General features: G+C 39.5%; 3 protein-coding genes and 1 long non-coding RNA gene across 6 annotated transcripts in view; 1 reads left to right on the plus strand and 3 right to left on the minus strand.

Annotated features, from left to right (window-relative positions):
* itgb6 (integrin, beta 6) overlaps positions 1–2,149 on the minus strand; it is a 17,763-nt gene extending 15,614 nt beyond the window's left edge. For both annotated transcript variants that reach the window (XM_017032687.2, XM_008309967.3), the window contains exon 1: positions 1,939–2,149. The gene's annotated coding sequence lies outside the window, so the exon portion shown is untranslated. The remainder of the gene's footprint in view (positions 1–1,938) is intronic.
* An 8,289-nt stretch (positions 2,150–10,438) lies between these two features.
* On the minus strand, positions 10,439–28,004 carry LOC103378676 (RNA-binding motif, single-stranded-interacting protein 1-like). Of its 2 annotated transcripts, none has more exons than XM_008309963.3 (14): positions 27,418–28,004; positions 23,541–23,683; positions 21,821–21,879; positions 21,075–21,166; positions 18,856–19,007; positions 18,404–18,483; positions 18,196–18,296; positions 17,539–17,588; positions 17,351–17,441; positions 15,316–15,366; positions 14,428–14,532; positions 12,475–12,543; positions 12,177–12,251; positions 10,439–10,665 (listed from the first exon to the last, which is right to left on the minus strand). In XM_008309963.3, exons 1-13 carry the CDS (start codon positions 27,466–27,468, stop codon positions 12,183–12,185), a joined length of 1,113 nt encoding a protein of 370 aa, XP_008308185.1. In that variant the 5' UTR covers positions 27,469–28,004; the 3' UTR covers positions 10,439–10,665; positions 12,177–12,182. The 2 variants fall into 2 exon arrangements, with proteins under 2 accessions (XP_008308185.1, XP_008308184.1); XM_008309962.3 differs by having other exon boundaries at positions 18,856–19,013; positions 27,418–28,001.
* Positions 28,005–31,947: 3,943 nt separating this feature from the next.
* On the plus strand, positions 31,948–35,603 carry psmd14 (proteasome 26S subunit, non-ATPase 14). Its single transcript, XM_008309965.3, has 11 exons — positions 31,948–32,103; positions 32,503–32,558; positions 32,678–32,749; positions 32,839–32,958; positions 33,081–33,151; positions 33,447–33,597; positions 33,705–33,812; positions 34,728–34,802; positions 34,937–35,062; positions 35,252–35,314; positions 35,426–35,603. Exons 2-11 carry the CDS (start codon positions 32,511–32,513, stop codon positions 35,522–35,524), a joined length of 933 nt encoding a protein of 310 aa, XP_008308187.1. The 5' UTR covers positions 31,948–32,103; positions 32,503–32,510; the 3' UTR covers positions 35,525–35,603.
* A 106-nt stretch (positions 35,604–35,709) lies between these two features.
* Positions 35,710–39,125, minus strand: LOC112487051 (uncharacterized). The gene is made up of 4 exons (XR_003049776.1): positions 38,943–39,125; positions 38,226–38,305; positions 35,969–36,069; positions 35,710–35,855 (listed from the first exon to the last, which is right to left on the minus strand). It is a non-coding gene; the product is annotated as an uncharacterized LOC112487051 (long non-coding RNA).
* Positions 39,126–51,860: the final 12,735 nt, after the last annotated feature.

The raw sequence follows: 51,860 nt of genomic DNA on the forward strand, positions 1-51,860 counted from the left end.
GATGGATAGATAGATAGATAGATAGATAGATGGATAGATAGATAGATAGATGGATGGATTGATTGCTCTTATAAACAGTAGAGCATGCTAACACAGTGTTTCTGAAATACATACTTTTAATTTATTAATCCAATAAAAAAATGACCCGCAGCCTCATATTTGTAAACAAGCTCATCCACGGACATAAAAGTGTCCAGACTTTTACCCGCAGCCTCTAGATGAGGAAAAGTCAAAAACCTTCATGAAGAAAATTCAAAAATAAAACCACTACTTTGGTCAGCACAAAAACGAATAATTGGAAGGTTAACCTAAATCAAAATATAGCCAGAAGTTAGACTAAGGATGTGACGCTTTGTGGAACCCCAGGGTTCACCTCCTGGACAAGTTTGAATCCCAGTTAGGGCGGTTGGTGCCTTCCAGTGGACTCACCACCTGCAGGAAGGTTCAGGGAGGTTGGTACGGTGTGATTTGGGTGGCGACTAGTGACCCAGTAACAGATAAGCGGATGAAAATGGATGGATGGATGGATAGACTAAGGATGGCCAAAACTCTGTTATAAAAATGACACTAAAAACTAACATTAACTTAGCAAAAAAAATAGCTATATGTCCCTTAACTTTCTTAGTTTTGTTGTTGTCAGCAGCATCTGAATAGAAACAAAAAGAAGAAAAAAAACGTAGCTACATTTTAAGCCGTTGATATAAATCTGATGCCAAACCATATCTTTGTACTGAAGCATCTTCTGTTTTTTTACTTCCTGGATCAATTTGCTTCTGCGTCACTACAGAAAGCACCCGTTACTGACGGCCGATGCCGGTGAACTTTGGCTGCGCGCGGATAATACAGAGGGCCGCACCCTAGGCAAATATGACCTGCATGCTGACATTATTCAGCCACTTTAACGGGAGACGAGTTAATCTTTAACAAGACAGGAACTATGAATCATTGTCGCCATTCGCCTTAAAAAAAAAAAAAATACATTCACACATGAATGTGCGTATGTGTTGAGAGAGAGGTGACACTGTGAGGGTGAGGAGGGTGAGGAGGGTGAGGAGGGTGAGGAGGCTGAAGCTGCGTAGGTGTTGTACCACTGACAGCTGCTGTGTCGATACTGTAACTTGTAGCTCGGCCCGGCTACAGAGGAATCCCGTAACTCAGCACCGCTCCCCTCTGGATCTGGGAGAGTCCCCATCTTGTCACCCCCCCAACCCAGGACCACTCAGCTTACTGATCACTGTCACCCCTCCACCCTGGTCTCCCCATCTTTTCCATCCGCACCTTAACCCCTGTGTCAGTGAAAAGTCCATTCATTCATCCAGTCTTTTTCCTCCATCTGCTTTTGGTCTCACTTTCATGTTTACAGCCCGTACTGTTTGTCACCAAAGTATTCATACGACCTCACATGCAAAACAACCAACTGTGTCATTATTTGAACCTCACGACCGAAAAGACACAGCAGCGCAACCTGAAGCGGGGGATGAAGAGGAACGTTATCCAACGACGGGAAGTTGCGTCGTAATGAAACACAATATTAAAAACTGTGCCACTCTGTTGCTAGAGAAGCGGAGCTCGGCGACACAGGTGACTCCATGTAACAAGCCAAACATCCCGAGGTCACGGGGTCAAGTCTCCGACCCTGTTCTTGTTGCGTCAAAATATGCAGTCATGTCAGGAATTACGCGTGTAAATGAAGTGAATACACTTTTTTTTCTCTTTCATACCAATGAACATAGCCTTCCATATTGTCAAAGCGCTAATGCCAAACATCAATCGATCAATATTCATTTCCATCCTCTCCCAAACAACAACACCACTGTCAGAACGGAGTCTCTCTAAAACACAACGGCCAGTTCAAGATCCACCCATCTCATCACTCAGATACAATTTCCATACGTGTATAAATATAGTCCGCGTTAATGTGGAAATATTCCGGCTCACCTTCAGGGGCTTCCTCTGATACCATGCTGTCCTGTCTCCGTCTGACAACCTTGTCATCAAGTGAAAAATGGAGCGAGAAACAGAGAAGCATCAGACCAACACATTCACTGCCATTGTGTCCCGGCAGTCGTCAAGAGTAACAGTAAACCTATTGTAACGGCGCCCTTTATGAAGCATGGCGCTGGGGTGACCCTGCTGCCCATGCTCCCTGGAACGTCTGCGTGTGTGCGTGCGCGCGCGTGCGTGCGTGTGATTGGTGTGTACATGCATTCTAGGGTCATGTGTGGGTGTTTGTACAGGCTCCAACTTGCCCATGTGTGTGTGTGTGTGTGTGTGTGTGTGCAGGGGGAGGCTGTGGCGAACATGAGTGACAGTAACAACTGCAGCCCCCGCGAGACCTTCGCAGCAGAGAACGTCTTTAATAAGAAACGATCCGACTGATGTGTCACCGTCGCACTTTGGAGGCGAACGCCGACGTCACACCGACTGCAGCACAAGCACCGTGGACTGAAAGACAGAGAGTTTTGGGTCATTTTAGTGTGTGTGTGTGTGTGTGTGTGTGTGTGTGTGTGTGCAGGGGGAGGCTGTGGCGAACATGAGTGACAGTAACAACTGCAGCCCCCGCGAGACCTTCGCAGCAGAGAACGTCTTTAATAAGAAACGATCCGACTGATGTGTCACCGTCGCACTTTGGAGGCGAACGCCGACGTCACACCAACCGCAGCACAAGCACCGTGGACTGAAAGACAGAGAGTTTTGGGTCATTTTAGTGTGTGTGTGTGTGTGTGTGTGTGTGTGCGGGGGGAGGCTGTGGCGCACATGAGTGACAGTAACAACTGCAGCCCCCGCGAGACCTTCGCAGCAGAGAACGTCTTTAATAAGAAACGATCCGACTGATGTGTCACCGTCGCACTTTGGAGGCGAACGACGACGTCACACCGACTGCAGCACAAGCACCGTGGACTGAAAGAGAGAGAGTTTTGGGTCATTTTAGTGTGTGTGTGTGTGTGTGTGTGTGTGCAGGGGGAGGCTGTGGCGAACATGAGTGACAGTAACAACTGCAGCCCCCGCGAGACCTTCGCAGCAGAGAACGTCTTTAATAAGAAACGATCCGACTGATGTGTCACCGTCGCACTTTGGAGGCGAACGCCGACGTCACACCGACTGCAGCACAAGCACCGTGGACTGAAAGAGAGAGAGTGTTGGGTCATTTTAGTGTGTGTGTGTGTGTGTGTGTGTGTGCAGGGGGAGGCTGTGGCGAACATGAGTGACAGTAACAACTGCAGCCCCCGCGAGACCTTCGCAGCAGAGAACGTCTTTAATAAGAAACGATCCGACTGATGTGTCACCGTCGCACTGTGGAGGGGAGCGCCGACGTCACACCGACTGCAGCACAAGCACCGTGGACTGAAAGAGAGAGAGTGTTGGGTCATTTTAGTGTGTGTGTGTGTGTGTGTGTGTGTGTGTGCAGGGGGAGGCTGTGGCGAACATGAGTGACAGTAACAACTGCAGCCCCCGCGAGACCTTCGCAGCAGAGAACGTCTTTAATAAGAAACGATCCGACTGATGTGTCACCGTCGCACTTTGGAGGCGAACGCCGACGTCACACCAACCGCAGCACAAGCACCGTGGACTGAAAGAGAGAGAGTTTTGGGTCATTTTAGTGTGTGTGTGTGTGTGTGTGTGTGTGCAGGGGGAGGCTGTGGCGAACATGAGTGACAGTAACAACTGCAGCCCCCGCGAGACCTTCGCAGCAGAGAACGTCTTTAATAAGAAACGATCCGACTGATGTGTCACCGTCGCACTTTGGAGGCGAACGCCGACGTCACACCAACCGCAGCACAAGCACCGTGGACTGAAAGAGAGAGAGTGTTGGGTCATTTTAGTGTGTGTGTGTGTGTGTGTGTGTGTGAACGTGTGCGCGATGTGACGATGTGTCAGCGTGCAAATGTGTTTAGGAGTTAACTCCTATTAGATACCGGGGAGGAGGGAGAGCAGCTAGTGGAATAATACATCCTCCTTCTTCTGTGGAATGGCTGGAATGCAGGTGTGCACATCAGAGCGCGTGCAGCGCAGGCCAGTCGGAATTCTTATCTCTCTCACAAGTTGAAATAAAAGAGGGAAACAACAAACTGTTGGAGTTGAGAGAAAGGTGATATGTTGATGCGAGAGTGCGCCGTGCACTGCGGTTTACCCATAGCGGTCTAGGCCTAGAACAGTAGAAATGGAGTAGGGATTGTAGTTGACCTGTGACTTTAATCAAAACAGGATTTAAAGACAAACTTTGAATGTCATGAAGACATCCTCCTCCTGGAACTAGCACATAGTATTGGTGGAAAATAAAAGAAAATAAAATAAAATAAAATAAAACAAACAAACAAACAAACAAACAAACAATAATAATAATAATAATAATCAATTTCTGGGGGGAACTTTTTGGAGTTTTTTTTTCCAAAACAAAATCTGTTCTAAAGTTGAGTTCTTAATAAATGGATCCTCCTCCGGGCAGAGCACGGGCAGCCAATGGCATGAACTGAACTTTGAAGTCATGTTGTCTGTAAACATTTGTTTACTAAACACACTGCTACAACTATGTTTGTCGAATAACCAATAAAAACTAGCACATAGTATTGGTGGAAAATAAAAGAAAATAAAATAAAATAAAATAAAATAAAATAAAACAAACAAACAAACAAACAATAATAATAATAATAATCAGTGTCTTGGGGGAACTTTTTGGAGTTTTTTTTCCAAAACAAAATCTGTTCTAAAGTTGAGTTCTTAATAAATGGATCCTCCTCCTGGAACAGCACGGGCAGCCAATGGCATGAACTGAACTTTGAAGTCATGTTGTCTGTAAACATTTGTTTACTAAACACACTGCTACAACTATGTTTGTCGAATAACCAATAAAAACTAGCACGTGGTATTGGTGGAAAATAAAATAAAATAAAATAAAAAAACAAACAAACAAACAAACAATAATAATAATAATAATCAATTTCTGGGGGGAACTTTTTGGAGTTTTTTTCCAAAACAAAATCTGTTCTAAAGTTGAGTTCTTAATAAATGGATCCTCCTCCTGGACCAGCACTGGCAGCCAATGGCCTGAACTGAACTTTGACGTCATGTTGTCTGTAAACATTTGTTTACTAAACACACTGCTACAACTATGTTTGTCGAAAATAAAATAAAATAAAACAAACAAACAAACAAATAAACAAACAAACAAACAAATAAACAAACAAACAAACAAACAAATAAATAAACAAACAAATAAATAAATAAAAACAAACAAACAAACAAATAAATAAATAAAAACAAACAAACAAACAAACAAATAAACAAACAAACAAACAAATAAATAAACAAACAAATAAATAAACAAACAAACAAACAAATAATAATAATAATAATAATCAATATCTTGGGGGAACTTTTTGGAGTTTTTTTTTCCAAAACAAAATCTGTTCTAAAGTTGAGTTCTTAATAAATGGATCCTCCTCCTGGAACAGCACTGGCAGCCAATGGCATGAACTGAACTTTGACGTCATGTTGTCTGTAAACATTTGTTTACTAAACACACTACTACAACTATGTTTGTCGAACAACCAATAAAAACTAGCACATAGTATTGGTGGAAAATAAAATAAAATAAAATAAAACAAACAAACAAACAAATAAATAAATAAAAACAAACAAACAAACAAACAACAACAACAATAATAATAATAATAATAATAATAATCAATATCTTGGGGGAACTTTTTGGAGTTTTTTTCCAAAACAAAATCTGTTCTAAAGTTGAGTTCTTAATAAATGGATCCTCCTCCGGGCAGAGCACGGGCAGCCAATGGCATGAACTGAACTTTGAAGTCATGTTGTCTGTAAACATTTGTTTACTAAACACACTACTACAACTATGTTTGTCGAACAACCAATAAAAACTAGCACATAGTATTGGTGGAAAATAAAATAAAATAAAATAAAACAAACAAACAAACAAATAAATAAATAAAAACAAACAAACAAACAAACAAATAAATAAATAAAAACAAACAAACAAACAAACAAACAAATAAATAAATAAAAACAAACAAACAAACAAACAATAATAATAATAATAATAATGATAATCAATGTCTTGATTACTTTGACGTCATGTTGTCTGTAAACATTTGTTTACGAAACAAACTACTACAACTGCGATTGTCGAATAACCAATAAAAACTAGCACGTGGTATTGGTGGAAAATAAAATAAAATAAAATAAAAAACAAACAAACAAACAAACAAACAAACAACAACAACAATAATAATAATAATAATAATAATAATCAATTTCTGGGGGGAACTTTTTGGAGTTTTTTTTCCAAAACAAAACCTGTTCTTAAGTTGAGTTCTTAATAAATGGATCCTCCTCCTGGACCAGCACTGGCAGCCAATGGCATGAACTGAACTTTGAAGTCATGTTGTCTGTAAACATTTGTTTGCGAAACACGCTACTACAACTATGTTTGTCGAACAACCAATAAAACTAGCACGTAGTATTGGTGGAAAATAAATAAAATAAAATAAAATAAAATAAAACAAACAAACAAACAAATAAACAAACAAATAAACAAACAAACAAACAAACAACAACAACAACAATAATAATAATAATAATAATAATCAATTTCTGGGGGGAACTTTTTGGAGTTTTTTTCCAAAACAAAATCTGTTCTTAAGTTGAGGTCTTAATAAATGGAAATAGATCAGTCATATTTTCAATGTGAGTTATTTCTTATTTTGATTTTATTTTCAAGGACTTCTATTCAAAGATTCCACCCAACAACAGATGACAGTTGTGTCTATTCTGGTGGCGAAGGTTATGACACACGTTCATCGTTTTCAAACCACCCACTAATTGAATGATTCCCGGTCAATCAATATGGTATTTTTGAATTAGCAGGTTGTGTCGGCGTCACAGCTGTTCAGCTGCTGTGACAAAAACACACATGAACTTCATCTCGTGAACTTCTGTTATTATATCACACTGTAAGAAATTCTATTACAAACAATAAACAAAAATGTATCATCAGATCCAACGATGTTTGTAACGTAGTGCCAGAAATATACGATGTCCAAGGAGAATTTGAATTTCTTAAGTCAAATGAAATTTAAACTAATGCAACGTAATGAACGATGTGATACACTGTTTATCTTTTTAAATTATTAACATCGATTGCACTCTATAATAATTTAATGGAATTTCTTTCATGTTATTCATGTTTTATCTTTATGAGTTGAATACAAAAACTAATGGGAATTTCTTTCATGTTATTCATGTTTTACCTTTATGAGTTGAATACAAAAACTGTCACTTGGATGATTTATTCGTCATTTTATTGGTTTGTTTGAAGACAATCATTCACCACAGGAGAGATGTTTAGAAATGTTTAGAAAGATGTTTATGTTTAAATGTATTAATTGTGCATGGTATGTTTCAGATTTATTCAGTTGAAAATGTGAAAATATTAATTTTCCCTGCATACCACTAGAGAGCACTCAGGTACCACAGGTGGTAGGCGTACCTCAGTTTGAGAACCACTGGTCTACTGTATATTCACTCGGGTCAGAATCTGAAACCGCCTCTGCTGCGGTCTCTTTAATAAGGACTTACGGACCGGTTGAGAATTGAAATTAAACAGTAAGTGTCCCAGATTATAAGACCAGGAAACATGCCATGTGTTGAGCGCGTATCACACTTAGCAAATGATATCGGATACTGCGGCAGGAGCTCAGTTCTTAACGTCTGTGCCCGGTGTCTGACCTTGGATTATCTCAGGGGATCAGCGCCATGTGTCCCCTCAGCTGTGGAGAATTAAAAGAGAGGTGAAGAGAGGAGAGAGGGAGAGAGAGAGAGAGAGAGGACCGGGCCGGTATCTTATGTTCAAAGAGTTAGTGCCTCCACAACAGGCCCCCCCTGACTTACACGAGTGTGTGTCCAGGGGCTGTATGTGTGCGACGCGGGACGTATATATGTTGGGGTCCGACGGCTGGTGTGTGATGGTGGGTGGCGGTGGGTGTGATGGCTAATCTTGCAACCCTGTGGTTTTGATCCCTTTGACTGGTAAGATGGGGGACATGGTGCCTGAACGTCTCTGGGATCAGCTGCTCTGAAGTCTGAGCTTAAGAAGAGAGATCCGGTGTAAGAGTGAAACTACAAAGGCCGCCATGCCAGAAATAGGCTCTCGCCCTCTCTCTCTCTCTCTCTCTCACACACACACACACACAGACAAACACACAGACACAGGACTTGTTGCTCATCTGATAGGTTTCTTACTTGACATCAAACAGTATGAGTCAGAATGGTGAGGGAGTTAGGGCCGACAGCGCCCTCTGCTGCCTTGCGTAAGAAGAGCCACATTGTGACTGCGTCATTAGATTCACTAAAAACGAAAATTTTTTTTTTAAATTCTACCCATGATTCTACGCTGCTTAAAGGTTTAAAAACTCGACAAGTCAATTTAAAAAAAGAAAAAGAAAAAAGAAGACCAGTCGTGTGAGAAAGAGAAGGGCCTTTTATTTAACACTGATTTTATTTCAGTTGTTTTTTTTTATAAGGAAAGAGCAGAGAGAATTGTGTTTAGAATAAGCTGAAGGTGACAGGGTAGGCAATGAGGATAACATTTACAGAGTTTTTTTTTTTTTCCTTTTTCAATTGTCCATTTCTTTTTCCTCATCAACAAGCATCTAGAAAGGTACACAAAGTAAGTCTGATTTGGTCTGTTTATTTTTCCCCACTGTGAGCATTTACAGGAACAGAAGTATCATTTAAGGAGAATTAATGCGTGATGTTCCTCAACATATGTTCCGTTTTCTTCTTGTAGTGTAAAGATTTCACATCAGGAATTGATACACATCTAAATTAAAAATTAAAATAAAATAAAAAAAAACCAGAAGAAGAAATTCACTCATATTTTCCCATTTTCAGCCCTGAAGGGGGACAAATCAAATCTTTTCAACACAAGTTGTCAACGATGTGATTTTATCAAATCAAGTTAAATACAGTTGTTCTCTGTACGTTGTTACACACTGTCAATTTCTTTGAATGGTTTTTTTTTTTTTTTTTTTTTGGAGTTTGGGTGACTTCTGTTCACCCCATCCCTATTTGAGATGAAAACATTTTGATAAATCCCAGGTTTGAATCTGGAGACTTGTAACCCATGACAGCGATTCATTAAAAGGTGAAACACGAAGGCAAAAGAAAGTGGCGGGTCGTCAAATATTACCGAATGGTAAAAGCAGAAGAATGCAGAAAAGGCTTTTTGTATTTGCTTCAAACGCAGAACAACAACCAGCGACAGTAAGTGAAGCCGGTGGTTGTGTTCATTTTGAGTTTCTACAATGGAACATCACAAGAGGACAGCACTTTTTGTCATGTGGAGCACATCACAAGAGGACAGCACTTTTTGTCCTGTGGAGCCAAAAAAAACCGAAAAAACAACAACAACAAGAACATAAGGAACACATTAAAAGTCAAGGTAAAGCACAAAGTTCCCCTGATGGGGAGCAAAAGAAAATGCTGCACATGGGAGACAAACGGTACAAGTCCCAGTTTAACCAGCTGCTGAGCTCCTGAGCTCCTGAGCGTGGCTTTTCTTCTGCTTGGTCCACATTGATGGACAGGGGCTTAACCCGCAAACCCCTAAGAACACCAGCAGGCTCCAGCAGAAGCATGAGGTAGATCGGTGGTCAGGCTGACCACAGGAGTCAGCAAAGGTTGTTTAACAACAGGTTGTTTCAGAAAATGACGGCCCTTGTTTCAGATCACCCTGAAGGTAAGAACTAAGAAAGTTGAAAGAACAAAAGAAGGGATCACCGTGCTCTGAGATTCATCACCATTCTTTTTGTCTCTGTATTGCCGTGGGATTCTCATTGTCTTTATTGCTACCACCTTTACCAGATAGCAAAAAACACTCAAACAATAGAAATATCTGTGATGACACACACATTAAATCCACGAGATGGGAAAATGACACCTGATTAAGTTTGATGAAGTTTGATGTGACGTCGAGGAAGGAAGGCACCTTTTCCAATAATAAATTCATTAATTTCCTAATGAAATGGTGGTTTGTGTCAGCTGGGTGATGCTTTTTTTGTTTTCGGATGTGGCCACAAAGTGAAGCGATTTGGAAACATTTGACTTCAGTGCAAACAACTTTTTGCGAGTTTCTTTTTCTCATATATCACAAATAAAACAAGAAAGTCTTAGAAACGTTTGTGTGTGGTGGCGTTAGGGGGTGTAGCTCAATTTCATGCATTTTATTTGTCCCATTTAAGAAGGAGAAGAAGAAAGGGCAGTTGAGGACAGCAGGGAAAGGAGGAGGAGAGGGAGAAGTAGGAGGAGGAAGAGGATTCTCTGGTGTTGTTTAGAGAATCCGTGAGAAAAAAAAAGAGAGGGAAAAAAGAAGAGAGTGTTTATTTTTTTAACAAAATAAATCTTGTTTGTTTAATTTTTTTTTTGTTTTTGTTTGGTTTTTTTTCTTTTTTTTTTAATTCTGTGATTTGCCAACTGCTTAAGTCCAGAAACATGTGTCCTCCTTTCCACCACAAATGTCTGGGTCTGTGCAAAAAAAGTTCATGTGTCTGGTCCGGTCAAAGAAGTGTGGTGAATGTTTTCATCCAAACTTCATCAACAACTTCCCATGATGCCGTTGGTTTCACAAAGAACTAAAAGAGCCTAAAAATCAAGAAAAACAAAACAGTTAAAAAAAATCTACATAAGAGTTTGTCAAAATGATCTTTTGTTTTGTCGGTTTGAAGATTCTTAGCAACACGAAAATGACCTAATTTCACTTCATTGGTCTCAAAGCTATGATTTATTTACTGCAAATGTAAATCATATTTACCACAACCCTAAGTGAGCTTGGTTTTCAAGCATGACTGTAAAGCTAAAGTGAAAAAAAAAAAAAAATTATGCATCTGGTATCTTTCTTCAATCCCTGTGAGTATATAGGCATTGTGTTCAACTAAACAGGCACATGTTTCATACTGAGTAAGTAAATTAAAACTGGATTTTTTTTTGTGCTATGGCTAAATAGGGTCAGGAAATATTGGTCTAAGATTGTCATCCTGCTCCGGAAACAATTTTATATTCCACCTCCAACTAATTCGTAGAACGCAACATCCACCATGATTCGATGTAGTGATGGGCTTCTAACCCGCCAGCACATTTAAGAACCCCAGTCTGCTTTGGAATGTGTGTCTGTGAGAGACTTTGCTGTTGGAATCTAGTTACACTGTGTCTTTGTACTGTGCACTGTTCTGCTACAGTGTGTGATTTGTGACACTGGTTGTAACTGTCTTCTACGCTAGCTGAGTCTGGCTCAGTCCTTCAACACTGCTGTTTCTGTTTTAGTTCACCACTCCATTTGAAACCATCGTTGGTTAATAATAAATTTGACTGTGAACGTGTTTGTGGAAACGTACCACGTATACAGGTTTATGCTGATGCGAAGGGGAAGTGCGGTAATAATATATTTTAACCAGACAGTGTATGATCTATATGGATAGAAATAAACAATAAACGGTGATATTTGTGAAAAATTCTAATTTTATGGGACTTGAAAAACTCTTTTCATATCTCACTTGTCAGACTTTTTTTTTTTTAAGATTATGATAACCATCTTTAAATGTTCATCAATGTGGTTCTTGTGCGATTATAGTTATATATAAAGTAGACGTGGGCAATTTACGCAAAAGTACTGAACTAATTGATTATGTTTTCGAACCCCCTGCAGTAACAAAAACAGAAAGAGACCCACGATTCTCATAACGACTTAGAAAAACTCACTGGAATACATCAGAATTTCGTAGCACTTCCACTGTCAACAGTACATAAACACAGGATATAATTAGCTGCGCACACGTGACAGGAACATTTTTTCACACGTTTTCATAACGATTAATCCCGGCAATAGTTCAGGACTACAGTGACATGTAACGTGCCGTCACACAGCGTATCGAATGCTATACTGCCCCGTGTGGAAGGCGCCAGCATAACAAGAGGATCATTTTTTCAGACATGATCAACTATAAGATTATTTATGATCAAACGACTATTCGAATATTCGAAAAGCATTGCCCATCCCTGATATGAATAACCCTCTTGTTAGTGAAACACAAAGCTAAGACATTTAATATAAACCCATGTTAGCTGATACGGTTGGCTAAAGAACCTGTCGCACGCACCTGTGTTTACTTGCTGAGTTGACTATAAGGAGAGGAGTTGTTGGAAGAATCCACTTGCTGAGGCGTTCCATTTTCCTGGAAAGGTAAAAAAAAAAAAAAAAGCAGCTTCTGTCATTGAAGGGATAATAACCATCTTCACTGTATTTGCACGGAGATAATGAGCAGCTTCACAGGACCATCATTTCAAATACAACCACGGGTGTTGTGAATGGAGCGTCACTGTTATTTTCTAAGAGAGTTTTAGCGAGGATCTGGGTTGAAAGGATGCACAAACTGGACTGAGTCATCATAAACTCACAGGAGGAGCCTGCATGGGCAGATACTGAGGCATGTACGCTCCCTGGACTCCGGGGTTGGCAGCAATATACTGGAGGAGGAGGGAGAAATGAGGCTTTAGAATGTGCGACAGGTTTTTACCACTTGAGTGACATACATTTACATAAAAAAAAGTTAAAGTAGAGATCAATAAAGTCTTGACATCATTATTAATAGTGTCGCGAAAAGGAAAATAAAGTAATCATGTACACAGAATTTCAATTTGAAAATCCACATTTAGATTGAAAAAAATATATAACAGCAGTATCTGGAATGGAATGTTGAGACTTAAGCCTTGAAACAAATTCATTTACTTTAACAAAGTGATGATGTATTCAAACAAATAATAACAGTATTTGGTTATGTGCTGGTAAACAGCTTGTATTTATCCTGTTTATCTCTTGGTCCGCTGCTATGGCTCAGTAGAAGAGAGCCGGTCTAAAAAACTGACCAGGAAATAAGAGGTTCAAATGTTCTCTAAGTGGTCACAATATCGCAACACAGTATTACTACCGATGCCTACAAACAGAACAAATAGTGTAGAAAGATAGAAAAATGTGTATATGTGTGTATTGCCCCTAGCAAGCGCTTCCTCTGGGAATCAAACCCAGGACTCTCTGCTTCCGAGGCAGGCATGCTAACCGTTACACCATGGAACCGACATTTACGGTATTTCGACCAATGTTACCTGACACCAAGCTTTTACTCTCCCTTCAGACATACAGTGGTTACATATGGTCTCCACCTACTGTATATCTACAAAGCTTTACTCACTATTTTCCTCTAAATAGGATTATTAATTCACAAATGTCCTCATGTTTTTTTTCTACACTGAATGTTAAACTCTTTTGAGACACGGTTAGTGATGTTAACAATTAATCATCATTTTCAATGTTTACATGGCTTTTGTGGCAACGTCAGCTTCTCTTGAGCTTATTCAATACTTGAGACCAGAACGACGCAGCCGGGGCTGGTGATTAGGGACGGGAGAAATAATCGTTTTTCCGATGCGTTGCAATTGTCCCCAGAACTGTTATTGATTTCGAGAAATCCACAATTGATTTTCTGAAAATGAAACGTTGCCGTCTATTATTTCACATGCAGGCTTGATTTGACCAATCAGGTGGAATATCACACGCATAACACACGTCACCATGTCAGGTAAAATTCCTTAACTTATTGGCTAATGCAACATGACAGGTGGAACCGAAGTGTCGAACGAACTCTGAACGAGAGTTACAGCTCAAGAACAACAACGTTTGACTGGCGCCCCCTTTCTTATAAGCTGACACGTGGCAACATTACAGCTTTATAATGTAAGGAGAAGACGTGAGGAGGACAAGAGATACATTTCTTAATCTTAGACGTGGTGTTGGTTAAATAGACGGCTCCAGTTATTTCTGAAGAGCCAACAATAACAAAGCAATGGTTCCACACCATTATTATGGCTTTTTTTTTTTTTTCAAAAGTATTCTGTTCCTTCCGTGTGATATTTGAATTTTTTTGACTTGACTAAAATTTATTTGGGATTTTTCTTTATATAATTTAGACAAAACATGGACGATTGCAATTATTGTGTTTGTATTTTCATATCAAGAGTGAAAGGCTGAAGCATTTACATTATTACATTAGGTATATTTTCATATCAAGAGTGAAAGGCTGAACCATTTACATTATTACATTAAGTATTAATGCTACAAATAATTTTGTTATTTAATTGAGGATTTGACATATACTATAAATAATATAAAAGTCTCCCTTAGAAAAGGAGATAACCTATCTGGAAGGGACCAAACCGTTGTTAAATGGAAAAATACTTTTAATCAATGTTAACGGGTGTCGTCAGGCAGAATAAATACACAAGGCATTCTCATAAGTCTTTAACAAACCCAGTGATCAACAGTAAAAATGTAGACTATCCCAGAATTCCACTTACCGCTCCGCTGTTGCCCAGTGACAGCTGTCCCATCTGCTGAGTAATCATTGCTGGGCTAGGATGCAGTGACATAGAAGGATCCACAGAGGGCGACATCACAGCAGCCTGGAACACAAGCCAGGTCACATGATCACAAATAACATTGATTCTTTAAACCGAAGGGAGAAAAAGTGAGTATAAAATACAGACGGTCGCAAAAAAAAAAAAAAAATAGACAGCCGTTTCTTCAGTTGTTAAAAATGGTTCTGTAAATAATGTGTTCATCTTGAGACATGATTTGATCTCTGCTCCCCGGTTACAGGAAAGTAAGAATGATAGGTCTGCTGTGTCTTCAAATGGAAGACTCTCCTTTCAACATGATGCCTTTGGGGAATAGAGCATTTCCCTGTAAAAAAAAAAAAAAATGTGGGGGGAGGGAGCAAATCAGCAGAGACACTTGTTCCGCTGGAAACCATCTGTTGGAAGAGTCAAAGAGTCACAAGACTGTCTCTGCTTCAGGCATTTCCTGCTGGATCCAAAGAGAGGAGGAGAGCACGGTGGAGGGGGGGGGGGGGCGGCTGAAGGGTGGCGGGGTTTTCTTTTTCCTTGTTCCATTCTTTCATACACACTCCCAACACACACACTAATGTGCGCACTTACACTACGTAAACAGAGCGCTAGCTTTTCCCAGAACTCGGCTCTGTCCTTATACATTTGGGGGGGGGGAAAGTTTTTCTGGACGCTGTGGGTTTCGCAGCGTCCGCAGGAAAATACTAAACTAAAGTAAGTCACAGAGTTGTGTGTGTGTGTGTTAGCTCACAGCCGACTCAGCCGTGCCACACACACCCATTTCCTGTCGGCTACACAGAATAGGAGGCGGTAAACGAGCGAATCTTGTTTTTCACTCACCGGGTGTTGCATGAGATATGGTTGATGTCCCACCCAAGAATGACTCTGTACCTGCGGAAGGACCAAAAAAAAAGAGGGGACATTTTAGTGTCTTCTTGGTGGAATTTTTCAAAAGTTTTCAAAATGTTACTTTATCATTTTTAATTCTGTTAACATTTCCTCTCCTAATGTCTGTCAGTCGTCTTCAGATCAGACCACTGAATTAGGGACACGACATCAGCACTAGCATCATAGGAGAGTCATATGAGGTTAGGACAAAAGCATGAACAATACGAATGATTGTGTTTTGGGTAAACCCCCCCCACCAGTACAGTTGGTTATTAGCCAAAAAATAATTTCCATTTCCACTGAGTGCTATTACAGGAACTATTAGAGTGTAGGTTGTAAGGAATCCTTAGATACAGACAGAGACGTCAGCTAGTTTGACCTCACCCACTGTTCCTAGTTCAAACAGTTACCAATTCAAATGGACCTATGAGGGTCCATCATGTACTTGAGCGCCTTGTGTCTTTTTCTTACTGTATATAAGAATATAAACTAAAAACCTATTACTTTTTTTTAAAGTAAAGGGCTCGTCTTTATCATGCCCTGGGGCCTTTGCTCTGGCAGACTTTTTTATTTTGACATGCACCTTGACATGGGTCAAGAGGTATTTGTAATTAGGTCAGCATTCTATAATTTTCCAAACTAAAAATATATTTTGCAGTGATAACAAATAAATGTCTCTGCAGCCTGGTTCAGTCCTCACTGCAAATTATAGGGACTGCATGTGTATTAGGGATGCGTGTTGGCAAAAATCTGGTGTTATTACATGTATTACGGTAAGCAATTTAATTGTAGGAAAACCTTCAACAAAGTACATGCACAATTCTGTTACAGGCTTAAGGTCAAGTCACTAAAATTGGAACGGAGGAACATCGATACAGTATTGTGAAACAGAATATCGCGATATATATGCGTATTGTTGTTTTTTTTTTTACAATTTTAATACATACACAATGTTTTTGGTATGAACGTCTGTTCATGTTCCCTGTCTGGACTTTCACTTAGACTTCTTTGATGAAACGAGAAACACAGAGCACAGAGATCTGGACCAGATTGTTCTATCCGAAGTACGGTTCACAGTAATTTTTTGGCAAATTTTGAATTTAAAAATTAAATTCCAATGATGTCAGCTTTCCACTGATATTTAGATTTTAGAACCATCTTTCACATCGGTCTAAATTTGATGATTTGAATGAAGTCGATAGCCTGAACTGACAGACTGTGATGGATTATGAAAAAAAAAAAAATCTTGTTTTCATACAGTCAGGCTTTGAAACTGGATAAAATGCACGAACAGAACATCTGATCTGGTTTATATTTAACTTTCCGTCTTATTTTTTCCTTCAGATTCTCACGTCTACAGCACATTGTACTGTCAATATAAACATTGACTGTATACACCGCCATTTTCTCTCACTGGTAAGTGGGTTTTTAGGAGGGTATTTTAAGTTTGATTTCAATCACTATTTCAAATAGGGAAAATAGGGGAAAAAGTCATTTGAACGTAAATCTTTACAAATAAAATTGACTTGACCTGACTATATCTGGATGCCATCTGTTTGATCAAAAAAAAAAAAAAAAAAAACAACCTCTAGACAAGCCCCCACAGATTAATCACTCCACCGATGTCAGTGAACAGCAGGGTTTATGCTGCTTTCAGATGTATGAATCAAGGAGGATCAGGTGGAGAAGAACACATGAGTCACAGAGGACGACTTGAAATACAGAGAAGAGACGCTGTTTTTGGACAACTTGAAACACTCAATCCTGCTGCTGTTTCATATGATGGAGTGCTAAAGTGGTCGCGATGGATTTATCACCTTCTCCATCATTCATAGCACCTGTACAGCCCACACACATGCAGAAACACAGCACTAATGCACCATAAATTTAAAGGCATCACAGAGAACATGAAAGAAACGATTTGATTTCAGCTCTGGTAACTTGACAGGTTCCTGTCAGGCCCAGAAAAAAGGACATTGTGCAGTACCTGGTAGGCAGAGATTGGAGACATGTAGGGAGACATGGAGGGCTGCACCGTCATTATCCTGTTGGTTACTGGATAAGGAGAAGCATAATACCTAACGAAACAGATACAATACAAACACCGAGTCAAGGGTTGTGACGCGAAAGGCCGAATTTGGTCACGAGCTGCCGAGACATAAAAATCAAACGTACCCATTCTGCACAGCTGCCGATGAGGGGTCATAGGCGAGAGTCATTGCACCCTGAGGTGTGAAAATAAATCTGATTTATTCGTCCTGATATCCTCAGGCTAAACAGTAAAAACACGTTTAAAGGTACATAGTAAATCAAAGTCGCTTTTGGAAAAAACAAAAAATATTTATATGGATTTTTTTGTGTTTTAAGAAAAATCTTTTGAGGTAAATTTGGGATCATTTTAGGATTATTTAATCCAATGATATTTCTATATGGCCACTGGTGGACAAGTGGTTCAACCAGTTCGATGGTTACAGTACAAACAAACCTGCAGAAGTGGGCTAATTGTTCACTCTCACTGGATTGACCATAGGTGTAAATGTGGAAATGGTTGGTTGTCTCCATATGTGGCCTTATAATGGACTGGTTTACTGTCCAGTGTTTACCACGCCCTCACATGGTGACTCTAGGTATTGGCACTACGCAGCCCTGTGGCACTACAAAGGCTATTGAGTTGAGTTAGCATTTTATTTCTTTGTCTGAAGAAACAAATAGCAAAAAGTTAGCTTCAGATTAAGTTAGCTTCGCCTTTAAGCCATTTCTGCGTATGATTAAAATATAGAACCCTAAGGGAAAGATAAGACAAAAGAAACCAGACATGAAGCCAATACATACTAATCTGAGATCTCCTGTCTGTCCATTGGGGACAAATCCACTGTGTCCATGTTTCTTCCTTTGACTGTCTGCAAACTTACACAGCAGGGGCTGGGCAGGAGCTGTGAGCAAAGAAACAAGTAAAAACAACGAAGGACACGTTAGCAGTTAGTCCATCACGGCGCCTTCACAGTTTTGACAGGAAGGACAGAGAGGTGAAATTCCCTACCTAGAGCTCCAGATCCCATCTTGACAAATTTTCCATTAAAGTGAGAGATGACTGCGTTACACTGCTCTGTTGTGTCCATCCTGACAGAGGGGAGACATTTAAAGAACGGCTGTGACTCATCTTTGAAATCACAATCTGGACAAAAGAACGGCCCCAACACAATGGCCTGTTGTTAGGCCTGATGCAAACAGGGAATAGCCACAGGTTTCAACAGTTAAACGGCAAGTTTGAAAATTATTTCTGAAAAAAAAAAAACAGTACTTTGAGGATTCAAGGAAACAAACATGGTTTGCTGTTAAAAAAACATTGTGATTTGCATGGAATTTGACGATACTCAAAACCTGAAGAAGTAAGCTCGATATTTGATGGTTACTATTAGATTCTAGCATTAGATTTATTAAAAAAAAAGTCAACCTTGATGTCAGTGTCCGTGTCGATCATTTGAGACTAACCTGGCGAAGCCAACACCTCGGCTGTTACCACTGTAATCCCTAAGGATCCGAGTGGACACGACTTGTCCAAATGGCTGCAGCATGTTCTCCAGCTCCTTTTCATCCACCGACAGAGGAAGGTTGGAAATGTACAGATTTGTGGGGTCCTGCTCCTGTTGCTGTTCAAAGACAGGGAGATCTGTCAGGGTGTCGTGTGACTTCATTCAACGTCTTACATGTAAATAAACATCACTCGTTTGAAAGTGTATTCTTTCCCTGTGTGACATCTGCTTTAAAACATTTCTCTGAATAATTTTACAAAATGATTACCTAAAGTATTACATTTTAGCTTTAGCATTGGGGCTAACTTCATTGCTAGCTAGCTTCATTGCTAGCTTCATTACTAAATATAGCTATTTTGGCTTCATTTTACTACTGTATGTATCGTTAAATAAACCTTTAGCGGTGTTTGGACACCTTTTGCTAGGCACTAGCAACACTGCTACGTAGCATGTACACTGTTTTTGTTACAAGAGCCTGGCTGAACATTTTTTCGCCAGACTACACCTTATGCACATGGCCTGTGCTAGCATCTGTTATATTGTTGGACAGAAATATCTTTTATGCTAACTTCTACCTAGCAACTTCTGCTTTTTTTTTGTTTTACATTTAGCCATCATATATGTAATAAACTCAGAACTATTTCATCACAGGACATGAACCTGTTCACAAATACCTTTTAAACGCCTACATTGTACGAGACATGAAGGTCGCAGAAACCAAGCTTGGAAATTTTCGCTTTGAGTTAATGATATATACGTGTCTGTGTATGTATGTATATATATACACATATATATATACATATATATACATATATATATATGTATATGTATATATTTATATATGAAACATGTAAAGGCAGTGATATGCATTGTAATGAGTTTTAGATTTGGACAAAAACAGAACTAACACTTTAATTGCTTACAGGATCAGGATTGGCGACGCAGCTAATGTGCAGTTACGGGTCAGAGGAAGACATGTATGTACGAACGGCTTCACTGCACACGACACAAATGCGCACATGCACACACTCAAACACACTTCCGCTTTTCTGTGCAGCAGCCGAGCATCTCCACAGTCTTCCCTAGAAACAGCAGGACAGCAGCGTAACTTAGCAGCCACAAAACACAGTGTGAGTGTGTGTACTTCTGCGTGTTCTACTCATCTAGAGCAGCTTGATGCCTGTCTCCAGACACTCAGCACGGCAACGGAGCAGGACTGTAAAATATGGTAGACGAATGACTGGGCTGATTTGCTGTATTTGATGTATACACATTCGATGCAGAAATATTCTGTCCGTTGCCCCAAAAAAAGCTCAACTTCAGATGAGTCAGAGAGGGTCGGTGATTGGACAGAGCAGCAGTGCTGTTGCTATAGTGCTTGGGTGCAGGAAGTGTGTCAGTATGCATGAATGCTAATGCAAACTCTATTAGCATAAAACTTCCCACAATGCAACAAAACCTGAAGTCTGCGGATATCTCTCTGAGACTGTGTGATACTGATGATATACATCAACATTGTTGAGTTCTCTGGGCCCAAGCTGTGATGGACTGAACTGCGGCAGACGCCTGTTCTGTGTAGAAATTAGTCCACATTGAGGGTTGTTTTTTTTTTTTTAATGGACATCTGATAAAAATAAAAATTCCGAATTTTAATCGCCAAAATATACAAAAAGCCAGCATCAGCGATGGTATGAATCAGTAGGTTGACAGAGAATTATTTTTGAAATTTTTAGGAAGACAACAACCTCCTGTCAAAGCTGCATATATTTCCAGTAACAGAACATGACCTCATTTCAGACTTTAGTTATTATTGGAATCCAAAAAATCCCAACACTGCTTCTGCCAATAGGGCTTGAAGAAAGAGGGGAAAAAAAGGAAGCGGGTAAAAAAAAAAAAATAGAAAGAAGAGAAAAAGAGAAGAAGAGAAAGAGAAAGTGTGTAACCTGTCTCACAGGTTATTGGAGTGAAAGCAACATCTGGTTTCTACAGCGAAAGTCAAAAGAACGGGGTCACAGGAAGAACAGCTTGTCAGCTGAGGTCATATGAACAGTCTGATGATATTCGAGAAATGAGCTCTGCACGGACACATGCACACGTTAAAGAGATAGAACCCCATGGAGCAAGCAAGATAAACACACACACACACACACACACTCGACATACACTGGTCTCTCTCACCTTAGCCATCTGGGCTTGTATGCCACTGGTTTTCAGAGCATGCACCGCCTTCAAAGCAGCCGCTGGGCAGTCAAAGTCCACAAACCCATAACCTGTAGTTGTTAGAGCAATATTTACATGAGCAGCCATTTAAACAATAATAACAGAGTCATTTATTACGACCAGACGAGGGACATAAAGAAATAAAGTCCCGAAAGCAAAAGACAGTGTTTATGAATAATAAATATGTGCAGCCATCTTTCTGTCACACACTGGTCTCTATTTCCAAAGGGAGCTGAGTGTTCTGTCATCATCTGCTTTTATTTGTCAAACTAATGTAGTTTAGACTTTGTGTGCAGTCTGATATGAAAAATAAAAGGACAGACACAGGCAGTATTCTTGTTCACAGTGATGGATTACCAGCTCCAGTCTATTAGTCACAGAAAATTGATTTACAAAGACTGACTGTGAAAACAGAGGAGGACTGAGAGCTGCCCAGAAGCACTGGAAAATCATCGGACAGGATTAAAGAAACAACATAAAACAATGAAATAAGAGTTATACTGAAGGTAAAAAAAAAAGTTTTAAAATTTTAATTTGACCAATTATTTCACTCATTTCACACTCACATGATGGTATTGACGGTTCACAGTCTCTATTTTCAATGTTTTCACGCAATAAAAATATTTTGTAATTGTTCACTGTATAGGAATACAATTGTAGAACGACGAGTGTGTGTGTGTGTGTGTGTGTGTGACTTTACTGACCTTTACACTTGTTGGTCGTCTTGTCCAGGATCGCCTTTGCTGACTGGATCTTTCCATACCTGGACAAAACACGTAAACATCCTGGGTTTTGTATTGTCAAACAGATGATGTTCTTCTTTTTCTAATTCAGCCTAATTTCTACAGTTTAGTTTACACACATTATATATTGAAAAGAGACGACGAACGCAGATGTATAACCTAATCTAAATAAAATGTGCAGGGATCCGTTATGGCGATTGGGTCCGTATTTGTTAGGTATCTGATTAATAATAAGTTGAGCGGCGACAGAGGGCGTGAGGTGCTGTCTGAATGGCCGGCTCGAAACACTATTCAGACCTCACTGCTGTGAAAAGCGCTTTCATTTCTGCTTTGTTGTGGGCAAACACCGTCGGGAACATGAACAAAACACAAGCAAAAAAAAAAAAAACAGGACACAACCAGATGCGGTGGCTGGTAACATGAGTGAATGCCTTTCTCCATGTGTTCCTGATTCACTGGCAAAAAGAGAAGAGACAGAAAAAAAATACCACTAATGATGGTGATTGCTGCACAAAATGTGCACCAGGGTTGAAACCTGTACTGGAGTACTGGACACAGACCAATAAGCTGTTTTTTTTTTTTTCATTTGGGCCTGTTTATATACAGAGTCTGTGTGGACAGAAATAACTATTAGTAACGTCTGTTTTATTATTATTATTATTATTATTGTTATGGTCAGTTTACCATTTAATTCAGAAGAAAATGTCAATAAATGACAACTAAACTTCACATTTTAAAGAATTTACTGCCGCTGTAATATGGATCCCACAGTATCTAAATGTCATGCCAAGTTAAGATGACATTCTTTTGACTAAAAATGTATTTTAAAAAAATCTGGTCCATATTTGAGGTTTTGGTCACAACCACAAATATTCTGTTTACTATGATGGAGGAGTAAAGGGAAAAGAACAAATTCTACTACGCTGAAATAATCCCCAAATTGCCAAGCAACGCTCAAAACTAGTTGTCAACAAGTACTTCAATACTAAATACATTTTTGTATAACGAGTTATCAATAAAGACTTTGTAGAATGTCATTATTGAGATCCCTGTTTGTACTGTGTATATGTTGTTTACATGGATAGCAAAACATGGCCTGTGGTCTTTGTTTTCTCATATATGTAAATCACAAAAATTAAACGTCTTTAATTAAGACAGCCTACGGCCTTATTTGGAGTGTTACTGGTTCGAATCCCAGCCGTGTCAGAGATGTGTTGTATTAAGCAAGCACAAAAAACTCTCACTCTCACTGCAGAGGACACATTTGGATGAGTGTGTTTTTTATTCATTTTTTACAACTACTTTTTTTTTACCAAGTTCGTTTGGATTTGATGCGTGTTAGGCAATAGGAACTGGGTCAGTAAAGCTGTGTTTATGGCTCTCCCTGAAGAGGAGTTTGGGGAGGGTACTTGATCTTTGTGTATTACCAGTATGTGGCAAGTCTTGCATACTTTACCTCATGCACAAGAGGCAAGATGTTGTTTGTGCCGAGGTTAAGATTGGTGTCTGGAATTAACTGGTTTTAGTTACGAATACGGCATTTTTAGACTCCCCAAATTAATGAAATTTAATGCAACGTCTTTAATGCAGACTTGTTCCAAATTAATGAAATTTAATGCAACGTCCAATGCAGACTTGTTTCTGTGTGTGTGTATATGTGCGTGTGTGTGTGTCGTCTTACTGGTGACAGAGTTTGACCAGGTCCAGGTCTGTAGTTGCAGGAGGCAGGCCTCGGATGTACAAGTTGGTTTTGCTGAGCTGCTCCAGGCCTGTGCTGCTGCTGTTGCTGCTGCTGCTGGGACTGGATGGAGTCATGGGGTAAGACTGCAGACAGTTGAAGCACTGTTAGGGAGCGTACGGCAGCTAGATAATCTGATTTGAACTCAGGTCAACAGTGATCACAGGAACGTCTCATCTCTGTGTGGAAGCGCAAACACAAACAGCAAGTCGTTTCTGTCATCAGCGTAACGAAGAGCTCGCGTTGATGAGCCGTACGTGAATCAGTTTTCTGCCGTGTGAGACGCAGGCATCCAGTGGCAGAGGTCCATCTGTTCGGGAACTGCAGTCGTTCAACTGCGCTTTTGAGGGATTTTAACCCGCGCCTTATGGAGGGACTTTGCTTTGTCATTTACATTTTTTTGCGCTAGATGCTACTAGCTTTGTCCAATACTGCAGCAGAGCGCAATCTGTGCGACCTTAGCTTTTACTTCAGGGTTGTTGACATTTGTATTAAGTTCAGCTTAATGGAACTATTTCACAGCTACCACCAATCTTCGGGTAGTTAGAGGGAACATCTACATCTACAAGAACCAAAGTATAAAGTAATGTCTGTGAGGATTTGTATAAAGTATAGATCCAATCGTTTGGGCAATTCAGACAACGGTACAGGGCGGCAGTTCACCTCTGGCTCTCCAAGTACCAACAATATCATCAGTACTGAAATACAGCAGGTCAAGTCTGCAATGTTCAGCTACGACACAGTATACCGAAATAATTTATCTCACGAAGATTATTAGCATATTTACACACCTCAAAGAGGACAATAAAACAGCCGTATTTAACAACTAGGCGATTTGTCTAAGGTTAAGGGCAAGCGGATTTCCCTGTCGGCCATTAGGGAGAGAGCAAGCCATTGTTTAAGAACAACTGATATGAGGCAGAGGTATGATATGAGAGGGATCACAAATTCATACGTAGATATATTTAATCAGCACTGTCATGATACTGGCCAGGACTGCAGATGAAATATTGAAATACATTTCCACTGGATCATTAAACACATAATGTAATATCGGTGCTTTGAAGTTAGTTCAAAATTACATTAATGTCTTTTTTTCTATAACCTAGTAGTAACCTAGATTTTTCTGTAGAATATCTGGGTTTTTTTAAAGTTACAATTGCACGTGAACCGAAAGGGAAATAACAGAAGATGGACAAAAGTGAGAGGATAAATACGATTGGTCAACACATTTGATTAGCCCTTGGTCAGAGTAACCAGTTCCTAGACTCACCTTCACTCTCCCACCTTTTATTTTCACTTAATTTCTTTGACACTGTCAATGTAGTTGAGTAAATAGACCTTCTATTTCATGGGAACTCTGATTGAGGCTATAAAATGATCAGAAAAGAGTTACTATACAAATGACATCTTTTCTGAAATCAGCGAAGCACTACGGACATTTTCGCTGGCTGTAGCTAATTGGCAGGTACGTCCACATAACCTCATTATAACATTTCAGATGTCGCTATAAAAAGGGTTAAATGTGAATGGGACATGGCGTGTCTTTATCGGTCTGAATTAATGGCGATGACATTAGCAGCATTTTAGTCACACCGTGTAGTAAAGTGCCACCTCAAACTAAATATATATTTCTTGTGTTAACCTATACGCCCTGCTGTGGTGTTTATCACAATTCTCCAGTATCCTTGGTTCCGTTGAGTCAAACCACAACACACTGTGCTGCCCTGCAAAGCATTTCCTTCCCCTTTACTCATTCATTAAAATAGCTCACAGCCACCTCAAAACACACTCCAGATCGGTTCAAAGATAACGCATGGCAGGATCACACCATCTGTCCATAACCAAAGGACAATCCACGCCATGTGCCAAAGCCCTGGCCACAACTACATGACATGCCAACAGAAATGACTGAGACATTCCTCCATTGTTCCTCAGTGATGGAAAACATGCATAGGAGGCCTTTTATTTCACATGTGTGATTGTGAAAGCTGCAGCAGGAACATCTGTTGGGCCTGGTATGCGTTCAAGTTAAGGCCTAGCATTTTTGTTGGTAGGGAATTACCACTGTCACTTCATCTGAGACCACCAGGGTTCACATGAGGCCTTGGAGACAGGCTACATCTGCCCCACAGCAGAGCCGAGCAGATATAGACCGTACTTCACAACATCTAACCTCATAGTGGACTTGATTGACTGACTCGGTGTTTTTTCTGACCGAGATGTACCCGGTTTCAGATTCATGTCACAGCGAAACGCAGCAATGAAATACTACACCTGAAAACTCCAATGGCGTCTAGTTTAATAAGAACATTAAATGATCGTGATCTTGTCCTGTTCTTTTTTTTTCCTGTAGAAGTAACAGCTGAAGCCAAATTTATACGACATTACTCAAATGGGTGGTTAAACCCTGGAGAGGTCAACCAGTTTTTTTATTGAGACATACGCCATTAAAACTCAGCTACACAATTAAGGTTATTCTTAGTATTGTTTTTTTTTATAGTTTGTGGAAGTATTCCAGAATTCTCTGTTACAAAAGGTCATCTGCCTATCCTCAAGTGTTATTTTGACTGTGAGACACCAGTGCTAACCACTGCACCACTGTAGTGCCCAATGACCAGGCCTTTAAGATTAATATCCAACTGTGTTTGCAGCTGATTGGCTAACGCTTCACCATTAATACATACATCTTCGACCAAGCCAAACATACACAGAGGGGAAACTATCATGATGCGTGAGCAGATGAAGTTGGTATTAAGCAGGATAACGCTATTATCCAGTCCTTCGACAAATTTAATTCATGCACGCTACCCCCTCTAGGTCACGACCCTCCATTTAACAAACACTGCTATGAATCATTTAGTCCTAGATTGATGCAGGCTCACTCTTGTGGCACTGGACATAAATCGCCAATAGTGTGTCAGCGAGCTAGGCAGGATTTTCCTGTCACTGGAATCAGGATAGTATGGGACACCTCCATGTGTCACATATCGTTTAATGTATCATCCAAATCCACAATCCTATTCAACTGACATCACGTTATGCTTTCTTTTTCCTCTTCATGGTTAATCTTCACCACCAAAACCACAAAACCAAACCAAACCTAAGGGTTTGGTGGCGAAGCGGATCCCATACATCTGCTCTGCTCTCTCTCTCTGCAGACTTGAGAGGTCAAAATGAAGGATGCCACACATCACAGTTGACTCGCACTGACACACATTACACTGTGCCATCCCTAAGTCTTTCTGCACTCTCTGTTTCAGGCAGAATATGTTAACCTATAAATCAGGCTACAGTAACTGTCATGCATATTGACCAGTGGAGGGCGATTGACTGGACAAACAAGGTTATTTGCACAGGAGAAACTATGAGTGGTGGAGCTACAACATTGGATCAGAGGCACGTTTGGGCTTTCCGTGTTGGTTAAATCATAGCGATTAGGACATCGAACAATGGAAATTTGCGATCTGTGGGGATTATTTGATCATTTGTTTGGTCGATGATGAACACTGATGGTGATACGTTAAAAGAAGTAGTTGTTTTTTGGCCGTTAAAGCCCTACAAAAGGTCGATTAATTGTGAGGTGATTTAATGTTTTGTAAAAATGTCATCCTCTAGGGATTCCCATTCGCGGAATATGATTATATATATATATATTCCATAAGGAATCCAAAGAGGGCTCTCCAATGTCATTCCGGCTGCCATTATTCCGCTTCTTAATCCAATGCTGTCTCAAGTGTGAGCAATGACAAAAGTAGGCAGATATTTAAAACAGATAAATGATCAACAAACGCGTGTGTGTTCGTATGTTTTGTCCTACCTGTTTACGATTGACTGTCTTTAGTGGGTTGCCTGTGTTTGCGAAGATCATCCTGGAGGTTACAGATTATTTTTCTGCCCCGGAATTTAAAAAAATCGCAGAGAGGAGCCACCACACGGGAATCCAAGTCGGGTTAAAGCCTGCGGTCTGATCAGGATATCCGCATACTGAAGAGAATTCTGGTCAGAAATAAAGCCTGGTTCCTGCCGCACAGGTAGACTGACACATCTATACAATTTGATGCACAGCAGCGGCGACGATGGACCAAGCCTCTGGTCCAGTTCATTGATCTACGACGTCCTGCAGCAGAAGAGCTCAGTCCAACCTACTATACAGACTCAACCATCGGCCCGTGCCAGCAGGGGTGTTCGCATAGGATAAGAGGAAGCGACGTTCAAAGTGGGGGGCGAAGATTCTGCTTTAGCGACAGGGCCGTGTCAGTACGGTGTCGGTGTCTGGGGTTTGGTGTCACACGGAGACAAAAATGCTGTTGTTTCTTTCAACGTTTGACGTGCAGACGAAGCTCTGCACTCTCCGCCTTTCATCATGTTGTCGTCCGCGCATACCAAAAATTCTTCACCCCCACCTCCTCCTGCTGCTGCTGCTGCTGCCACACACATAAACACAAACACACACACACACACACACACACACTTCCTCTTTCAACCCCTCCCCCAATTCACTTCATGTCAAAGATACAGGATGCAATGAAATATAATATGAAATTACACACACACGCGCGCGCACACAGACACATAAAGTGCAATGCAAAAAAGGTACTTCACCAAATAGTATTACTTTAACATTGTAGTAGTTTTGTCTCGTTGCTTTAAAATAACAGCAAATGTTTAGGTATGGAAATAATCCGGTCATAAGAACACTTATTATCAATTCACTTCTATCTACCTCGCCATCCTGTTCATGTGAGAGCTGCAGCAATCTCAGGCCCAAATGCCTTTCACTGGTTAAGATGCAGGATAACCCAACCCAAGTGCTTATCACTTGGGTTGGGTTGGGTTCACCCTTATATGAACCGTAGGTTGAACCATACGTTGTTTGCATATTTCCTATTGCATTTTGGTGAGAAGTGCTAACAGTGACATCGTCTGTAGTGATCTGATGTAAGCAATAAATGGATCTGTTAGGACAATACACCAGGCAACCTGTCACCAATTTTCCTTTAGGATAGACAGTTTTCAGTTAATGAATTGTGCCTTGAAAATTTCTATATCTATAAGGTTGTATGTGCATTTATTACACGGAACTACAGGTAAGACTAAAATGGTACAGGAACTAAAGGAAGTAGCCCATGACCACAGACAGGAAACTGAACCTGGAGAACCTTGATTAGGACTGGTTTGGTTTGACAATGTAGCATTTTCAATGACTCCGTTTTGGAACGAAATAAAATGCACAGATGCATCAATAGCTGTATTATACAATCAATTTAACTGTTCAAAAAAAATAAAAAAAAGATTTAGCAGTTATCAAGACCGGGTTTTAACTCGATTGTTATGTTAGTTCAGGTTTAAAAAAATAGAATTAAACTTTAAGTGAGAACATATCCAGGCTTTTTTTTATTATTATTTTTGTCATTTTGCTGGATAGTTTCAGTGCATTTTCAAATTAAAGACCCACCCATCCATTAATTATCTACCACTTATTCCCTTTCGGGGTCGTGGAAGTAGCTATCTACGTGCGAGGGTGGAGTACATCCTGGACAGTTTGCCAGCCCATTGCACGGATTCAAATCCTTCTTGTAATATTTTCACTTTAAAAAAAAGAGACAAAATTAATTTACAAATGCCTAAATTTGATAATGTAAATGTGGTTTTTTTTTTAACATTATGGTCCAGGAAAAGCAACTGATGTAAAAAGCGGGGTTTTATTGTTTTCTATTTTCTGTCCAACAGTTTCATGGCTTTATCAGAATGGGTATTTAGGCTGAGCAGATGGTTCTTTCTTCTTTAAATGCCTGGAGGAGTAGTACTGCAGGTCGTTCCTTCCTTTTACTGTGCAGCCAAGAATGCTCTCAGTTTGCCATATGCACTATTTTGTTACTCCAACTGCACATTGCTGTACATTTCTGTCACTGCTGCTGGACATTTGTGCAATATCCTATAACTATTGTTATATTGAATACCCATTTTTGTAGTCAAATACTCGGCCTCTTCTCTTTACAGTTTGCACGGACATTCACTATTCCATGTTGAAAGCTTTTTCACTCAGAGTGAGGAACAGCCTCCCTCATTAGACCAGGTCCACCCCTTCAATAAACCTGCTGTCTGTGCTCCAGCTCTTTTCATTTTCTCTTTCCAACCACAAATGTAATACAAACACTACCAAATGCAGTTTTTTTTGTAAAATTGTTATCAGTCAAAGTTTGGGTTTTTGTGGTATATTATGAATTTATAAACATACTGTTTTTGAAATTGGATGTTTCATCCATTGCTAACATTATACATTGTTGACAAATGCAACGATAAAAAGTCTAAATGCTCAAATGCATGGTCTAGGAAAACTGTATTAACACCTGAATGTTTTTACTATAATTTGGGGTCTTAAAAAATGTGTTTTGAATGACAGCAACTTGTGGAATTTTTATATTGTCCTGCACCCCAGGGTTGTGATGCCCATTTCCCCCTTAGGCATCCCATCTATAGGCATTTGTCTCCGTTATTCAGGTTTAATTAACTGCTTTTATTTACAATAAATAAAATATAAGCTGTTTCAGCAAAATTCAAAGTAAATATTTAACATGAAATTCAACACGTTTGACCTTATTCAATCACTTAAACTAGTTTATCAGTAGAGATGCACTGGGGTATCTGCCGCATTCCACGGTGTCATTATTTTCTCACTGCATTCATTTGTATCCACACACAGAAAACACTTAAGTGCTCAGGCCTCTATTTTCTTGCTGTTCCTTTTGATTTACAGAGCAAAGCTAAGTCCAAATTTTACCAGGGTGCAGAGAAGCTCTTAAAGCATCGGATTTCTCTTCCTGATTGCCTCTGCTGGTAGGATTAAGGTTTCATGCTGGTGTAGAATTACAAGTCATTCCTATCTGAATAATCAGCAGCAATAGTCTTCTAACAGATGACGTCTGCGGTTGGTTTTTACCTGGTTGGGGTGGGATTTATTGATTAAAAATCTATCACATCAAGGCAGATGAGATTAATGATTAATCTGATTGATTTCTTCAAGACTTTTTTTTTTTAATTTTTACATTTGCTCGGCTTCAAATTCACTAATCACTGAGCAGAGATGTGTATATCTTGCACTTCAAATAACAAGTGTTATTTCCAGTCATTTACAAAAGCCTTTTTTTAATGACTTCATTGCACATTGAACAACCACATAAATTAATTTGAGATCCTGCAAAGTCTTGACCATATGTAAGCATCAAAACACACGTGCAATAACAATTACCTGAAAACTGTCTTAACTTAAAGGGAAAATTGATGACGGATCGCCTCGTGTATTGTCTTTACAGATCCATTTATTGCTTGCATCAAATCATTATAAAGGCAGTGCCTGCTAAAGTACCATTGTGAGACAATGCATTACTAACCAATCTGGGATGAACACTGTAGCCCCTGAGTTTGGATTTAGTATTAATAATACATGTCTTTATAGTGAAGGCCAAATCAAAGAGAAAACCAGAACAACCAATCAGGGGTAAGCCCATCCCGGTTCAAAGCCTAGAGATTATTAAATGGTGACAAGGTAGCAGGAGGTCTGGTGGGTGTGGAGAGGGAGGAACTGAGGAATGTGGATAATTATCTGCTCATTCCACTTCCACCAGAGGAATTAGCCTGCCAGCTGACCTATCTGGCAGCAACCCTGCTGGGTCACAATATTAAGAGCTGTTCTGCAGGATTGGCATCTATCTCCCTGCTAGAGAATATATGAAATGAAACAGCAATTTCTCCCAAAACAAAATGGGGGGGGAAAAAAACCACTGACGGTGTGACCTCAGCTTATAGTTTGTGGCTCCTCTGGGAATACTGAAATGCTTCCATGTTGAAATTTGAGTAGGCACATAAACATCACAGAGGTCCTCATTCTTCTTAGTGTTAACATAGAGGCTCTGAATCTTATATCACACCTACTGCTGCTGATAAGGATTCATAGCTGAGTGCTGGAAAGCAAGCTTTTATGTGCAGATAATACCTAAAATGCATAGCTCACAGTTTTTTTATATACTCCAGTTATAATTAATGCTACTCTCTCTAATTCATAGTTGATAACTAAGCACCTTTAAAGTATGATGTAAATGTAATTTGGAAAAAAAATATGAATGGCATTTTTCTAAAAGTAGCAGTTGCATAAGTAAAAGTATCAACGACAGCAGCATCAATAGTAGTAATAGTAGTTACTCGTACTCACAGTACTAATTACACCAGCAGTAGTATTTGTACTTAACACCAGTAGTAGCATCAGTAATTGTTGCAGTAGTACTGGTTGTAGTGCAAATTCCATAGATAATGTAATCTGCTATTATAACTATTTCGCCCTCTTGTGTCTGTATTACGCTATCGTCAGCTGTGATGTCACTGGAGCGACGGAAGTAGTTGCATGAATAACACAAATCGGGCTGATTCATTGCAACCAGTCGGCACTAACTCTGCTGCTCCTGAAGAAAAACACATTCTCTCGAACAACAGATAGTTTTGAAAGCACGTAAGTAAATATGTATATTCCATATGTCTAAATATGTATGTTTTACTCCGCGGAGACAAAGCCAGAATTCTTACTAAGTTGGTTTCAGTGCTGCTACATGTCACGGGCTAATTTAGCATGGTTTAGCTAACAGGCTAACACCGCTTTCTCTAACAAACTGACTGTTTTAGTTGTTGAACACAGCCACGGAGTAATACTTGGTTATTACTGACATCCCCTGTTTATTGCTACATGCATATAGTACATTAATTTAATGAATTGTCTGTAGGTTATACAGTTGTCAACGCCAATTCTATGCTAGCTAGCGATTCGGTTGTGTTCCATTCGTTAATGGTGAATTTATTTCATATTTGTATCTGTTGTTACAACTCTTCATTCGTGTTATGTCTTTTTAAACAGATCCTATCATGGATCGGCTGCTTAGGCTTGGGGGTGGAATGCCTGGACTTGGTCAGGTAAGATGATCATATTTTTTTTACTATTTATTGAAATGTAGTTGTTTGATAGAGCAGCAATAGCTGCATTTGAGAAAGACTGGAACATCTGATAAATTAATGTTGGTTTGTCCTTTTAGGGCCCCCCAACAGATGCACCAGCTGTGGACACAGCAGAGCAGGTGTATATCTCCTCTTTGGCCCTGCTCAAGGTAATTCCTCAATATCTGCACTTTTTTTTTAACAATTATATGTTTAACGGTATATATTTAATATTTTCTACTGTCACTTCAATCACTAGATGTTGAAACATGGACGTGCTGGTGTACCAATGGAGGTCATGGGACTGATGCTGGGAGAGTTTGTTGACGATTACACAGTGCGAGTGATAGATGTGTTTGCCATGCCCCAGTCAGGAACAGTATGTATTTTTACTAATCTCAGAAGTCCAAAATATCAATGAACCACACTACACAAATAAAAATATTATCTTGCACTCATGCATTGCCTTTTCTCTTAACATCATTATTGTGATTCCTACAGGGTGTTAGTGTTGAAGCAGTAGATCCAGTGTTCCAGGCTAAGATGCTGGACATGCTGAAACAGACTGGCAGGTAAAACTAAAGTTGTTTTGAGACAGCATGTTTTGAAAGGTTTTTGTATTTTGAAATATTCTTTGCTTATCGAGTTGTTGCTTTTATCCTAATTCCTGATACTGATACTAGCCTGATACTGTGCACTTTTGCATTTGTTCCTAATGTTTTGTTTTTTTCTCTTACGATTTTGTATCGTATGTCTTTACATCATTGCTATTACACCTTTCTGCTGATTGTTGTCTTTTCTTCAGTACTGCATAATACACATTTAAACACATATCTTAAAACATCTTCTCTCTTTGCTGATCCTCAGACCAGAGATGGTGGTAGGGTGGTACCACAGTCACCCTGGTTTTGGCTGTTGGTTGTCAGGTGTTGACATCAACACACAGCAGAGCTTTGAAGCCTTGTCTGAGCGAGCTGTTGCAGTGGTGGTGGATCCCATCCAGAGTGTCAAAGGAAAGGTGAGTTATTTCTTGGTCAATTGGTCATTTTCTTTTTGAAATGCTGTAGACAGGGCAATCAACTTGATGAGAATGTTTTATGTTCCTTTTGCGTTGCTTTCTCACAGGTCGTCATTGATGCCTTTAGATTAATCAATGCCAACATGATGGTTTTGGGTCATGAACCAAGGCAAACGACATCAAACTTGGGCCATCTCAATAAACCATCAATCCAGGTAATACATTCACCACAACCTATCTCAGACTGTGGTAGAATAATTGATCCAAAATCAATTTTAAGTCGACACTGTGATAAAAACGTTAACGAGTGGGTGATGACATCATCCATATTCTTTGAGTCATTAAAAATATCACTGGAGTAAATTCCTCATTTTGCAAACATAGTCCTCTTCAGATTCCTGCTCTGTCTCAGGTTGTTTTTTTCAATCCTGGTAAAAACACAAGGGCAATGACCTGGGCTTGGCAAATGCTTACTCACTGTTGTGTTTTACTCTCTGGAATAAACTGAAGTTGCTGGAACAGGGCACCAGTCACGCAGGCCTCAGTAGGGACAGATTTCATCATGCAATTAGACTCCAGTTTGGCTGTTAGACGCTCTCAAGTCTTGGTCTTGAAGGTGTGAACGGGAGCCGGGACAAATACTTCAACAGAGAGAGTGGTGTTGATCATGTTCATAATCACCGGATAAATGAAAGCCAACCCTACGTGCCTCCCACCACACATCCTTTCCATAGCCTTGTCCAAAAACTGCAGTGCTGGAATCAGCTGTTCCACCAACTCCCACTGTGGCTCCCTCATGACAAGTGATTTCCTGACACCTTTTTTGATTGTTTCATCTGAAAGCACTGATTTCACAGCAAGACTTTTGTTTGAAGAGCCACTGGAGCACTGACAACCTTAGAATTCCACACAGCTTTTTGGCTCCAAGTGGTTGACAAGTCTTCTTGCTGCATCACTAACTGTTACCACATGTGAGATTAAACTTTATGGCCAACTGCAGCTTGTGTACAGTGTGTATGACTAAGTGCTTGGTGTTATCACAGACAAAAATCGTTATGTCCCACTCCTTGAATGTGCTCAACACTTATGCTTTTTGTTGTTTGAAAGTGACATCATATCTCGTATCGCAGGCGCTGATTCATGGACTAAACAGACATTACTACTCCATCACCATCAACTACAGGAAAAATGAGCTGGAGCAAAAGGTTGGGAGACAGATTTTGATAATACCGTTTTGATATAAAAGGTTGGGAGACAGATTTTGATAATACAGTTTTGATATAATCCACAGCTCAGTGTTTCTTCTAGAAGAAGAGAAAAACATGTCCTTTGTCTTTAGATGCTTTTAAACCTGCATAAGAAGAGTTGGATGGAGGGTCTGACCCTTCAGGACTACAGTGACCACTGCAAACTCAATGAGACTATTGTCAAGGAAATGCTGGAGCTTGCCAAGAACTACAATAAGGTACTTTTTTTTTTTTTTATTCCAAAATGTTTGTTGTTTTAACAAAACTTGTAATTAATTGGAAGTCAAGACACTATCAGAAGTGTCTTTGAGGCTGGTATTATTTACATTAAGTGCATTAAATTGTAGAAAATGTTTATAACGATTTATTATATATAATATTTATTTATTTTACAACTTTAACCTCAGGCTGTTGAAGAAGAGGATAAAATGACCCCAGAGCAACTGGCAATTAAGAACGTTGGAAAACAGGTAATGGAATTTGTTGTTATTCATAATATATTCTGTTTTTCAGTGAATAGGTTACGTATTGTCTAATGCTTATTTAATTTGGAATGTCTCTTCCCCTTCTTCCTTCTACAGGATCCCAAGAGACACTTGGAAGAACACGTAGATGTTTTAATGACATCCAACATTGTTCAGTGCCTGGCAGCCATGTTGGATACAGTAGTTTTCCAGTGATGGCTCTGTGTGTGAATACATGTTAATATTGCAACCATTGTCTTCTTTTATATAAAATAAAATGTAATGTATCAAGACATGTATGTGTGTTTTTGTCATTAGCTTTATATATTATTCCTCCCTGTTTTTCTGTCATTTGGATGCAAATAATCCATGTCTAGCAGGTAAACCTGACCTGATGCAAAAAAAAAACATTGAACACATGGTCAGTGCTCTTACCTTACTGAAGGAAGATGACCGGTTCTCTAGTTTAATTCCAGTCCATCTGGGTGGACTTGTTTTCCTGTGTGGACATGGGTTCTCTCCAGGTTCTACAGTTTCCTCCTACAGTCTAAACATGATTGGTTGAGTTCAGGTTAATTGGACATTCTAAAGTAAATGCAGTTATGAGTGTAAATGGTTGGTTGGCTGTTATTTGTGGCAGTGTGTGTTCCCCACCCTCACCTAATGTCAGCTGGGATTGGCTCCTGTCTTCCACCTGTGACCCAGAAAAAGTGGAGTGGGCCGTATGAGATGAATAATCTTCAGTCCTTAAATGCAAGAACCTGTGGAAATGAAAACATATTACCTTTAATTTCAAAATGATGTCATTCACAAATGTTTTACTGCAAACCAACAATAATGAAGTGACTGTTGTCTACATTAAAACCACAGAACACATTTGTAAGATTAAACTGCAAAAAATATGTTATTGTAGTTAGTTTTGCACAGAGCAAATACTCTCTGCCCGAGGTGGTTCTCTATTTTTATGTAATTACTCAAACCACTAGATGGGGTAAGAGTTTTAGGTTTCATACAACACAGCATATCCTTTGTCATAGTGATGCTGTACACTTGTGGGTAACGATTTAGTTAAGTTATTATGGGCTTTTATAAAAGGGCATCGTTTCGTTGTCTATTGTGAATCTGGCAGATTACGTAATGTTTTATATCGTACATACATTTTGTCAGAATAGGGCCTCTCATTCATAGTAGTAAACAACAATTTCAGAGCAAATTTTAAAGGTTTAAAAACATTAATAAGTCCTAAACTTTTCCCTTAACATGTGCTGAAGTCTGTTTTTAGTTGTTTTTAATCATCACATAAAGTTTTCACGTTTATCACAGCGTGAAGAAAGGTTGCACAATATTGTCTTAATAGGACCTCTGCCAGAGAGACTGCTTGCAATGAAGTAATAGTTGAGCATATGGTCCTTCTCCACCCTCTGCAGTATACACTAAGTTGACAGAGAGTTATGACTGCTGAGTCCTCCTACCATTATATCAAACTCTGGAGGCTCTAAGTTAAGTCATTGTGTTCCTAAGTTCAAACCATTAAGGGTGAAATTGGCTTTCTGTCTCAATGTGAATGTTTAGAGGCTGTGGAACGAAATGTAACACCGCCTCTCCGCTTTTGTGAAATGTGGGTCCTTTATAGTCCCTGGGGGGAAAACAGTGAAGTTGTGGAGAAAGTGCAATCTTGACCCAGGTAATGATTGCTTGAAATGTTGTAAAATTTCTGAATACGCAAAAAAAAAAAAAAATCACAATCTGTCGTTAAACCTTCACTGTCATATTTGCCAAGTTATGCCATTAATCCATCATGTAACTGGACTGTTGGAGAAAACATCTGCACACATGGGAATACGCCACCTCTACACAAAGACCCTCGGGCATCAAGAAGGTCAATTAGCTAGATCAACCATTCTTACGCTTTTATGACATCTGAAATGGTTCTATAGCGTAGCAGTTAGCACACCTTTCTTGCAAGCAGAAAGCAGAGAGTCCTGGGTTCAATTCCCAGAGGGACCACATTTCCCTAATGCACCTCCTGTGGCAGCCTGTGTTGGTTGTAAAGTCTCAAACTTCCCTATTGTGGGACAAATAAGGGACTCACTTACTATTATTACATGCTAACTGCAAATTGCAACAAGTTGGTGATGAAGCTGCACAAGCCTTCACTGGCCTGTTGTTTTTTTTATACATTGCACCTTGTTGTTCTGGATTCACAGTGGTCAAACTTTGGTAAGACATCTTTATTCCACCCATTAATTTTTATCACAGAAGAAAACCACATTTTCACTCAATGGCAAATCCATTCCCAATAGAATAGGTTTATGATGACGTTAATGTTCTGTGACAAATCCATTCCCAATAGAATAGGTTTACGATGACGTTAATGTTCGAGGTTGTAAAACTGTGCAGAGCATCAATAAAAGCTGGATCTGTGACACTGTTTAGTCAAGTGCAAGTTGGCCCAAACACTCACGGACAAATAATGATGAGATTTATATTTTTTAAAAATGTAAGCAAACTGGTGATGAATGCGTCTAAGACAGCTATTGCTGTTGCATAATCTCCCAGCATTCTCTTGTTGAGTGAGAGTGTTGTGAAATGAAGCAAGCTCCACCAAGAAAAGGACAAACATAAAATACTGATACTATAGATGTATGTAGAGTGAAAATTAGAATGGAGGTATAAATTGGGGGTCAGACAGCTGACAGGCCATGGGATTTGTTGAATTTGACAAAATGTCTTTAGAACCATTTATTCTTGCTTTAAGTTAATTTACCAACAAACAGAAACATTGTGTACATTTTTGTTATGAAACAGTAATATATATATTGAAAATTATAATACACATGCTTTTAATTAATTAATATTTTCAGTATAAGTAATTATGAATGAGAATAAGAGCAGTGTGGAAGTAGAACGTACATACCACATATTCCTGTAGAAGGTTATCTGGATCTTCGCCTATGTAGACACAGACCCCTTAAACGATGCACTCTCATTCAGCATCTACATCATAATAAATAATCAAAATAATTTCATGTTAGCATCTTAAATTAGGTCATGTGCCTTAATTTAACAGAATTAACTGGCATAAATTGTCCAGGAGTGCACAGTTCTTTTCTAAAGTTTTCTTTGCTGTTTACTCCGTGGTGAAGGAAGATAAAAGGGAATTTGAAACGATGAGGTAGATAACAATAGTTCAAAAAAATTGGAAAGAAAGACGGCCTAGACAAATATATGAAGTTAAAAAAAATGGACTAAAATTAAGGTGAAAAATAGAATTAACGTTTAATCAATACCTTATATTATGTATCTCAAGGTAAATGAAGATTTTAATTCAAGGAAAAGTGAGAGTACTTATTGCTATAGAGCCTTTTAAATGTATGTATATATTTTTGGACACAATGGCAAGATGGAAAATAAAACCGTAAGAACCTTAAGATATTCTAGAACACAGTCCTCAACATGTGTCAACAATTACTGAACTGACGACTTTTGTCGACAGTAAATTAGCACTAGCGGGTGATAGCTATCGCTCCCTATCTTGTAATGCGAATACGCATACATAGTTAGATAAAGTTCACGGACAGTTGTAATTGCTATATTTGAAATTACACATAAAGTGGACTGTCGTCTAACTCACCCGAACAGGTGCATGTAAACATTTGAAGTATTTGCCTTTCCAGAGACTGCGTCACTTCTTGCCGAAGAATATGGAGACTCCCCCCAACGTTCGCGGTCCTTATTTTGGTCTCTTTATTGTTGTTGTTGTTTTTTTTTCTTTCCGGCGCATTAGCGCTACCTTTTGTTCCGGAGGCATTGGCGTCACTCCCTGACGGTATCGAGACCGAAACTTATTTTTAAATTGATTAATTTCAATCAACTTGAAAGAAACTAGTACATTCAACATTCTCTGTAATTAAGTTAAGACTACTAGTTCAAACCATGTTAACAAGCAAAATATAAATGAATTGTGTTGCTCCTACTACCACTTTTTACTTTCCACTTTTGTAATTCCAAAGAACCAGATATTTAATACTGAATTAGTACTGAATTAATACTGAACATTGTGCAATAAAGTGCAATAAAGAAGCACTTTCCCCAGGACTGAACCCCCCGCTGTTAAAGCGACATTACATTGTTTTGAAAAGCAAGCTGGAATTTTATTTGACAGTTTTATCAGTTCCTGGAGACAGTGCAGGATCCGCTGCTATCTACTAATTACCCAGGCTGATTGGATGCATTAGGCAATGATTGATTTTGTTGTAAAGCACAGCCGGGCTGAATTTGGTCCATTCACAAACATTAACAACAATCACACAGGGAGACAATGTGAAGTGGCTAATGCATGAAGCATGTGACCCAGGAGGCAAAAATGGCAGAGCCCATGTTTAAGGCATTAAACTAATGTTCTGAACAGCCTTCAACATGTAAGTGTATTTAATCATAATAAATAATATCTTAAATTTACAGTCATTATATTCTTAACTTTCACATTTAGATCACCAGCTCCGTGTTGGTTAAGCGTCAGTGACTCTCCTCAGACCTGTACCTCCACAACATCTGTATTTCACTCCCTGCTGTCTTTTAGTGGGACCAGACAAAGTTAATGCAGTCGTGTGAGCCCTTTTCTGTGTAATGCAATCTGCCTGACAGCTGTGTTATATCACTTCACAGTCTGACTCCTTTCTCGTCTGCCCTGCCCTGCCCTTCTGAGAGGGTGCCCTAAACCTGCGCAGACCCTGGCTCTGTAAACACGTATGTTTAGGTTAGAGATAAACAGATCTGCAGGAAAGTTCATACCTGCAAAAAAAAAAACGAACACATGCAACATGAAAAATGGTGCCTGCTACTGTTGGAGGGAATGATTACTGCTGACATATGTGGAATGTTAGCTTCAAAACAGATCATTGTCAGCTGTAAATGTCAAATATATATGCATGTTTTGATGTACATTTTAAATATATATGCATGTTTTGATGTACATGTTGTTTGGGTGAGCAGTATGCATTTCCTGGCAGAAAAGTGACGTGCCAGGACAATTTTTTTAAAAGACAGCAGGTCAAGGGTTGCCCAAAGAGTCAGAAAAAAAAGTTTAATGTCACAATCTTCAAGACTACATGGTGATGTGTTCTTTGTCATCACTCGAACAGGGGGAAGTATTTTCAGTCCAAGGATTAATTACAGATTGAACCAAAGAAATACTTGTGGTATGACTGAATTTGTCTCTTAGATGGGATAAATAAAAGAGGGTGGATTTACTATAGCTCCGTTTCCAGGCCAAATTATTTATATGGTTAGTCAAATGACAAATAACAAACAAAATGACTGGGTGTGGTTGTGTTTAATGCTAGCAAAAAAAAAGAGAAGAAAATCACAGGCTAGAGGTTGAAAAACCTTTTACTCATTCTCACTCTTCCTCCGCACCAACACGGCGTGTACAGTAGTATTCTCATTTATGGCAGCATAAATTTAGACCCCTATGAATTATTCTCAGCACCAAAAACATATTTTGACCACAACTTGCAGCCAGGCTATCTTTATATGTACATGGTGATGTGAAATGCACACGACCCTAAAGCCAGAAAATCGCCTCAAAGCTTCACACTGAAACAAACCATCCTAACTGTCACACGGTAGACCTTTAACCTTCTCCAACAGAAAAAGGAAATTGAAAAAAAAATGTACAGCACAGTGACCTTTTTCATCAACATGTGTTTTCAGACAATGGTGAAGTTGAGGAACTCTCTGTCCTCAGCTCTCAGTTAAAAACTGCTGATTGCTGGCGAAAGGAAACACTGACTAAGACCCTGTGTGTTTTCAGCCTTGGGCCGTGCAGGGAACACCACTGGCTGCAGATCAAATCTGCAGCCACAGTGGGAGTATACACTCAGTCGAACCATTTCTTATAATTATGTCAAGTAATTTCTCTCCGTGTTTGCCTTCCCTGACTGTTATGTAATGCAAACATTTGCCTCCAGTCCACGGAAAAGAATTCAAGAACAAATAAAAAGCACAGGAGTTTACCAGAAACTCTTATCTCGGCGCAGATACATGAGTCAGAAAATAACTGCCCCCACAGTCCACCACCCAACACCCACCTCTTCACCCTCACTGCGTTTAAAACGGCTCATGAGAAACAGGAATGTCAAATGATGGGAAGGGAAGGCATAATTGTGAGCAATTACATAATGACCATCCACTTCTGGCCAGAAATTTAAAGTCTAGGGAGGATTCATTCCTTAATGTTATGGTTTTTTTTGTTTTGTTTTTTTACAGTGAAGAATTTTTGGAGAACGGAGAAAACAGATTTCTCTGCAACTTAACTTAACTTTTTGCATAATTCCTGAGAATCATACAAAAAAAAAATGGGCAGAGAAAACTTAACCTAGCTGTCACATTTCGACACGGCAGGAAGCAGACAGCATGAGGGAGATGCACTTCAAGTGCAAAATAACAAAAACACTGGGTTACAGGAACAAGGCATGGACATCAAAGCATAAGCACGATTAAAGCAACTAAAAAAAAAACAACTCAGACCTAAATAACTCTCAGCAATCCTCACCATTTATGACTCTATTTACCTTCCCTTAAATAAAAATGGGATTTTTATTTTGTTTTATTTGAGTGTCTGGCCCACAAGGTGTCTGTCCAGGAAAAAATCTGGCCCGCCGACAAATATAGTTGATGAACCCTGACATACAAGAAGACACCCAGCACTGTCATCAGCTCAGAATGCACCAGTTGGAACAAGGACTGGATATCACAGCCAAAAAGCCACAAAAACATAAACATGGAACCAGAATGACTTGGCAGAAAAATAGCAGCAGATTTAAAATTTAAAACCACTTTGCTGTATTTATTGCTGTCACACTCAAGAATCGTTTGTCATCTCTTGTAGTTTTATACTCAAATATAATCCAAATATAACAAAGTATGTCAAATAGTCCTGATCATATTATATATACCAACAAAAACCAAAAACCAGCATGTGAATACTAATCTAAAAAATGCACTGTAAAAGGATCTGGTCTTCGTTTAATAAAAAAAGGCATAAGTCAGTCTCTGAGCCAACATGTTAGGCTGGATTATATTAAACTTCACAAAAATCCAAACCTGAGAGCAGCGAGATTGTTCTGTGGTTTTCCACTTTGGATAAATGTCTCTCAGCCTCAACTTTAACGTCTGTGGTTCTTTTAATGACAGTAAAAGGTGCCGTCAGTGTTGTGATGTTACCGGTTGCCCAGGACTACATTTCCACTCTTTCATGATGATGTCACTGTCCACAGAGTTTCCACCACAGCAAAGGAACCTGCAGAGATGAAGTGGGTGTGTGTGAGTGTGTGTGTGTGTGTGACGTGCAGTCAGACTGGCTGCATTTGCACAGGGAAGAGGGTCGTACTGAACACAACCACAAGAGAGAGAATGTGTTTTCACTGGTCTGCTGAGCTGGGTCTCAGCGTCTGGGTCAGAGGTGTTTGGTTCAACATGGAGCATGCCTGCGCACGCGCACACACCGTGCATTTCACACAGTATATTTCCAAAGGATACATACGTTCCATTCTTAAATATATTTAAATAATATAGTGTGTAAAAAAATAAATAAATGACATGTTATATTTAAATGAAGAGGAAATAAAGAACCACTTGCATTTATAGCAAGTGCTATTTATTGCAATTTTATTATAATAATATAATTATTATTTTAATATTGCATAGGTAAGGTGTGTTTTTTTTCCTTGTCTATGAATATTGACAAATAAATTATGTCCACTAATTTAACCTGTACTTTTAACCTGTAACTCTTTTTTTTTATTTACATGGCCGAACTTCTGTTTAGAATTCAACTGTATGTGTCTCAATCCAGTCTATACCGTAGGTCAACCACAGTTCAGTCTGATATACTGTAATTATCAGCGACGCAGTTTGTTCTATATAGTGGTGAGTATTGACAGGTGCTGAGTAACTGATAGGTTACTTCCTTTTAACCTCTATGTGCACTTTACGTCTCCCGTTGTGTCACAACCTCTGCTCAGGTACATCCGCTCCGTTTACAATTGTATTCGCACACATTTTGCGAGAAAGAAAAATTTGGCATTCCATATCTGGGTAAACTAAGAAAAAAAAAATATGATTCCAGTCATTAATTTTGTCCATAAAGACTGCGATATTTAAATGTACAGTGTAGCTGTTCAACTCTTTGCAACTGTTAACGTCACGGTGAGAGACCGTTCAAAGTACTTTTCAGGATGTTACTTAGGATTTTAATTGGTATACTCCTATAAGTATTACTAACTTAGCAACATGCAAAACATTTGGCTGACAATACACTAAGTAAATGACTAATCAGATCAGTGTCATTTTGAGTCCCGTCATTGATGCCACATATTAGAATTTGATGTTCAAAAAAAACAAAATGAAACCAACTCCTGATGTTTTAAAAAAATGTATATGTTTTTGTTATATATAAATACAGTAGAATCCTACAGTGCAGGCAGTTTATTTACAAAGTGCAAAAAAATACCAAAACTCACTGGGTCGCAGGAACAAGGCAAAAACCACGAGGCATGGACATTAAAAAAAATCAAAGACTACAAACAGGAAGCATGAACAGAGAACACAGTGAACAGCACCACACAAAAACAGAACAACGACCCCAGAAGTCACAGGTGAGTGTGATCACACTGATTAACTCCACCCAGCAGAGACAGCAGGGTAAGGAAACAGAGAGAGCTAACAGCAAAAGTATTTTTTTTTTCTAATTTAATTACCAGCTAAGCATTTGAATAATTTGGAAAAATAACAATGAAAAGACATTTTTAAATGTGATGTCAGTGTCTTTTACTGTGTATGTCTTTACTTGCCTTAGATTGTTTCTTTTTACATTTTATTGACATTTACAATACATTTAGCAGACGCTTTTATCCAAAGCGACTTGCAATTTGTTTTATTGTAGAATATCTTAAACATGAACAAATAAATGGATTTTCAAGACAAAACTGATGTCTCTCTATTTTCTCCTCTATCCAAAAAACGTGCAGGTTGGGGACATGTTGATTCCACAATCTAAACACATGGAATGGCCATAGGTGTGAACGGTTGTTTATCTCCATACAATTTCTCCCTAAGCTGTGATAATAAATCACAGCAGTATGAGTGTAGCCTCAGATGTACAGGCGTACAGTACAGTACGTCTGTCAACTGTGACCATGCGAGGGCGTTCCTGCTTTACACCTTTAAACAATAAAGAGGCCTGTAGTTTATCGGATGTCATCAGTTGGATCCCTACTGCGGATAACGACCTTTGTAATCATTACCATTTCCAAACAGAGAAGACATCAAACACACAGGGACAAACGCTTACACATGTCTGCCCCGTGTGAACTGTGGTGATGTCATGGCTCTTTCTCCTAGGTAGTCATCACTCCGGCAGACAAAGAAAATATGAGATAAGTTACATGAGTTTTGGACTTTCTCATTTTTGTGGACTTTTTGTCCACTTGTTTTTGGTGTTTTTTTTTTTCTTTCTTTCTCGTAAGCACACGGAAAACTGGAAAATCCATTTACGGGCACAAATGAGCAAATGAGACACAGAGGCACACGCCGACGCATTGTGGTTTCATTGTAAGATAATTCCCTTTCCAGAGAGAGTGTGTGGATGTTTGTGACTGTGTAATTGTTTTACAAGTGCAGTGTTGTGCCCACTTTTAAAAGGGGAAAGATCTGGAAAAACTACATTCCATAATGTAATGTTCTCTCCATGCAGTAAAAATATTTTTGCTGGGAAATAATACAATCTGCTCAACTGTTCTCCTGCTGGCTTTTTTGGCTTCTTTTGCCTTTTATAAATAGCAGTCTAAGACATTGTTGGAGCCGCAGTGAAATGAGTTCCGGAGTCTAATTTGACAGTGAGTTTGCTTTAGTCACTGCTCGGTCCTAAACTGGCATGAGCACGTTCAAATTCATCTTCCTGCAGGCCTGTGGTGTTGTGGTCATTGTGTTTGTCTGCCGTGGTGGTATTTCCCTCTGAAAACAGCACTGTGGCAAATGTTCTACGGACCATCTGAGGTCTCGCATGGAGAGAAGTGTTCAGACTGTGACCAAACAAGGTAGGGAAGGATGAGGAGTTAAAAAAACAAAAACTCTTTTTTTTTTTTTTTTTCTTTCTCCTCACGAAGTAACAGCCCTCACTTTCTGTTTTCTAAAAGTTGATTGGCTTTCGTTTTTGAAGGGTTATTGCATGGCAACATCCATCTAAGTTCCCATCAGCATTTTGTTTGAAAATCGCAAACAAATCATTAGACACGAACAGATATAAACTATACAGTAACTTTGTCGTATGATTTATTGTTTTGAGTAAATTACAATAACAGTCGTATTTTTCAACAGTAAATAGTCGGTATTCTCCTTTAAGGCGATTCAACCCCTTGAAGTTGTTTCTTCTTCTTTGGGGTTTTTGTGCGTTATTGTTATATTTAGACGAATACAGCTCAGCTGAAAAGAGAAATTACAAGCTGAGAGCAGTGGTCCTCCAAATTAACCCCCCAGTATACATCACGGTGACCCACCAGTCACAATTTCGCCCGATTCTATGTATTTATTTTTTCAGCAAATTACTTCATACTTTTCTTTATTCGTGTTTTTTCTTTAATCAGTCAAACACATTTTTCTTCTTTGTATTTATTGTGTTTATTGTGTAATAAAAAAAACTCCCCTAGTCCAAATTTATTTTCAAAAAATATTTTTTCAGCAAATTACTGCATACTTTTCTTTATTCGTGTTTTTTCTTTAATCAGTCAGACACATTTTTCTTGTTTCTTTCTATTTGCTGCCTTGTAAATCATTATGAAAAACATTCAAGAAGGAGCTGCGAGAGTGCTTGAAATAAAAAATAACAACCAGTGAGTCTAATAATGCAATTGTATTTATTGTGTAATAAAAAAAAAAACTCCCCTAGTACAAATTTATTTTCAAAAATGAGCAGGCCAAGTCACAAAAAGTTGTTTATTGTCAAATGTTCCTATTTGAAATGATTTTAATTTTAGTACTCATCTGGTATTGCAGTCGAACTTGTCATTACAGCCTGTCTAAATGGAGTCACTGTCTGGGTGTGAACTGTGTCCCAGCTCATCCACAGCTGCTTTGCCCTCCTCTGAACCCCCCCGCTCCCCCGTCACACCAGAGCACAGCCAATCATTTGTGCTGCTGTTGTCAAACAAGGATCTTAACATAAGGGTGTCTGCCACATCAGAGCCACCCTGTCTTTTTCCCGGTCGGAGGGAAACCCGGTGAAACTCCCCCTTAAAAAAAAAAAAGAAAAAAAAAAAAGTCTTACTCGAGCCTTTGGTGACATAAATATGGCAGCCAGGGTAAACGAACACCTGTGTAATTTACGAGCCGTGTTTGCTGAGGTGTCTGTGTTTCTGTCCCTGAGCATATTTGTGGAAATGTCTGACTCTGTGAGTGTCGAGGAGGCTGTGGTGGTCTGGACACGAACACTTTTTCTTTCTCTGACCCAAAGACCGGTGTCGTGAAAGCCTGATAGATTAATTGCGACTTGTCATGCGTTTTACCAAAAACTGGCTGACCTCACCTGGGCTGGGTCAGGTGGGCGTCCTGCTCCTGGCAGACACAGGTGAGCTGGCACTTCCAGGACATCTGGATGGGAATAAATGAGTAATGTTGGTGCCTGCAGCAAGGTACACAATTAATGATCTTTCCTTCCACTGACTAGTTCGGAATGTTTGTCTGCATAAACTATACTTAGCTGAAAGAAAGAGTTAGACATTTAACCAGAACTGCATGTTCGTCTGCACGCCTTTATCATTTAAACGACAAAATGCTCATTTTGCAGGAAAAAAAAAAGAGTTATACTTGCTCCTTACATATGTCAACACTTTAAACTTGTAGTTTAAAACTTTTGTGTTTTCTTTTGTACCTGCCAGTGTCTCATAAACTTTCCCTCTGGTTCCCATGACGTCAACACTGTGAAAGTCAACTTTGTGTTGGTTTCATCATCTGAATACTTGAAGGAGAAGAAGGAGAGCTGGGACATACTGTGCACTTCTTGGACATACTGTAAATTATGGAGCTGTTGCTTCTTCGTTTTCCAAGGAAAACAACTGGCTGGTCTCAAAGTGAAGTGAATTAGGTTAAATGTATCACATTATGTCCAATTAGCGGTTAGCTTAGCATACGGAGCATGCGGAGCTAACCGCTAAACACACGAATTAGCGGTTAGCTTAGCATACGGAGCTAACCGCTAAACACACATAAAAAGGGAAACGTGTTTCTGCAGTCATAACAACACGCACAACAACAGACAAAAAAAATAAGAAAATATACAACTTGTAATAACATTCAGGATAATGTCTTTAGAGTTACTGAGTTGTAAGAGGAGTTTGGTTGCAGTACCAGAATTAGCCACTTGTAAACCTTAGCCACTAAACCAGAGCCTTCGGGCAGTACAGTATGTAGCTTCTGTTATGTATTTGTACATGTAATGAGTAATCAATAGTCAGACATAAATTGCATTGTTCCAGTTCCTGATGACCTTAACAAAATGCTTGACTCCGCAGTAATACATCCCACAACCTTCTGTGATTACTTGTGTATCCCTTTCGCTAAGCAACCACGCTATCTTACCTAGCAACATAATGTAGTGGAAATGTGTTAAACATTATAACAAGACAATGAATAGAATATTTGTTTTCTAGATAAGGACCGTTTTAACACCAGAAAATGTCGAACTAACGAGAAACAGCTTGATCTTTCCATACCGATAGAAGAAAAAAGAGTTGATCTTTCCATACCGATAGAAGAAAAATAAAAAGAACACATAATGAGGTACAGAGCTTATGTTTATGAGGTAAATCTTGTTATGATAAATACGTGTCAGAAAACAAGAAACAGCTGCTCTCATGGAGAACTTAGTCTCACCGGTTCCAATAACGGTGTGTCAAACAAAGCATACTGGGAAAAGCACATTATTGTTTAAAGTATCAAAGCCAGGACCGGGAGCCACAGTGGCTCAACATGTGGAAGAAGACTCACTTGCTGCGGAGTTTACTGGAAGCTGTGTGCTTTTTCAGTATACTTTGTGTACCAGCCTTGTACACTTCAAGGCCTGTGGGAATACTTTCTTAAAAGGCAGAAAAGGACTTAGCATCTGTCTGCCTTTTCTCTCCTCTGGTAAACGATTCCTTCAGTGAGAGATGATGAGACAGGCTGGTTGGTGTGAATGGAAGCGATCGTAGGCAACGCTGCGCACAGACGCACGTTGTCGCGAACACACACCAAAAGTATGAGTAAGAGACAAGGTGAGGGCAGGGTGATTCTTCACCTCGCAGCCTTCAGAGCTTCCAGTAATGTGCTCTGGAAATGTGCCCTGTCCGTGTGAAGAACTTCTCACTTCTCCTCTGGCAGCACAATCAGAAATTCATTAATGAGACAAAGTGAAAGCTCTCTCCTGTAAAGACAATCAGGCCTAGTGGGCGTGGCAACAGGAAAAGGCGCAGACGTTTGTCGTGTGGGTCACAAATTCTGGGCACGTCTGTGAAGCCAACACTGTTACACTTACAGAGTGGCTGCTTTTTCGTTCCAGTGAGTAAACAAGATGATGCAGACTGGTTTCCTCTAGTCTTCCTGTTACTTTCTACTGCAGGTCTATGTGAAAAGGCCCGCAGCCAAAAAGGACCTTGTGTCTGTGTGTGTGTGTGTGCGCACACGTGCGCGTGAGGGCAAAAGTTAAAGGGTGTCCCACCGTGACCTCAACAACATCAGCCCCTCTACGGAAAAAGGAAAATAGCGCGCTACCCGAGCTCGAGGTGGTTCTTATTTACACCTCGTGTCATGGATGTGAAAAAACACCCGTAAGGTTTTTCACCTCGGAGATCTCAGCAGCAGTCAAAGTCGCAAGCCACTGTTGTCCACAAAATGGACTCATGACAGGTTTGACTAATGGACTTGTGAGCCACGACAGAGAACATGCAGCTGCGTGCAGAGGTGGTGGTAGATTTAGGTCAGCTCTAAGGTGGGACAGCTGGTCTCGGATCAGGACTGACACTGAAAATATGTTCTGCAGCTACAAGTGGGAGAAAGTTTATCCTAACAGTGTGTAATGGCCTTTAGAAATGAATTAAATCATAGTTAATGATAAACATCATGGTCTCAACTTGAAATGTTTTAGTAATGGCATCATATATTGCTCTGAAAAAAAAAAAAGCAAGCAGATCGTCAAACTCCTGGCACGGGGTCCACTTGGGGCCCGTGGACCCCCCCAACAACCAGCCTACAACTGGATGGAATGATGCTGGAGTTTTATTAGAATGTTTAAGTTGGTTATTTAAGAATTAGATGAAAAGAAATGTACTTGCTCTGTTCTGTTACACAGCATTTATAGTACTTGGTCGTCAGCTCATTTTACTTGGAGACCCCTGTTCTACATTTCAGAAGTAATCAATAGTGGTTCAAAGTCCCCGGCCAAAGCAGGTAAAGCTGTGGGTGTCAGAGATGAGTTCAGTCGGAAATTGTTTTTGGTAGTGATCACGGCTATATACAGTATATATAAAGTGAGGGAAGATATAGAGCCTTTTATGACCTGCAGTATTTATCTGTCAGTGGAACTATCCTGCTAAAACGCCCGACATTTGAGTTCTGAGAATTTTGGCCTTTCATTCAGGAATTCAAACAAGTCCACTGAGCCTCAGTCTGCCACTGCTGAAGTGCTGAGGATATAACTTTATTTATTTAATGTCTCGGTTATTTAGCGACAAAAGACCAGTTGATTAGCACATCCGATGGCACGGCTCCTGCTGGACTGGAACTGACATCAGCTCATCTTGAGGGCGTGACCATGGCTCCTGTGACTAAATGTGCAATTCCAGCGATGAAGCAACACATCTGCACCCGTCACTTATCACGTTAAACCCTCGCTGTCACTCCACAGATGTCAACACCCCCGTCTGGTTTCTTTGGAAACGCCGTATTGTAACACTGTGTTATGGAATGTTTGAGAAGTAAGCGCTCATCTCACTGACCTCCAACTTTTACCGTCAGCGGAGAAGCAGATAATCTTCACATCCTGTACCAAAAAGGCCGACTGATTCAGACCTGGCATGGACAGCTGAGAATGCTGACAACTTAGAACCAGGTTCCTCAACAACCCCACACCCCCGCAGCCTCACAGAGGACAGACGTTTGCATCCATTTCATATATGTGATCTGCTTACGAAACAGACAACAAATTTTCTCTTTTTTGTTACCTTGTACCTCGTACATCCGCAGGTCACAAACCTTGGCCTCGGTTCCTCCGTCCAGTTGTAGCCATATGGCTCCTCGTCACCAAACTGCAGGTTGGAAACACCAGAATGGAGAATAGAAACTGAGCCAACGCCCTTCACGTGGTAAAGCCTGGACCAAACACTGAAATGATTCAAACAGTTCATTAGCTTAGCTCTTGTGACAGATTCTTGTTCCCATGTATTTCTGTATATTTTCCCAAAAAACCGTCAATTGTTTTACATTTTAACTTTGCAGAAAGATAAAGACAGCTGTGTCAATAGGGTCAGAAGTCAGTTTATATTCGGCCTTTGACAATCTGTATACACATAAAAGTCCAAAACATTTGCGACTGTAGTCAGAAGACTTGAGGTGTGGAGCTGGAAAGACATGTTACGTCTCTGTTGGTTTATAGTAACAATCTTCGCACGGAAGGTTCAGCTGAGCCATATTTTTCCAATTTGTACCATCACAGTGCCAGGACAAGGCCAGGCTTCCACAGTAGATATAGCCACGTATATTTGAGGCTGCTGTCAAAATATTGGTGCTCACTGCAAACCACCACTGCATCAAAAATACTCCCTGAATTTATGCAAAATAAAGCATTATATTATGTTTTACACAGAAATGCTAGGAATTTATCTGCCCCCGATTCTATTTACTCTCTTTTTCTACATATTCTAAAACAGAAGTGTCCACACTTTTTTGACTTTTGAAGCTACTATTCAAATGTCCAGACTACAGTGCTCTACCTACATTGAAAACATTAAATATATATTTATCCATATATTGAATATTCTTTTTTTTTGCATAATATGTTGGGGTCATTTAATTAAAAGACCGTAGTAAGGACCTACAGGCCTATACTTTAGCCCTGGGGATTAGCATCTGAAAATGCATCCTGAACCACCTATTGGTCACTGCTGTTCTAAAGGAAAAATGCAGAACATTTCTTTTAAATTATTTCATCTTGAAGCTTAGTTTTTTTTAAGGAATAATGTAAATTAAAAATACATAAAGGTAATTATTTAATTCCCTTCAATCTGGTTTGCCCAAGCGGGGTGGATTTACACATACGAATACAAGTGACAATGGTGGAAAAATAGGCAGAGACAGAGGATTCCCCCCAAGATTACAGTTTTTGTTTTTCCTTACAAAAGCCCTACAATCCACTTTAATATACCGTAGGCTAAAAAACACACAACAGGAATAAAAGGGAGGACAGTGAAGGGGAGCCCTACAGGATGACTGGGCGTGGTGACCGTTATTTATGGGGACAGAG

This window comes from Cynoglossus semilaevis, chromosome 5 (genome assembly GCF_000523025.1).
Source record: "Cynoglossus semilaevis isolate Cse_v1.0 chromosome 5, Cse_v1.0, whole genome shotgun sequence".
Classification (NCBI taxonomy): Eukaryota; Metazoa; Chordata; class Actinopteri; order Pleuronectiformes; family Cynoglossidae; genus Cynoglossus; species Cynoglossus semilaevis.

Bases quoted from the DNA above. Each gene is read 5' to 3' on its own strand.
- LOC103378676 (XM_008309962.3), bottom strand. From the start codon at position 27,468: ATGATCTTCGCAAACACAGGCAACCCACTAAAGACAGTCAATCGTAAA. The intron at 21,880-23,540 runs GTAAGACGACAC...TGTTTTGTCCAG, and splicing joins CTGGTCAAACTCTGTCACCA to GTATGGAAAGATCCAGTCAG. The intron at 21,167-21,820 runs GTCAGTAAAGTC...TAACAACTACAG, and splicing joins GACGACCAACAAGTGTAAAG to GTTATGGGTTTGTGGACTTT.
- psmd14 (XM_008309965.3), top strand. From the start codon at position 32,511: ATGGATCGGCTGCTTAGGCTTGGGGGTGGAATGCCTGGACTTGGTCAG. The intron at 32,750-32,838 runs GTAATTCCTCAA...TTCAATCACTAG, and splicing joins CCTCTTTGGCCCTGCTCAAG to ATGTTGAAACATGGACGTGC. The intron at 35,315-35,425 runs GTAATGGAATTT...TTCCTTCTACAG, and splicing joins TTAAGAACGTTGGAAAACAG to GATCCCAAGAGACACTTGGA.